The following is a 65,354-nucleotide window of genomic DNA, read 5'->3' as shown; positions in this document are numbered from 1 at the left end:
TTATCTAATCATCAATTGCAATGTTTTATAAATTCATTTAGTTTTATAGTAATTATTTTAATTATTATACTAACACTAATATTTTATTGTTGATAATGATTTTTTTATAAAAAAAAATAATGTATAGCTATTAAACTCTTGAGTGAAACATTAGAATTAATACGTTGTGTTGCCTATCTATGACATTAGTTACTAGTTCTGATCCTTTTTAATTAAGAAGACGATTTACAATTAGGAATCTTGTCTCCCTTTGACTTACTCGCAGGCATAATAAGTACCCCAAGCTAAAGCTATGGAGAGGAAAAAGCTATTGAAAATTTAATTTTGTAAGTCGTCTTGTTTTCTAATATTCTATGCTTTTGTCACCGACTCTTATCTGCTAAATCTATAAACTTGAGGAATTGAATTGTGGGAGGTTTCCACGCCCTGATTGCTTAGAACTGAAACTACCTATATTTCTTCACATTGGGCATCCTTCGAGAGAATAAAGTACTTTGCAAATACATGGGTTGAACCGAATTCACATACAAAATATGAGTATGTGAAATAGGTTGTTTGTCTCTGTTTGTTGACTGCAAATTAAAATATAATTTTTTTTACCTTATAAAATATAATTATTTTAAAAATAGTTAAAAAGAAACGTGCTGAAAAATATTTTAAAAATATATTAATAATTAACTAAAAATATGACAATATTTTAACTATTAAGTCATGCCACGCCACCTAGATAAAAGTTGACCATTCTTTCATAATAATAGCTCTGCAATGCAAGTTGTAACATGATAGTCAACCCAATAAATGTGACGGTATCAAATTTTAGAACTTTCAACGCGAGATGCCCACACTTTGTTGCTAATTAACAAAGGGAAAATTTTTTCAATGCTCTTACATCACGTGTTTTCTCTCTTTCAAAGTATGACACCCACAAAATATGAGTATTTAATATATATATATATATATATATATATATATATATATATATATATATATATAAAAAGGAAAGATCCGTTTACTCAAACTTTACTTAATCTTATACTATTTAATAACTTATATTTTAAATTAAATTTCAATAATTAACTATTGAAATTAAAATTTTTAATACAGATTTAAGTTTGCAAAATTTTTAAAATATTTAAAAATTATTTGATATTTTATTTTATTAATTCAAATTAACAGATAATTATAAAAATATTGTATATGTTGATTTGAATTAATGAAACAAAATAATAAATAATTTTTAATCTTTTTAAAAAAATTTACAACTTTAATCTATACATTAAGAACCTTAAATTTAATGATTGAATCGTTGAAATTTAATTTAAAATATGAGTTATTGAATTAAGTAAGCATAAGTAAACTTAAGTAATGACAATAAGTAAAATATGTAATTTGTACTATCCGTATCGCCATGCCGAGCTCGAGCTCGGTATCACAGCGCAGAACGACCTCGGACATGCGCTGGGAGATCTCGGACTAGACGAGATCCGCTATCTAATCAGATCATAACTGATCTCAAGCCCAAGACCCAACGAAACACTAATTCACACTAAGGTACGTGAATTACTTATACGAGACTCATATTCACACAAACCCTAACTTTAGCATCGGAGTCTCTTTTGCAGGTACCACCCCCATCTTGGAGCAACAAGCGTACCAGTGAAGGAGGCTCGCCGACCTTACCCAGCGGATCAACTCTACCTCAGATCCCCGGTAAGAACATTTGGCGCCCACCGTGGGGCCGATCAAGACAACTCTTATCGGACACGCTTATGGTTTTCACCAGAAGCCATAGCAGACGAGCAACAGACGACCTAGATCACATAACTAGCATGGACAACGAAGCGTCATTGAGGAGACTGATCGACCAGGTCGAACAGATGCGGCAGCAGCACATCGCCAACCTGCAAAACATGTGTGCCAAGCACGAAACTGATCTAGTAGTGATGCGCGCCGCTAATGAAGCTGACCTAGCGGCACTACGCGCTGAAAATGAGCGGATTCGCTCCCAGCTCCCTCGACGCCCCTCTGATCATCCTCCGTAGGCGAGCAACCTCCACGAGGAAGAAGGGCATTCAGTCTCTCAACCCCGGACTGCGACTAGAGCACCGACTCCACGACCTGTCACGCATCGGTCTCATGCACCGACGAACAAGTCGGCCCATGAAGTCAGCAAGGCCCCTACTCATGTCACGCGGGGTCAAGCAACCTTCCGCCGTCATCCTTTTGTGGATGGCATCATGGAGACGCCACTCCCTCACGGATGGAAGCCTCTCCACCTCGATCGTTACGATGACACGACGGACCCGGACGAGCATATCGACCTGTATACCACACAGGTAAACCTCTACACTAATAATGATGCTATTCTGTGTAGGGTTTTTCCCACCTCGCTCAAAGGGGCTGCACTCAATTGGTACACCCAATTACTGGCTGAATCCATCGACAACTTTCACACTCTGGTGAGGCAGTTCACGGCCCAGTACGCCATTAGTCGACCCCACCATGTCACATCGGCCGCCTTGGCTAGCCTCTGCCAGGGTGACGATGAGTCACTGAGAGCATTCATGGAGCGTTTCGCCAACATCTCGGTCAAAATCCAAAATCTGAACCCTGAAGTCGGCCTGCATGCCATGCTCATCGCACTCAAGCCCGGACCGTTCATCGACAGCCTATGTCGTGAGGCCCCTCGCGACATGGACGAGCTCCGTGCCCGTGCTGCTGGGCACATCCAAATGGAGGAACATTCCGCCTTCCGTGACCAGGTTCACGGAAAATTACAAGCGAAACCTGACAGTGGCCACAAAGACAAGATGAAGGTCACTAACGACAGCCAGTTCAAGAAAACTGCTCGGACAAACAAGGGGGGAGATACGACTTCTACATTTCCCTGAATACGCTCCGAGTTCACATCCTAGAGGAGGCCAGTAACAACAACTTGCTCACCCTGTCGCCACCAGGTCACACTCCCAATAGTGCGGACAAGTCTAAACACTGCCGGTATCACAAGAACCACGGTCACACCACTGAAGAGTGTCGTACACTCCGAGACCGCATTGAGGAACTCATCCAGGCGGGCCACATCGGCCAATATGTCCAACGACAGCAGGGTCACCAAGGAGGCTATGGTGGACGAGGACGAGGCAGAGGACGTGGTTCGAGAGCTCGCACGGGCCAACTTTCTGGCTCTCAGTAAAATGCCGGCAGAGCAGTGCAAGCTGAGGTAAGCCAGGAAACAAGGTCAGCTCCCCTACGAGGAGTAATCAATACGATTGCAGGTGGTTTCGCAGGGGGAGGCGCCAGTAACTTGACCTGGAAGAGACACTTGTGCAATATCAACAACGTCCACTCCACTACCTCGGCTTCACACCAGAGCTCACCGCCGATCACCTTCACCGACGATGACTACGCTGGCGTCAGCCCCAACCAGGATGACCCCATGGTCATCGCCGTGGAGGTAGCTAATTGGGAGGTCCACAAGACACTGATTGACCAAGGGAGCTCGGCTAACGTCCTGTATTGGCCGACGTTCCTCAGGTTAGACATCCCTCACTCTCTCATCCAACCTCACACGGAGCCCCTAGTCAGTTTTGCAGGAGAGCGAGTACACACTCGGGGATATGTGGACCTGCTGACAACTTTTGGGACCTCTCCAGACACAAGGCGGATTATGGTCTAATACCTCCTCGTAGAGGCCAACACTTCCTACAACATAATCATTGGGAGACCGACCTTGAATCAACTCGGAGCAGTGGTGTCCACCCCACACCTCACCATGAAATTCCCAGGGAGTGGTGGAGACATTATTTCTGTCAAGGCAAACTAGAAGATAGCTCGGCAATGCTACACCGAGAGTCTGAAAATCTCCTCGTCTGGCGAGCGATCCAAGAGTGATCCTCCTACAGTGGCTCACATCACCCACGGGGAGATCACTAACCTCGACCCGAGGTCCGATTCCCACGATGAACGACTGAGTCCCATCGACGAGCTCGATGATCTCCAGATTGGAAAACTCTCAGGGCAATGCACGAAGATCAGCAGGCAGTTGAGCCTGGAGTTGCGGGAGCAGCTCGAAGCTGAGATCCTCAAGAACGCCGACCTCTTTGCCTAGTCTAGTGCCGACATGCCAGGTATAGACGCTGACTTCATCTGCCACAAGTTAGCGATACACAAGGAGGCGAAGCCAGTAGCCCAGAGGAAGAGGAAGGTCGGTGGTGAAAGGCGGGAGGCCATCATCATCGAAACACAAAAATTGTTGAACGCTGGCTTCATCCGTGAGGTCAGGTACACTACATGGCTAGCAAACGTGGTGCAGGTAAAAAAGAACTCAGGGAAGTGGCGGATGTGCGTCGACTATACTGACTTGAACAGAGCATGCCCCAAGGACTCATACCCCTTGCCGAACATTGACAGACTGGTCGACGGAGCGTCCGGGCACGCCCTCCTCAGTTTCCTCGATGCCTATTCCGGGTACAACCAGATAATGATGTACCCACCTGACGAGGTGCATACATCCTTCACCGACCACGCCAATTACTGTTACCGAGTGATGCCATTCAGTCTCAAAAACGCAGGGGCTACTTACCAGCGGCAGATGGACAAGGTTTTCCACCAGTAGATCGGGAGGAACATGGAAGTCTATGTTGACGACATGGTGGTCAAAACCACCTTGGCCGAGGGTCATGCTGTCGACCTCGCCGAGGTCTTCAGCCAGATTAGGAGACACAACATGCATCTCAACCCAGAAAAATGCGTCTTCGGTGTCCAGGGAGGTAAGTTCCTAGGCTTCATGATCACTATAGTAGGGGGATCGAGGCCAACCCGGAAAAGTGTAAAGCCATCATTCAGATGTAGAGTCCCCAAACCGTGAAAAATGTCCAGCGTCTGGCAGGCAGGTTGGTCTCTCTTTCCCGTTTTATCCCCAGGTTGGCGGACAAGGCAGGGCCCATCTTCACTCTGCTACGCAAGCCAAAGAACTTCGAATGGACGGACCAATGCGAGGAGGCTTTCAAAAACTTCAAAACCACTCCACCAATTCTTCAGAGGCCAGATCACAAAACCGACCTCCTCCTCTACCTGGCAGTGGCAAAAAGCACAATCAGCGCGGTCATAGTGCAGGAGCACCAAAAAATAGATGCCGGTCTACTTCATGAGCCGAGTCCTCCAAGACATGGAGAAAAGGTATCAAACCATCGAAAAGCTCGCACTGGCCCTTATCACGGCAGCCAGGCGTCTCCGACCTTACTTCCAAAGTCACCAAGTAGTCGTCAAGACCGACTACCCCATCAAGCAGATCCTGAGAAAGCCGGAACTCGCCGGCCGGATGATAACCTGATCGGTAGAATTGTCCAAGTTCGACATCCAGTACGAAAGTCGCAGAGTCCTAAAAGCCCAATGCTTGGCTGACTTCGTTGCCGAGCTCACGCCTACCTCAGTCGAAGAACCACAAGTATGGACTTTACACATTGACGGGTCCTCCAACTCCAAAAGTGGTGGTGCAGGCTGAGTATGAGGCGCTTCTCGCAGGGCTAAGGCTGGCTCACGACCTCGGAGCTCAGTGAGTGAGTTGCAACAGCGACTCGAAACTCATGGTAGAGCAGCTCAGCGGAATGTATCAGGCCAAGGACGTTCTCCTACAACGGTATTTCCACATGGCATCACAACAGATCTCGTCCTTTGACGAGTTCACTATACAACATGTACCGCGAGAACAAAACACCATAGCCGACCTCCTTTCAAAGCTCGCTAGCACCAAACGCCCTGGACAACATCGGACCATCATCCAGGAGACCTTGCACTCACCTAGTCTAGACGATAAGATCGTCAACACCAACAACATCGAAGACCAGGGATGGATGACATGCATTTGGAGTTACTTGAAGGTAGGAGTTTTGCCCTAAGATAGGGACGAAGCTCGAAAAATGAGGTTGAGGTCGGCCAAGTTCGTGATCGTCGGCGACGAACTGTTCAAGCGTGGCATCTCCACGCCACTGCTCAAGTGCTTAACTACACCTCAGGCAGCCTATGTCGTCGAGGAGATCCACCGAGGCATATGTGACATGCATTTCGGGGCACGCTCAATGGCGACCAGAGTACTCCGAGCAGGATACTACTGGCCCACTTTGAAATCAGATTGCCAGGACTATGTACAAAGGTGCAAAGAATGCCATCAGTTCGGCAATACACATCGGCAACCACCCGAAGCTCTTCACCAGATGATGTCGTCCTGGCCTTTTTCCTAGTGGGGAATGGACATCCTCGGGCCATTACCCCCCGCAAAGGGTCAGCTCAAGTTTCTCCTGGTGGCAATCGACTACTTCACCAAGTGGATCGAGGCATGCCCAATCGCTAAGATCACCACTGAGAACATACTGAAATTCACCTGGAAGAGTATCGTATGTAGGTTCGGGATACCCCATTCCCTTGTTACTGATAACGGCCGACAGTTCATCGCACAGGACTTTGAAGACTTTCTTCGGGAACTCGGAGTCAAGCATCTTCCGACCTCAGTAGAACACCCGCAAACTAATGGCCAAGCTAAAGCAGCTAACAAGGTGATACTCTGCGAACTCAAAAAGTGCCTCGGGAACGCCAAGGGGCAATGGGCTGAGGAACTTCCCAGCATCCTCTGGGCATACCATTATACCCCCCAGTCAACAACGCAAGAAATGCCTTACACGCTAACTTACAGAGCTGACACGATGATTCCAGTGGAAATCGGAGAGACATCTCACCGACGCCAAGTCTTCAACAGTGAGCAAAATGCTCGAGAGTTAGCAGCCGACCTCGACCTAGTTGACGAGCTCAAGATGAAGCTCAAATCCACGAAGAAGCCTGTAAGCTCCGAGCTTCCAGAAGATATAATACGCGAGTGTGGCCTCGCTCTTTCCGAGTTGGTGACCTGGTGTGGCGTTTGCTAGGCGAGGCTCAGAAAGACACATCAGATGAAAAGCTTGCACCCACCATGGGGTGGCCCATTCCGAGTTGTAAGACTTGAAAAACGGAGCATACGGACTGGAGGAACTTAGCAGAAAGTCCATACCACGAACTTGGAATGCCACGCATCACAAGTTTTACTACAGTTAATTTTGTACGAATGAGCTGTGCACTCTTTTCTCGCCTCAGTCTTTTATCCCAAAAAATAGAAAAATGGGTTTTGGCTGAGAGGGTTTTTAACGAGGCACATTTACACAATCAATAAAATAACTCATTATTTTCATTCATATTCTCCTAACTTTAATTTTATGATTAGACCAAGGTTGAGTTCGAACCTTGGCACAACTTATCTTATTTTACGACGAGGTCGAATCCGAACCTCGGTCTGACTTATCTTGCTCTTAGTTTAGGTCGAGTTCGAACCTTAACACAACATATTTCACACTACGACGAGGTCGAATTCGAACCTCGGTCCAACTTATTTCGCTCATATTTACGGTCGAGTTCGAACCTTGGCGAAGTCCACTCAAGGTCGAGTCCGAACCTTGGCATAATCTACTCAAGGTCAAGTTCGAACCTTGACCTAATCTGCTCAAGGTCGAGTTCGAACCGTGGCGAAACCCACTCAAGGTTGAGTTTGAACCTCTGTATAATCCATTCAAGGCCAAGTTTGAACCTCGGCATAATCCACAAAGTACAAAGATACACAGCAAATGCTGAACGTGTTTTAAAATCGCGCAAACAGGAAAAAATCAAGCCTAGAACGCGAAGTCAGGGAACAACACAACAACACATAGACAAAGAAATATATATATATATACACACAACAGTGTTCGCAAAGTTCAAGACATGAATTCAAGGGAAGGAATCAAACACAGAAAAATAAGCTAAACTATTACAAAAGGCGGCTTAGGCAGAGGCATTGTCACTTGAACTGTCCTCAAGGTCATCCTCCTTCACCAACTTTCCAAAACGGACCTCCCTCTCCACATGCATGGCGGAGAAGTCGGGCCTCGGTGCGAAAAACCTCGCCTGGCGAGCTGCCTTGAGGAATTCCCTCTTATGCTCAAAGAGGAGAGCCCGCTCCGTATCCTCGAGCTTCTTCTCCAGCCCCGCCTTCGCCTCCTCCAGCTTTGCGAGGTCCACCTTCATGGCGGCTACCTCCTCCTCTTTCCCACCGAGAAGGACCTCGTCGCAAAGGTGCCTCTCATCCGCCACCACTAACTCGCCCTTCAAAGATGTCACCTCATCCTCCAAAGAGCGCACCCGACCCTGAGAAAACGTCACCTCATCTTCTAGGAAGCGCACCCGACCTCGGGATGAGGCGGCGAGCTCCTGCAGCTCACTCACTTGGGAGGCATAAGCCTTATTAGACCGCAAGGCGATCTCCAGTGACTTATGAACCCTCACGAGATCTCCCTTTGCGGCTCGAAGCTCGGCCTCTTTCTGCACTCTGGCTTCACCAAGGGCGGCCTCCAGAACCTTTTTCTCCTCTTTCAAGGCCTTGGCCTCTTCCTTCAAAGGCTGCACCCGACTTTTCAAATTAGCCAGGTCCCCCTGCTGCTTGGACCATTTGTGCTTCCAATAGTCCACGATGGCCATGGTCCTCTGCAGGAAGACCTGGGCAGCATCTAGGCCTTCCACAAGCCCGACCAACTCGATCATAGCTTGATCTGCCGTGCTCAGAGACCTTTTGGGAAAAAATTTTCTAAAGACACCCCAGCGCTCCACCAAGAATCGATGTCCTCCGAAGCGCTCAAGTGATCCAACCTCACCACGGAGCCACCCTTCTGGAAGCGCTGAGCGAGGTACTGGGTTATGGGGGGCCCCTTTGACGGACCAGACGATGGTGCCGACGTCACTGGGGTGGGAGTCGGGACCTCGGAGCTTGGCCCTTTCCTGCGTTGGTCGGGGGTGGCAGACGCAGACACCTTTTACTCAGCAACAGGGGGATTCCCCCCTGACGCCCCAGAGCTCAAAGGCACCGAGACCCCAGCAACATTCCTCACCTGCAAAAGACAAAATTCTCCTCCTAAGGTAGAAGACAAGAGAAATGCTACATAGAAGAAAAATCGCAGAAGGGCAAAGTACCTACCTCGGCAGCCTGGGCGACCTGCCCAACAGCCTGGGTCACCACCTCGACTGGCTGAGCAACCTGCTCAGCAGCCTGAGCCATCTCCTCAGTCGCTACTTGAGGAACCTCCTTGGGTGGCGGACTCCCGATAAGGTCCACTGCATCAGCGTCAGCAGCCTTGGAGGTCACCTCCTCAGCATCTCGAGGGGCGGAGGTCCCCCCGACCTCATTCCCTCCCCTCTTTCTTTTCCTATTCTCCTTCAGGGGGGACACCTCCTCCTCCTAAGGCTCTGGAACCTGGATCTCGACGACATTATAACGGTGCTTCAGCTTGTGCCACTTATTTTTGCCCATTATGCCTGCAAACACAAAGAACAAACAAATCAACAAAGCAAGTTTTCACAAATCCTAACAATCTACGAAAGACGAGATACTCACTCTTTAAGCCCCTCTCCTTGTACGCCGAGTTCGCAAGCGACAGGACGAGCTTGCAATCCAGCGGGCGAGGAAGTGCTTCAAGATTTTCAATGGCGGCCGACTCCGAAGCCGTCAATTTCAACTCCCCCACTCCGTGAGACCTGGCCGGGACCGGCCGCCAGTAGAAGGGGAACTTCGGCAACCCACCGAAGTAGAATGCCCCATCCTTTAAAGGGTTGACGTCTACAAGCGCCACCCAGAAAAACTCTTGTTTGAAATTCTTATACGACTGAGAGTAAAGGGTAAAAAGACCCCTAGCCTTGCTCCCATTCAAGGACATCAAACCATAGGGAGGAACGCCCATTTTCAATTGGTAAAAATGAAGAAAAATGGGCAGAGATACCTCTATCCCCAAGACCGAACACAAGACTTGGAAAGCCCTCAAAAAACCCCAACTGTTGGAGTGTAACTGGCAAGGAGCCGAGTTAATGAAATTTAAAAAATCACACTCAAATTGAGTAAAAGGAAGACAGACACCCAAATCCCTAAAAAGACACTAATACACATAGAAATAGGGAGGGTCAGAAGAACTCCCCATATAAACACGCTCGTCAGGCCGACAAGGCTCGAGCCGGACAAACTTCGAGACAGAAGTTTCACAGATCCTATGCGTTCTTCGAGTCGCATTGATCTCCAGGAACGACGAATACGCTCTGGAACTCTCCCACGTCGCGCCTGACCCAATCATAGCCAGGAACGCCGGGGACGAGATCCTTAGGCGGGTTCTCCGCCTTCTTCTTTTCAGCAGTCGTCCCGGTGGCCACCGCCTTGCTGCGCGCCTTGCCTTTACCCTTGGCAGGCACAGAAGAACCAGCACCACCCTCTCCAGCCATCAAGAAACAAAAGACTCGAAGAAGATTTGGGAAGAAGGAGAAAGAAAACTGTAGAAAGGAAGTACCTGGTACTCTTCCTCAGAAAATAACCCTAAACAACGATGGGGTCTCCGAAAATGGCAGCGAAACAGAGAAAATGGAGACGGAGGACGAACAGAAATGAAGAGGACAGCGTACGCAAGAAGCCAAGCAGTAAAAAAAAAAGAGTGAAGTGAAAAGGGGAAGAGGCGCGACAAAGAGAAAAGGGTTTCTTTGGAATTCAAACGGTTAAGACACGTGTCACCCAAGGGACACGCCTGACCACACATTAAATGAGACCCATTATGATGGATGAAACCATCATTGCATAACCGTCATGCCCATTAACGCGCCAACCTCGCGTTTCGAAATGGGAAATGACAGTTGTGACACATGGCATCTCGACAGGCAGGCGTACGCAAAAGGTCACGATTCCTTGACGAGCTCGGTTTCAACTCCTCGACCTGCTGTCTTCGGAGCTCGGGGGCTAGTGTACTCTCCGTACCGCCATGCCGAGCTTGAGCTCGGTATCACAGCGCAGAACGACCTCGGACATGCGCTAGGAGATCTCGATATAGACGAGATCCGCTATCTAATCAGATCATAACTGATCTCAGGCCCAAGGCCCAACAAAACCCTAATTCACACCAAGGTACGTGCATTACTTATACGAGACTCATATTCACACAAACCCTAACTTTAGCATTGGAGTCTCTTTAGCAGGTACCACCCCCATCTTGGAGCAACAAGCGTACCAGCGAAGGAGGCTCCCCGACCTTACCCAGCAGATCAACTCTACCTCAGATCCCCGGTAAGAACATAATCCAAAAGCATAATTTTCAAAATGGGCCATAATTTATAAGCCAATTTGGTTTACCATTGATTATGTGTGAGTTAGTTTTAGAAAACATTGACTCACAAACACCAGATATTTTTTTATCCACTGAGATGGATCAACATGTAAGTTATACTCTTTTTCTTCTTAAATTATTATTATCAAATACTATTTAAATTTGAAAAATAATGTTTAATATTTTATATATTTATTTATTTGTTTCATGAGTTATAACCATTAGATTAGTGGATCGAGTCACATTAAACATTTCTTGACTTAACAAAAGTAAATTAGGTTAAGTTATCACCTTTAAACTTAACTTGTAGTGCGCTTGTGCAAGGGAGCCGACTTAACACGTTTTGATAGCTTAAATCTAACCCTATATTATAAATTAAAATGATTAAATTTGAGAGTGGAATTTTTTATTTTTCTTATACAGTTAATTATAAATTTTAATATTATTTTATTCTATGGTTTCTTTTTTCATACCTTCTTAGCAGTTAATCAAAAAATCTTTCTTACTTATTTCAAACTATTCTTTTATCTGTAATTTTATGTTTTATTTTCTTATAATTTTTTTTATCTATTTCAATTTAAACATAATCTTATGTCATAATTTAAATTATTTATTAAAAATTCAAAATATAATTTATATATTTAAAAATTAATTTATTATATATTTTTAATTATACTATAATTTATAAATTTAAAACACTTATCAATTATATATTATAAGTATAATTATAATTATGTAAAAATAATTATATTACGCACAAACCAAAATATTAATACCTCTATCTTCAACAAGATGATTTGTAAAAAAATTTCAACTTGTTATATAATTCAGTTTTTAAATATAATTTATATATTTAAATAATATTTATTTATATATAATTTATTATAAATTTTAATTATATATAATAAATATATAAACCCTAAACCCTAAACCCTAAACACAAGATAAAATATTAGTTTAATTATTAAAGTCAGCTTCATAGCAAGAATAACAGTAATATGTACAAAGTTTTAATTAAAATGTTATTGTTGTGGCTGTAACTCATACTAGTAAAAAATTACCAAAATTATAATTATAGTACATTTCTTCCCAAGTCTTTCCAAGCAAAGAGCTGCCTCTCACGGGAGGGTTTACAGTGTTAAGAAACATTAGTTTAATTTAATACGCATGCATTATTAAAAGATAGATTCACTTAATTAAAAGTAGGATTTCATGTGCCACGTACGTTTTCCCTGTGGTTTCCGAATTTGCATTGTCATTTTCCAATGGCAAATAACCTTATCATTGGGTCATCCCATTATTCATTTCATAACATACGAAATTAAAGTTGATGCTTGTAGCATATAAAGGGATTGAATTTACTGATTTTGATGAGAACCTTTACCGGGGATATACTTGAGTTATTAAAGAATCATTCGTAGAAGAAGGGATTGCGGAGCTGGAGCTGGTAGACCGATCAGAATCAAGCTGGTGTTTTAATCTGTCCGGTGCTGCTCTTCCTCGCATAAGAGATGCTGGCTGTCGAGGTAATGCTAAAGTTACTGAATAACTGTTCAACGCAAGCATTATATTTTCCATTGAGGGTCTATCAACTGGATTTTCTTGAACGCATAATAAAGCAATATGGACACATCTCCCAACTTCAATTCTAGAATAACAACCTCTCAATTTTGGGTCCAATATCAGCCAAGGTGTTTCATTTGTCCAGTTCATCCAAGCCTGTCGCAAAACTTGAGTTAGATTACATGTTTGAAATTCCTCGCATCCCTCAACAACTAAAATCTTCTCCTCCAGACATTTTCAGCAGAATTTGATCTCATAACTATAGAAAACATGTTAACTTGTAGTTGAAACTTACAAAGCTCAAAAGGTCATCGGCTTGATGTGATTCATGATAACTTGTGTTCTTCTTGCCACTAAGGATCTCCAAAACCAAGACTCCAAAGCTAAATACATCAGATTTTACCGAGAATTTTCCATGCATTGCATATTCAGGAGACATATAACCGCTGAAAAAAGAGAGAGTAGATTTGTATATTCCAATAAATGACATCAAAGATTTTCAAACGAGGAAAAGAAATAGATTTTCTTTTAGTAACAATTTTTTCATCAAGTAAGGTATGCAATAATAAAACTATGAGCTGGTTGTATGATCTACAATGATCTCTAACTTACTATGTTCCAACTATCCTTCTTGTTCTTGTGTTTTCTTGAGTTTGATCTTCATGAAAAATTTTTGCCATTCCAAAATCTGAAATTTTTGGATTCATATCAGCATCTAATAGAATATTACTAGCCTTGAGATCACGATGTATTATTCTTAATCTAGAATCTTGATGGAGATATTGAATTCCTCTAACAATCCCAATTATAATGTTGTATCGTCTTGCCCAATCTAACTCTGCATGGTCTTCATGACCTAGAAATTAGTAAAATTGTAACATTCAAGTAAGCAACAAATTGAATTCTGCAAAATAATTAGTTCACATAATAGTGATAGGAAAAGCATAGCAAAGTAGAAGGGTGAAAAATTACAAACCAAACAGAAAGTGATCGAGGCTAGAATTTGGGATATATTCATAAACTAGAATCCTCTCCGTTCCCTCCAAGCAAAATCCTAACAGTCTAACTAAATTTCTGTGTTGAAGCTGTGCAACAAGTGAAGCTTCGTTCCTGAATTCTCTGTCACCTTGGAGCGAGGTTCTCGATAGTCTCTTCACAGCTATTTCTTGTCCATTAGGAAAGGTACCCTGAAAACATGCTTCAGATTATAATAGCTCTAGCTCTAGGCAATAAAGAATGAGAGTTGAGCATGACAATTGAATGTATGTTGCCTTGAGAATTTATTAATTCATACCTTATAAACCATGCCAAATCCACCTTCTCCAATCTTCATCTCATTTGAGAACCTATCTGTAGCAGCTTCAATTGTAGTCAAGTCAAAATGCAAAGACTCTTCGTCACTTGTCAAATACTTTCTCACTGCAGTAGAAAGTAATACGAGTTACAAAACTACTAGAACATCGTTCAAGCTTTAGAATAGATAAATGATGGAAGTGATAACATAAACTGTTTTTTGTAGGGAAAAAAAAACATTACTGCTATCATTCACTTCCAGGACAGCCACATGGTTTTTGTTTGGCCTTCTTCTCCACCAACAACATCCTATAACCAAAAGCACGGCCAAAATAGCAATTGGGATAACAATTGCCACCACCATCAAAGTATATTTGCTACCTGCCCAAGGTAAAACCTCCTTTTTTAAAAATGCAAAAGTGACAAATACTATTTCAAATGAAGAAGAGTAGCCACAAAATATTGGAACCAACTTCCTCCTCAAAAACCAGAAAAACTGAATCACAAAACAACGCTGACTTGAGAATAAATTAATAAATGATAAAAACTCTGTAATACATTGTAGTCTCTATATTTTACACTTTCATCTCATGATAGATTACTACAGATTATGCTTAACTTTTACAAAATTAGTTTGTAAAATAATAAGTGTTCTCCACTTTTATATATTGTTTTAGTTTTATTATTATTTGATATGTGATTTCCAACATATTTTTTTCATATCAAATATTGAACATTTTATATATAAAATTTAGAAGTCTAGATAGCTCAATAACAACTCGATTGAAAGTACGTAATGATAAGTGGATAAACCTAATAATAATCATCATTATAATAGATGTTGATACTATCTTAAAATATGAGATTTGATTTAACTTTATAAATTGGTTGATAAGAGAATAATTGCCCCTTTTCCACTTGACCTTATTTTTAATTAATGTAAAATTTGAGGATTTTTTTCTAATATCCTCCCTCACACCTAAAACAATTGAACTCAGTGTGTAAATATAAATGGTAGATAAATTTTTTTAATGGATCTAATTATGTATGTGTGTACATCTATACTTAAAAAGCGTTGTATTTTATAAGATATATGTGTTGAGACTTAATTAATACCAAAAAAAGCTGAAATAGTGGATGATATTACATACCTGAAGAAGGGGAAGGAAGAAGTGGCGTGATGGAAGTTGTATTGTACAAAAAGGGATCGAGTTGGTATCTGATATTACATACCGGAAGCAGAAACTTTGCTCCTTCACTTCCATCACAACACGTGGGAATATTTGCAATAGCGCTTTCTAAGCACCTGACACAGGTAGCGCTTGTTAAGTCAGGCACGCACTGTGCCATTCCGTACAGCGTCTGTGTGCTCGACACACTCACCTCACCCGCGGCAAACTTCTTCTCCGGCGCCGAACTCGCCCCGGCTTCTTCTGCCAAACTGCTTAGCAAGCTCGCCAACAATTGATTGAAACGGTCAAGGTTCGAGTCAATGATGCTTTCTCCATCTTTCAAGGAAAATGAGGGAACCATGTTATCATTGTCAAAGGTGCTGTTGGAGTAACTTAGCATGCAAACGTCGTACCAGATGAAGGACTCCGTGGCGTCGGGACAGAGGCGCGTTATGTTGGTGGCTGCGGCGGCGACGCAGCCGTGGCAGACGGTGGCGTTGATGTCGCCACGGCAGAGGAAAAGGCCGTCGATGTCGTCGGGGGTGTCTTGGCTCACGGAGGTTCTGTAGAAACCGTTGTTGGAGAGAAGGGAGGAGTTGGAGGTGAGAGAAGAGAGAAGGGTATTCAAGTTGGACTGAAATGTTGTGTTGGGTTGGTAAAAGGTTCCGTTGCTGCAGAAGTGGGCACTGTAAATGGGTGCTGCTGATTCACTTGCATGAAAGAGCATGCAAAACAGACATAGAAGTACAAACGAGGTTGTAGAAAATTTAGAGGCAAGCATGTTGGATTGAAGTTGTTGCCAACTGTGTAAAAATATGATAAATTCTGTATCTTGTGTTTTAGATTTTGATTACAAGTGATTGTGGAAAAATCTTTGTTGTTCCATTTTGTGTGTTTGGATATTTTGGCTTCATTTTGGAGATTGTGAATCTGTGATCAGGAATGAATGCTGTTGTGTAATTGTGACTAGAGTTGACTCGGGTTGTTCCCGCCACATTATGCATGTAAACCATACACGCGCCAGAATTTATTATATATTTTTGAATTATATAATTATCAGAAAATGTAAGTGACACACTCTTTTATAATTCGTTAAAATTTATTACAAAATATAAATCTGGCGAGTGTCACACTTAATTTTATATATATATTTTAAATTTTATAATTTTTAATAAATTATAATAAATGAGAATGAGGGAATGAAAAAGTATGTTGATAACATTCTTTATATATAATAAAGTGTTATTAAAAAAATTTATATGAAAAAATAATTATATATAGTAATTAGTTAGAATCATCCACACTTATATCCTAAACTACTTTATATATATAAACGGAACTTGCTAGTTCAAAACACGAGGGGGGAAAATTTTGCTATTATGCCGTGTATTTAATGGGATGAAGAAATTCTCGTAATGGGTTAACTCCTTCATTTTTATTTCATAAAAATGTCAATTAAGAATCAAATTATGTATAATTAACTTGAATGATTAAAAAAAATAAAGTATTTTAAATTATATAAAAAAATATGCAAGCAAGACTAGAATAATTAATTTTAAAATATTTAATAATAGTAAAAAATAATTAAATATAAAATATAAGAACTTGAATGTTTCAATTTAAAACAAAATCTGAAAAGTTGGTTTATTTATTAGAGATTGTTTTTATAATTTATAAATATTTTTGTTCCGGGTAAAAGTTATGAAGCCCAAACCAGTATAAAAGGCCCAGACCAGTTCAACAGAAACTAGACTAGAGCGAGCGTTCATTTGATGCCCAATTTCTTATGAATCTAACCAACAAGTTCCAGAAAGATAGTTGGCTTCGTTAACCATGTTGTGACAGGAGTTTGATTTTCTCGTATAAAAAAAAAGTTTGTTAAATGAGAAAAGAAAAATGACTTCATTAGTTTATGCGCTCCGTGTACGTTTTAGATTTCTACCATATCTACTTAGAATATGCATGATGCAAGATTATTTTCCAGTGAGTAATTCTAATTAGGAATACCTCGTATTGAGTTTCTTGTTTCCCTTTTGGTCTTATGTGACAGATATTATGATGCATTAATTTGAATGCAATGTAAGTGAGAATGCAGAGAATTTAGTTTTGGTTAGTTGGCAGATGGCAAACAGCTAAGTATGCGTCATGGCAAGGCAAACAAATCCAATTTTCTTTCTTTTTTTAATGTCTGGATTAGTCAAGAGAATGCCTGGCAATGGCATGGCACCTTGACTGCGAGCCAAGGTCAATAGTCAATGGGCTTTTATACGTGACTTACTTTTAACTTGTTTAACAATAAAATATTATTTTGATATGTTACATGTAATTTTAAATTGTTTAAACTTAAATAGAACTGTTTATATAAACAACTTTCTTTACGAGTTGTTTAACATTTGTGTAAGGTGGGATATTGAAGAAAGAAAAAAATATCTTTGTCAGTTAAGTAATTAAGTTTCTTTTATTAAGAATTTGTATTATAGTGAAAATTAAGTTACATATAAACTCACTTAAGAAAATAAAAGTGAATTGCTTTGAAGAATATTGAAGATGCTCTGATATGGTATGATAATATGATGGGGTTAGATATATAAGAATATTTTATTATAAATTATTGTCGAGATTTTTACTAAGATTATTTGGTATTGGTAGGTTAGATGAACATTTTTTCTTCTTTTGAATGTGTAGTAGTAGCAAAAGGAATTGTCTACCAATAATTTAAAATTAATTACCCTTCTATCTTTTTTAATATATCCTCTTTTATTTATAATTATAAATTGAATCTCAAATTCTCAACAGTTTTTCTTAAAATAAACTGTTAATAGTTAAAATAATCTTATATTATAATTAACTTACTTATTATAAATATAAAAGAACTTATATATTTCAATATATATGTATATATCATAAAATTTAATTATAATATAATTTATATATTTAAAATATTTTTTTAATGATAAATATAATTATAAAAATAAAAATCATCTTAATATATATATATATATATATATATATATATATTAAAGAGGGATCCATTTATTCTAAGAGTAAATTATTATAGAATTACTTTACTTAATAACTCATCATTTATATTAAATTTTAAGATCTAATCATTAAATCAAAAATTTATCAAATTTGCAAATTTTTAAAAATTTAAAATTATATAATACTTCATTTCATTAATTCAAATTGACAAATAAAATATTGTTATGATTATCCATCAATTTGAATTACTAAAATGAAGCATCAAATAATTAATTTTTAATTTTTTTAAAATTTTTAGAGATTTAATCTATGTAATAAGAATTTTTAATTTAAAAATTGAATTGTTAAAACTCAATGTAAATGATAAGTTATTGAATGAAATAAATCTATCGAGATTTATTCTTAAAATAAAGAAATCCTTTTATTTTATATATATATATATATTAATTTTTATATATTAAACACAAAGGAGAACATTTTTAGAAGCCATTTGATGAGAATTTTTATATAGATTATTTTTTTCAAGATTATTTTTTCCAACTTCATGTAAATCAATTTATTTTATTTATCATGTTTTTATAATTAAATTTTAATAATTTTAGAATAAATAATTAATAATTAAAAATAATTTTTTTAACATAATATAAATTATTTATTATAAATCTTATATATAACTTATACAATTTTAAAAAAAAAATTACAGAAACTTTTGGTGTAATTCATATATATAATATATGTTTGTATTTAATTTTTTTAATAAATTTTAAGTTATATATAATAAATAAATAATATATATATATATATATAGAGAGAGAGTTTTTTGAAAAAGTAATTTGAAAGCCTCCGTGACTTTAAAAGAATTCAAATATGCATAATGTTTTATTGTTTACTTCAACTGTGTCCTTCACCCGGTCAACACGTATCCAACTGATTTTCGGGAGACTTTAGATTCAGCAATTCGTTATTTTCCCATCGTTAAGTGAGAAAGGATTCAAATAATTAAAAAACATGATAATTTAAGTTCAATACTTATTTCGACTATCTTTATAATATTTTTATCTTAATAACATTAAAATATGTAATCATGTAATTATAAATAATAATAAAAATAATATAAATGAAGGATATAATGATACACTAAAAAATAAAAACAAAAAATTACATATATTAATATGTTCTTTATATTATATTATATTATATTATATTATATATATATATAATTAGTTGATATAGATATGTACAATTAATTAACATAAGGAGGAGACAATAAAAGTTAAATAAAAAAATAAAAATATACAATTATTTTGAAATTAAAATTTATAGTTATTTTGAAGTTATATTTCATAGCTTAGAGTAGTTTTTTTTATACTTTAAATTTTTTAAAACTTTATAATTAACATAATTAATATAACTTATGATGTTAATCGAGAGACAATATAATCAGAAAAAATAAAGGTTAAATTGTATTTTTTTTTTAAATTTATTTAATCTATAATTTTGATTTTTTTATTTTAAAATAGAAATATTTAATTTTTTTAATTTTAAAAATAAGAAACTTTAGTTCTCATCAAATTAACATTTACTAATCATTAAATTTTAATACTTAAGTAATGTTATATTTAGTAGCTTAACATGATAAAAAATCATGTAAATAAAATTTATAATCAAAACATATATCAATTACTTGTTAAAATAAATATTAATAATTTTTTTATATATTATTTTAAAATATTTAACTACATATATATATATATATATATATATATATCTTTAAATATTACATTATTTCACATCTTATCAAAATAATGTGATGTAGGGTTTTAACTGAGATTTTGAGATATAATTGCATGGCACACGTTGAGATATGAGGTAGGGGATAATTTGTAGAATTAGTCAAACGTCAAATATTGAAATCAAACATGGGTAAACTTTTTTTAATTAATATTTCAATTTTATAGTTGCATAAACGCTATGGTTTAGCTGTATAAAAAAACTTTATATTTTAATTTTTATAGTTTAACACATTCTAATTTATATATATATTTTTTTAAATTTTTTATAAATTTACATAAAAAAAATGTATTAAAATCCGTCAATTTTAGAGGGTCCCGTAACTCCCTTATTATTATTATGCGGAAGAAAATGAGGTACTTAAGTGGACAGCAACAAAATTGACTGACTAGACTCGCTCGCACTTGTCACGGAAAGTAAGAAACAAGAAATGCTAACCAAACAATCCTATAAATTGCAACACTCCATAGTCCATACCCAACCAGTCAACCACCGTATACGTTGGTGCTGCACAAACATTTGTGGCATCAACAACACCATGCTTTGGGATTACTTGAAGCTCCTCTTTTTCTTTGTCCTTGTTATCTTCCTCAGTTTGGCAACAACTAAGGCACAGGGTCCAACTTTTCTTTACCAGGATTGCTCAAGCAACGGAACCACAGCCAACAGCACCTTCCAATTAAACCTCAGGACCCTCTTCTCTTCACTCTCTTCCAACGCCACCGCCAACAACGAATTCCACAACACCACAGTCGCAGGAACAAACCCCTCCGACTCAGTCTATGGACTTTTCATGTGCAGAGGTGACGTCTCATTTCAGCAGTGTGGACAGTGCGTCGAAAACGCCACACAGAAACTATCATCAGACACCAAGTGCTCCCTGTCCAAACACGCCGTCATCTGGTACGACGAGTGCATGGTTCGCTATTCCAACCGCTCCTTTTTCTCCACCGTAGACACAACTCCTACTGTTGGCCTTTTAAACAGCGCCAATATCTCAAACCAAGCAAGCTTCATGCGTTTGATGTTCGACACCATGAACCAAACAGCAGATGAAGCAGCCACTTCTCCTATCGGTGCCAAGAAATACGGCACCAATGAAGCAAGCATATCTGGCTTTCAAACCCTTTATTGTTTGGTTCAGTGCACGCAGGACTTGTCACCCCAAGGTTGCAGAAGTTGTCTTAGTGATGCCATAGGGCTCCTTCCATGGTGCTGTGAAGGAAAACAAGGAGGGAGAATTCTAAATCCCAGCTGTAATGTTAGATACGAATTGTACCCTTTCTACCGCACAGACACCACTGCTTCCCCTCCAACGCCAACGCCCACACCATCACCCTCTCTTCCTCCAACTCCAACTCCAACCAATTCTTCTAACTCCGCAGGTAATATTATATGCTCTTGTTTAGTCAAATTTCTTCACAATTATTTAAAAAAATGAAATAAATAAAAGTTTCTTCATACGTATAAGTTAATTTATCAAAGTTCTCTCATATTAACTTATGCAAAATCTTATTTTTTTAATGCAAGTATGAAATTCAGAATTTTATGCTATGAGTTATATTTAGATTGATCAAAACAATAAATCGTTAATTTTCATTATATTTCATGGTTATTTAAGCAACTCAAATAATAGAAGTAACACTATATTTTCTCATCTTCCATTTTGTCTTCTTTTATCTAGGAATGTGCAAAAAAAAATAATAAATAATTCAAATCGATTCATAACCAAACCAATTCACGTTAAAAAATTGAATCTAATTTTGAAAAAATATTCAAACGATCTACTTTGTAAAACTAATTCAATTATTCAATCTATTTTTTTTTTACATATAAAATAAATATCCAATACTGCATCGAACTTATCTAATTTAAAAAAATATATCCATATTTTAAAAGAATCGAATCCATCTACTTTATAAAAAAACAAATCAGTCAATCAATACACTTCTATAAAATGAATCAAGTCTATTTTGGTTTGGACTTTTCAAAAATCTGATTTCTTCCTTACGTCATCAAATGTTGTGTATTCACTAGTTGCAATATCATGAGAAACATGAACAACAGTTAAATTCGATGGAAATTTGCAAATTTGACCGAATTGTAATAATGTCACTTCATTTTGGAAATACAGGGAGTAGTGGGATTTCATCGGGGACAATTGTTGCGATTGTGGTTCCGATTGCAATTGCTGTGCTGCTACTTGTTGGGGGCATTTGGATCTTAAGTAAAAGGGCAGCAAAGAAGCGTAACTCTGCACAAGACCCAAAAAGTAAGGAGGAAGAGTAATTAAATTGAAAAGATATTGACTTTGGTTGTTCTTTGTTGCACTTGCACACTTTGCTATTGTAATTTTATCTGATAGACATGCCGTTTCATCTTCTTAGCTGGAACTGAGATCAGCACCGTGGAATCCTTGAGATTTGATTTCAGTACAATTGAAGCAGCCACAAATAAATTCTCTAATGCTAACAAGCTAGGTGAAGGCGGATTTGGTGAGGTTTACAAGGTATGAAGTTAGCACGCTATTATAACAAGTACATCAAGCCAATTTCTACATATGACATTCTATTTTTTTGAATAATTCAGGGCTTGCTTCCAAGTGGACAAGAAGTAGCTGTTAAGAGACTCTCTAAAAGTTCTGGACAAGGTGGGGACGAATTTAAGAATGAAGTAGAGGTGGTTGCAAAGCTTCAACACAGAAATTTGGTGAGGCTTCTAGGATTTTGTTTGGAAGGGGAAGAAAAGATACTTGTTTACGAATTTGTAGTCAACAAAAGCCTTGACTATATTCTTTTTGGTAGGCTCACGCTCATCTAATCCAAATTCTTTAGTCTTGCTTTATACTTTTAATTTTCAGAATTTGTCTGAATCATTCATGAGACCAAAATTAAGGAAGCTATGCATAACTAACACCGATACAATTCAGTATTTCACTAACCGAACCTCAACCACGAGAAATTTGTTTGGAAGCTTATTCTTTGACAAGTTAATCTTGCATTCCATTAAATTGATTCACCTTTATTAGAGATTCTTCTTTTAAAATGTTGACATTGTTCAATATGCAGATCCTGATAAGCAAATATCATTGGATTGGACAAGTCGATACAAAATTATAAAAGGAATTGCTCGAGGCATTCATTATCTTCATGAAGATTCTAGACTTAAAATTATACATCGTGATCTTAAAGCTAGTAATGTATTGTTGGATGGAAATATGAATCCGAAAATCTCGGATTTTGGCATGGCAAGAATATTTGGAGTGGATCAAACTCAAGCAAATACCAACAGGATTGTAGGCACATAGTAAGTACTTGCGACATTTATTTGTGAAAGCATTGGTTTCCAATTCACAAAATCTAAATATCATAATTAGTTCAAACATCTTCGCTGTTTCAAACCAAAATAAAAGAGCATTTATTTTTGTCATTCTTTTAGACTCCTGTTTCAGTACTGTATTGATGGTTCAATATGTGTTTCAGTGGTTACATGTCTCCAGAATATGCAATGCACGGAGAATATTCGGCAAAGTCTGATGTATATAGTTTCGGAGTCCTCATTTTGGAGATTATAAGTGGCAAGAAGAACAGCTCTTTCTATGAAACCGACGTAGCTGAGGATCTATTGAGCTATGTGAGTACATAGAATATTATAATTATTTTTCTACTTTGGGTTAATTCGTTGGTACTGAATAATGATCACATTTGATACAGGCTTGGAAATTTTGGAAGGATGAAGCGGCCATGGAGTTGATGGACCACTCATTAAGAGAATCATGTACTCCAAATGAAGTTATCAGATGTATCCATATCGGTTTACTCTGCGTCCAAGAAGATCCAGTAGATAGACCTACAATGGCATCAATAATTCTAATGCTTGATAGTTACTCTGTTACTATAGCGGTACCTAACAAGCCTGCATTGTTTATAAATAGTAGTACTGAACAAAACATGCCAATGTGGCTGCAAATTGATCAGTCTATTACCAAGTCAACAACAAAGTCTGTCAATGAGAAGCCGGTCCCGGTTAGTGAAGGAGATCCTCAATAAGTATGAAAATGTGAGGAGGTTTTAAAGAAAGAGTGTATTCGTCTATCTTGTTTATTTTTCAACGTGGAAAAGATATCTTCGGGTCGTTTAGGCCATTTTGTATTTATTGCGTGTGGCACGAGAGACGACTTGATTGTTTCTTTCCGCTAAATTTAAACTTTACCTAGTGCAAGTTTAATAAAGATTGGAGGTATAAGTTGTGAGCTTCTAAAATGTAGCCGACATACTATTATGGCAATATAAATAAGGTTTCTGCAACTCAAGAATAGCGACGACCAATATTTATGAAGTATTTTTGCCATTTGTTCATTAGCCTGAACATGGAATACGATTTTGGCTTTAAAATAAAACCTTAATTCCTTGTCCGTCCAAGAAAAACAAAAATGCAGAGTTTGTCTTATGATGGTATTTTACTCCTACTTCAAGATAAGCTGTTCGAGAAGGGTATCCACACATCAAGTACTGTCCTCCTGTGTCAATTTACAGTTAAATCGTCAAATTTGACTCAAAATGTTCACCAAATAATTAACTAACCACTCTCTAACTAATTAAGATATTTCTTCTCTTTCTACTGGACTTGTGAGGTGGGTCACAATTAACCTTTTTATTTCGTCATTTTCCGCAAAACCAAACGGGGATTTGTCCGCACATCATAATTATTTCCATTTTCCACCACCTATATACAAAACGATTGGAGTATTTGCCTTTGTTTTAAAAGTCCTTCTCTATGCATTTTTCTATTCAAACCCCGTCAGGCCTTCTAGATATCTAGTGGCCGTCTCTGTTTACAACTGATCCAAAAATACTAGTTTCTTGAAAAAACAAGAAACATAGTTTACATAGAATATAAAAAACAATTGAGAAATTGCAGAAATGTACAATCTGTTGCAAATCCTTCCCCAAACGAAAATAACCAAAATGCTTTATCTAATCTACATGTTCATCCGACATGAATTACTGGACAGAACTCTTTTAGCCATTAATATTTACAATATATATCCGTTAGCTACATTTAACAGAGTAACACCATAGTTTGACAAGACTAGAACTTACACTGGATTGGTTGAAGAAAACATGAAAAGCAATCCTTTAGCGAGGGTATACTTCAGTAATGGATACTTCATTCACAGACCATGGAATTGAACAGGTGGTAGACCGATCAGTGCTAGACTGATCAGAGTCAAGCCCTTGGTTTAGCCCGTTATTAGGGCTTCTTCCACGCAAAAAAGATGCTGGCTGTCGTGGCATTGACATGGTAACTGAATAACTGTTCAGCATAAGTGCAATAGTGGCCATCGAAGGCCTGTCAGATGGATTTTCCTGAACACACAATAAACCAATATGGATGCATCTGTTGACTTCATTTCTTGAATAAGAGCCTCTCAGAGTTGGATCCAGAAACTCCAAAGGTGTTTTCTCTGTCCAATTCTTCCAAGCCTGTGGTAGAATAACGTTAGTGCTTAAACTTGGAATATCTCATTCCACACCCACTGAAATAGTGCATAGCTCGGCATTGCAGCTAAGGTTGGTATCAATAGAGAAGAATTAAAAAAATTAACTCTTTTATATACTCACATGTTTTAAGAGGTCATCAACCCGATTCGATTGATAAAAGTCAGTGTTCTTTTTGCCACTCACAATCTCCAAAACTAAAACACCAAAACTAAACACATCTGATTTCACAGAGAACTGTCCACGCATTGCGTATTCTGGAGACATGTAACCACTGAAAAACATATAATCCACTTTTTTAGAGACGAAATAACTATTTTGGAAAGATCATTTTTTTTTTCTGCAGAACTTAACTGACTATATGTTATAATATAAGTCACTGTATAAGAGGAGACGGCATAAAGACATCAAACTTACTAAGTTCCAACTATCCTTCCTGTATTCACTTGCCCCTGATCTGCCTGGAAAATTTTTGCCATGCCAAAATCTGAAATTTTTGGATTCATATTTTCATCTAATAAAACATTGCTGGCTTTCAAATCACGGTGTATAATTCTAAGTTGGGAATCTTCGTGTAGATAAAGAATTCCTCGAGCAATGCCATCTATAATCTTGTAGCGTCTTGACCAATCTAACTCTCTTTGCTTTACAGGATCTACAAAATTTGCCAAAATGAAATATCCAGATTAGCAATAGCAAAGTTACTACAATTTCGTTTATACACAACTACTACCCCATTTTCAACGTGGCTGTTCTTTAATAAGGTAAAAGGTAATAACATCATGTGAATACAATGAAGTGATTCTGCCTTTGAGTTTTCATATCAGTCTGTTCAGGGAAATCAATAGAGATGTCACACAATAGAAGAGTAAGAAAAGGTGCATACCAAATAGAAAGTGATCAAGACTTTTATTTGGTATGTATTCGTAGATAAGGATCTTCTCCCGACCCTCCAAGCAAAATCCCAATAGTCTCACTAAATTTCTATGTTGAAGCTTGGCCACAAGGGCAGCTTCATTCCTGAACTCTACTGCACCCTGCAAGGAGGTTACCGACAACCTCTTCACAGCTATCTCCTGTCCATTAGGGAGGACGCCCTGAAAACAAGCACAGGAATAGATCAACTTAACTAATTTAGCATAAAAAAGACGTGTTAGCATTTTACTATTTTAGCATAAACATGTTTATACCTTATAAACTACCCCAAATCCACCCTGTCCAATCTTGTTCTCATCTGAGAATCTGTCTGTGGCTGCTTCAACTGTAGCCAAGTCAAATTGCAAGGACTCCACATCAGTGAGATCATCCGCAACTACAGAGCAAAGAAAGACAGTAATTATCAGCAATCAAACCAAAGTGAAAGGAACCAAATTATACGAAACAATCAGTTTGACGGGAAAAGAGAGATTACTTGAATCCTGGACAAAAGTATTATACTTCTTGCTTGCCCTCTTACGTAGGAAGCAGACGCCAACGATGAAAAGAACAAGCACAACAACAATGGGGACAACAATGGCCACAATTAGAGAGATACTGCTTTTTCCTGCACAGGTTCGTCACTTTCTAAGACACCCCAGAAATGATGTCATCGGAATTTAGAAGCTGACATGGTTATATTATCTAGACAAAACTTTGATTCAGTTTTTCAAAATACTTTTGGTGCAGTTGTCTTATCATAACTGTAGTTTCAAGTTAGTAACTTAGATGTTTATTATGTGAATGACTGGAATGAAATTTGAATTCTAGTAAGAGAAGATGAGCTAAGCAATTGTATTGTATCTAAGATGTACCTGAAGATGGAGGGGGAAGGTCTGGGTGAGTGGAGACGGCGGAAGCATTGTAAAAAGGGTACAATTCATATCTTAGATTACAAGACGGAAGCAGGGAGCGTGCACCACGTTTTCCATTACCGAGGGAGCTTTTGGCGCCTGAGAGGCACATGTTACAGTCAAAGGTGGACAGATCGGGCGTGCACTCCGCCAGTGTGTACAACTTGATGGAGCTCGTGAAATCCGCTTCTTTTGTAGCAAACTTGTGACCTGAAAGAGAATTGACGGCTTCCTGCACTACGTCGGTCAACGTGGCTGCGAGAAGATCGTTGAAGCGGGAAGCGTCGGATTGAGGGATGCTCTGTGTGTTTTCCAAGTTAACACTTGGAACTATGTTGTTGAGGAAGGAAAGGTTGGAGTAACGCAGCGTGCATTCGTCGTACCAGATTATGGACTCAGTCTGGTTGGTGCACAGCTGTGTGATGTTTTTTGCTGCGGCGGCTACGCAGTCGTGGCAGACGGAGGGGGTGGTGACGTCGCCGCGGCAGAGGAAGAGTCCCTTGACCTCGTCGGGGTTTCCGAGGGAGATGTTGGTGCGGTAGAAGCCGTCGTGGAGGGTGGCGTTGGAGACGAGGGACGAGAGGAGGAGGTTCAAGTTGGTTTGGAATCTTGTGTTGGGTCGGTAATAGGATCCACTTGTGCAGGCATGTGCGCTGTATGTAGGAGCTGCTTCACTTGCATAGTTCAGCAATACAAACACAGAGACAAGTAACAAGTGCCTTGAAGAGCTTCTGAAAATACACATCTCTCAACTCTCAACAGGATTCACTTGTTCTGGCGATATGAAGATGAGTTTTCCCCTCACTCATACAACTCAATCAAGACTTCTATTTAACACCAAACCCTTTTGCTCTTCCCATTCTTATCAAACTTTTATTTGTATTACACGAGTTAAGTTATGAATCATTAAACAGTGTCACCGTGTTACAGACACAGTTTTATTAAAAAAAGTTTGACGGGAATCAAACTCGTGTCGCTGTCCCATGTCAATGCAGCCACTGTTCTTGAAGAGGACGCAAGTGACCACTAGAATGCGAGATGGGTCAAACACTCACTTATATGCAATTGGTTCGACTCTCGACTTTAGCCTTTTCTTCTTTTTCCCTCTTTATTATCTATTTTGGTAACAAAACAAAAATAGAGGTGTTTCATTTCAAACAAATAAATAAGTTTATAAAAATAAGTAAAAATCACTAATAACTCCACACACTTTTATTTCTCTTATTTCTTTTTTAATTAAACACATTTACTGTTTTTTATTTTTTTTCCTCTTATTTTATTTCTTTTCTACCAAATACGTGAGAATGAATGAATTTGTCTTTATCTTCGTTTATTTTACAAAAAAACTTATTATTATTATTTTTCATTACAAATGAGTTTCTACGGGACTCTAACTTTCAAGAAAATAGCTAATTTTAAACCTATTTAGGTCGAGTGCAAATTTAGATAATGAATATTATTGTCATATTTGAAAAAAACACCTATATTTAAAAAAAAAATATTTTATACAAAAAATATTTATTGTGAGTCTACGTCAATCCTTCCCTGGTTCACTTAAAGAAAATATCTTTTATGTTTTGATAGAGAAAGAATTGAGACTAGTCAAATGAAAGGACTAAAGAACCCACGGTCAGTTTCGGCGTCTAAGTAATGGGCGAGTATCACAGTTACGGATGGCAACCGGCCATTGGCGGATAATAATAAACCACCCTCTACCTTGTTGATTAAAAATTGATCTCATATTTATTTCTTATTTGTATGAGTATTTATTAAACGGGTATTCATGAATTTCTTGAATATTTATGGATATTCATGGATATCAATGAATATTTATAAATTTTTTAAGAAATTAAAAAATTATATTATAAATAATTTTAAGTTTATATTTAATATTATTTTAAATATTAAAAATAAAAATTTAATGTTAATCTTGAACTTTTATTTAATGTTAATTTTGTTGAAACAATAATAAAAATGCAAGATAATCAATAACTTAAAATACATTAATCTCATACAAGTAAGTGAAAGTCTCATATTACAAAATTACAATAATTCAATCTCATAATTCCAAATGAAAGTAAACAACTTAAAATGCATAAATCTTATTAGTCCAATCAAATCTATAAAATTAATCAAATTACATCTGACATAATTCTATGGAAAGAAAATAAGATGAGAGAGTGTAGTTTTAGAGTTACGTGGTACAAAGATAATTAGGATATTTAAGAAATATTATTAAACGGGTATCCGTCGGTATGAATATTATCATACCCACCCCGCCCCGTTTATAAATGGGTAAAAAGTTATTCGTCCTCATTATCTGCGGGTACTTAATTAGCCTATCTATTTATTATCCGTAGCGAATTTTATCCACAAATACCCGCAGGTGCAGGTATTTTTGTCATCCCTAATCACAGTTACGCAGTTGCATCCATTCAATAGTGTAATCTTCATAGTATATATCTACAAATATTTGTTCATTACAAATTCTTCGATATTTTCTCTCATTTTTTATATTAAATAATTTTTTTTATTGTATTATAAAAGTATTAAATATATTAATTATTAAAGAATTACTTATTCATTTTTTATATAAAAAAACCAAAAATATTATATATATATATATTATAATTTCCTAATATTTTGATGTGAGATAATAATATCATACAATGTTGATATAATATGATGTGAATTACCTTTTTATAAATATCTATAAATACTCAGTAATATAAATCAAGATTCACTATCCACACACCCACTCCGTTGACATCTAAAGAACTAATTTTTTACATGTAAAATGTAAACAATGACTCAATCTGGCAAAGTAATTACAGCAAACATAGACATTGTTGATACAGCTGCTAGCTTAGCCTGCTACTCCAATCTCACAATCACAAACAAAACTTTGTAAAAACTAACGCTGAAGTTATAGTTCACTCAGACTCTACATTTTCAGGCTTCCCATTAAAATACTGATAACTAATTGTCTCCAACGTTTGCAGCATCAGCTTTCCTCCATAATTGTATCATACTCCTAGCTTGCTTTCTCATGACAGCACATATCCCAAACGTGAAAAGCACCATTGCAGCAACAATAGGTATAACAAATGTAAGAATCACTTCAACACGACTCCTTTCTGAGCAAACATCAATAAATTCAATCACTCACTAGTCAGAACTCAAAACAAATAAGCACAATTCACGCTGTACCTGAAGGACGAGAGTTTGCAACCGGTGGGGCCAATGTTTCGGTGCTATTGTAAAACGGATACACTTCATATCTGATATTGCATCCTGGAAGCAACACCCTCGCTCCTCGATTCCCGTCACAGCAATTCGGAACAGAAGCAATGGCGCTTCTGAAACACATGTTGCAATCGAACAACGACAACTCTGGCGTGCACTGCACCAACCCATAAAGCCTCACCGAACTCGTCAAGTTCACTTCCCCTGTTGCGAATTTCTCATCCACGTAATTCGCAGCTTTCGTTGCCAGAGAATTCAGCAACCCCGCCAGCAAGTCGTTGAAGCGGTCAAGGTCAACGCGAGCCACGCTTCCGGAATCGGAGATGGTCACTGAGGGTACTATGTTGTTGAGGTATTGGTTTGAGTAGCGCACCATGCACACGTCGTACCAGATTATTGCCTCTTTCTCAACCGGGCATCGGCGTTTTAGGTCCGTTGCTGCGGCGGCGACGCAGGCGTGGCAGGTGGCGGCGAGGGTGTCGGCGCGGCAGAGGAAGAGGCCCTTGACGGCGGCGTTGGGGGTGTCACTGTCGATTGTTGTTTTGTGGAAGTGGGTGCCATGGGTGGCGTTGGAGGTTAGGGAAGAGAGGAGGAGGTTGAGGTTGGTTTGAAATGTGCTGTTTTGTTGGTATTTGGAAGAGTCTGTGCAGGCATGGGAACTGTAAATTGGAGCTGCTTTCGTTGGAAAGATAAAAGAGATAAAGAGGAAGAAGAAAAGCCGGTGAATTACAAAGTAGTTGGAAGGAGGCATCTTGCTGATCTTGGTTTAGAGAAGGATTTGTAGGAGGTTGTACATTTCTTCAATTTGCCAATTGTTTTTGTCTTTTGATATTTTACGTTTCTTATTCTGTCTTTTCTTTACTTTTTTAGAACCTAGTGTTTGTGGGACGGATGCAAACAGAGACAGCCACTAGATATGTAGAAGGCCTGATGGAGATTGAATAAGATAAGTAGAGTGTGTCATTGAGTTAGGGAATGGAAAGTGAGAAGGACTTTTACAAGAAATAAAAACATTAACAAAAGCAAATTCCAAGTCCAATCGTTTTACTAATAGGTGGTGGAAAAAGATGCAAACCGAGACAGCCACTATATATCTATCCATACCTATAATTTTTTTTCTCATATTATTATACCAGGTTCATATCTAATATCTTAGAAGGATGCAAGTTTCAATCTTGTTGACGATTTAAAAATGTCCAGCGAGTAATTTATGCGTATTCTTTAAAGTTTGAAGCTTGTCCTAACCTTAAAAGAAATTTTATAACTTAATTTACCTAAACTTGAGTTAAAAAAAATATCATTTATTAAACTTTCATTTTTCTATCTTCTCTTATTTTCCTCTCAAGTATTAAATAATATTTGGTGTCTGCCGATTATTTTCCATATCTTAGGTAGAGATTGGTTGTTTATTTTGCAAACAGTTTGAGTCAAATTTGACGGCTTAACAGTGAATTGACAGTACAGGACAGTATTTGATTTCATCGTCTTATGTGTGGATGCACTTCTAGATAATCTTATCTTTGAAGTAGTAGAGTACTATCATATTTCATAAGACTAGCTCTGCATTTGTTGTTTTTCATGGATGAACAAGAATTTAAGGTTTCATTTTAAAACAAATCACATAAATACTTCACCCAAATTGGTTGTCACTATTCTTTAGTTGAAGAAGTCGTAGATATATAACCATAATGATATGTGGGCTACATTCTAGAAGTTGATTTATTGCCAACTTATACCGCCAATCTTCATTAAACTTGAATAAGTTTACATTTCGTGGACAGAAAACAATCAAGTGAAGACTCTGGTGCCACACGCAATAAATACAAAACGGACTAAACGACCCGCATATATTTTTTCCACGTTGAAAAATAAACAATCACAACATGTTACAAGGTCGAGTATGTACTTCTGTCATAAGAAGCCACGACTCACAAAAAGGCTTTTTTCTTTTTTCTACGGATACGCTTTTTCTTTAAAACATCGTAACATTTTCATACTTATCGAGGATCTAATTCACTAACCGACATCTCATTGACAGACTTTGTTGCTGAATTGGTAGTAGACTGGTCAATTTTAATCGCCTTTGGCATGTTTGGTTCAGTTTTACTATTTACAAAGAATGCAGGCTGATTAGGTACCGGTAGAGTGACTGAGTAACTATCAAGCATAAGAACCACTGATGCCATTGTAGGTCTATCTGCTGGATCTTCTTGGACACAGAGTAAACCAATATGGATACATCTGATAACTTCATTTGGAGTATATGATTCTCTTAATGAGTGGTCCATCAACTCAAAGGGTGCTTCATCCTTCCACAGTTTCCAAGCCTGTATCAAATTTTCATCGACCATTTGTTATAATGTTATCACTATACAATATACACTATACAGTATGAGTGAATTAGCACAAAGGAGCTAAAAATATATAATATTCTCTCTACTCACATAGCTCAATAGATCCTCAGCAACGTCTGTTTCATAAAAAGAGTTGTTCTTCTTGCCACTTATAATCTCAAAAATGAGGACCCCAAAACTGTATACATCAGACTTAACTGAATATTCTCCATGCATTGCATACTCAGGAGACATGTAACCACTAAAACACATTCAACCATCAATAAAGAATTGTCAGCATCGGGAACAAAATGCAAGAGTCTAAAGAATGACAAAAATGAATCTTCTTTTTATTTTTGCTCGAATCTGTCAAGATGTTTGAACTAATGATGATATTTAGATTGGTTGAATTGGAAACCAGTACATGCTTTCACAAAAAAATGCTGCAACTGCTAGATAATAGAAAAAATTGTACTTACTATGTCCCTACAATCCTATTGGTATTTGCTTGAGTTTGATCTACTCCAAATATTCTTGCCATGCCAAAATCTGAGATTTTTGGATTCATATCTCCATCCAACAAAACATTGCTAGTTTTAAGATCACGATGTATAATTTTAAGCCTAGAATCTTCATGAAGATATTGAATGCCTCGAGCAATTCCTCCAATAATTTTGTAACGCCTTGTCCAATCCAATGATCTTTGCTTTTCATGATCTGCACATTGAACGATATAAACAATTCATGAGAAAAAACTCATATAAAGTTAATCAGTTTAATGGAACGTAAAATCATGTCTAAGAATCAACTTCCATACAATTTTACTTGTGGTTAATGTTCAGTTAATGAAATGCTGAATTGTATCATGTTAATTATGCATAGCCTCCTTGAGTATGGTCTCATATAAATAGTAATTCAGACAAATTCTGGAAACTAAAAATTAAAGCAGGAATGTGGAATGTACACTGTAAAGAATTCGGACAAGATGAACCTACCAAAAAGAATATAGTCAAGGCTTTTGTTGGCTACAAATTCGTAAATAAGTATCTTTTCTTCTCCTTCCAAGCAAAATCCTAGAAGCCTCACCAAATTTCTGTGTTGAAGCTTTGCAACCACCTCTACTTCATTCTTAAATTCCACTCCACCTTGTCCAGAGTTTTTAGAGAGTCTCTTGACAGCTACTTCTTGTCCACTTGGGAGCAAGCCCTGAATTTTTGCACAAAAATTAAATGGCTTGCACAGAAATCGGTATAATGTGCTAGTTATTAATAAAGAAACAATATCGTGCTAACTTCATACCTTGTAAACGTCACCAAATCCACCTTGACCTAGCTTGTTAGCATCAGAGAATTTATTTGTGGCTGCTTCAATTGTACTGAAATCAAATCTCAAGGATTCCACTGCACTGATCTCAGTTCCAGCTAAGAAGCCAAACGGCATGTCTATTAGATAAAATTATAATAGCAAAATGTGCATCTAAGAACAAGCAAAGTCAATATCTTTTCAATTTAGTACTTACTTTTTGGGTCTTGCGCAGAGTCATGCTTCTTTGCTGCTCTTTTACTTAAGAGCCAAATGCCAGCAATAAATAGCAACACAACCACAGTAATTGGAACCACAATTGCAACAATTGTCCCCGATGAGATCCCACCACTTTCTGTATTTTCAAAATGAGGAAACCTTGTTGCATTATATTTCATTCCGTTCCATTCTACCTTTTGATGAATCCAAATATAACTAAAACATGAAATTGTGAATCATATATATTATTAGATTACCTCCGGAGTTGGAAGAAGTGGTTGGAGTTGGAGGAAGAGAGGCTGATGGTGGAGTGGTGTTTGTGCGATAAAAAGGGTACAAATCATACCTAACATTACAGCTAGGATTTAGAATTCTCCCTCCCTGTTTCCCTTCACAGCACCATGAAAGTTGCCCTATGGCAACACTAAGACAACTTCTGCAATCTTGTGGTGACAAGTCCTGCGTGCACTGAACCAAACAATAAAGGGTCTGAAAACCTGATATGTTTGCTTGATTGGTGGCGTATTTCTTGGCACCAATAGGAGAAGTGGCTGCTTCATCTGCTGTTTGGTTCATGGTGTCGAACATCAAACGCATGAAGCTTGCTTGGTTTGAGATATTGGCGGTGTTTGAAAGGCCAACAGTAGGAGTTGTGTCTACGGTGGAGAAAAAGGAGCGGTTGGAATAGCGAACCATGCACTCGTCGTACCAGATGACGGCGTGTTTGGACAGGGAGCACTTGGTGTCTGATGATAGTTTCTGTGTGGCGTTTTCGACGCACTGTCCACACTGCTGAAATGAGACGTCACCTCTGCACATGAAAAGTCCATAGAGTGTGTCGGAGGGGTTTGTTCCTGCGACTGTGGTGTTGTGGAATTCGTTGTTGGCGGTGGCGTTGGAAGAGAGTGAAGAGAAGAGGGTCCTGAGGTTTAATTGGAAGGTGCTGTTGGCTGTGGTTCCGTTGCTTGAGCAATCCTGGTAAAGAAAAGTTGGATCCTGTGCCTTAGTTGTTGCCAAACTGAGGACAAAGAGAAAGAGGAGCTTCAAGCAATTCCTAGACATGATCGATTTGATGCGTCTGTTAGAGTGTTAATAATCTCATATCAGAGTACTACGATACGGTAGTTGGATATGAATGTTTAATTTGAGTTTATAGTTTTGTTGACATTTGTTATTTTACGAGGACAAGTGCGTGCCTGTGACTTTAAATTTGCACACACTTTGATTTCCCTTCGTGACACATAGTTTGGCAGGCAATGAAAGGAAGGACACCAAAGAGTTTGGCGGTCAATGAAGCAAGCCAAGCCAAATCTTGTCAATCTTGTATGTTGTTTTTCACTTAAATCCCTTTCAGATTAAAAAAACAATCTGAATTTTTGACAACGATTACAGAAGTTAGTTAATTATTTCAGAATGTTGGTTAAAGATTTAAAAATAAATTTTCAAGATATAAAATCTCCTCATTTTTGTTTAATTTTTTTAATAAATGTTCTAACGATTGTTAATAAGACCGAATGTAATTAAAATTCAATTATAACAATAAAATTTCTTCACGTGATTTTAATTATTATGTAATTAGTGTAAAAAAGTTTATGTTATCAACTAATTAATCAGAAAATGTTTTTGAGATGATTTTTAAAATAATTATTATAAAAATTAATAAACTTATTACATATTGTAATATGTAATTAGATAAGAGAGTAGAAAAAAAACCATTAATGAATCTTAATTAAAAAAATATATTATCAATTATTATAAACTATCATATATATCATAATAATTTTTAAAAATTATATTCAAGATAGTTTTTAATTAATTAATAATATAAAAAAATTACGCTTGCATAATATTATAATTACATACTAACATGTTGGTTTGAGTGAAATTAGACTAAAATTTTCTTTAAAAAGTACAGAATTTGAATTTTACAGATAAAAAAATTTAGTTAGGAGAGAAAATTCTATTAAAGATAATTGTCAATTAGATTCTTTGAAAAAACAATTAATTATCAATAAAATTAATAGATATTTTGTACTAATAATATATTATAATAATAATTATATATATAGCATATTACTATGTTGAAATCATTTTCTTAAAGTCAAAAGCAACAATATACATGTTCAATTAAGAAAGAAAATTTTGAGATATAATAAATAATGTGACAAAAAAATATTAAAAAAATTATATACAAATTATTGTATAAATCATTAATATGTGTGTCACATTTTAAAGAAAATTATAAAATCGTAAATACGTGGAACACAAATAATTGCTGACCTAAAGTCGCATGAAAATCTGTTGGATGCGTTTTGACTGGAACGAGGACAACGTTGAATTAGACAACAGAAACATTAGGCATATTTGAATATTATTTTTAAAAGTCACCAAGTTTTCCAAAATCCAAATTATTTTTTTCCACCCAGATGGGTCCAAATTGATAGTTCTGCACCCAATCCATTTTTCCCCCTATTAATAGGAAAATAACACCCGATAGCCATTCTCGGAAGACTTATGATCGTGCTCATATATATTCCCGTTTCCTCACGGATTTCCATTTCTATTTTGACCTTTTCTTTCAACATAAAGATAAGAGTAAGACTAATGCTATATATTTACAAAAATGATTATTAGACACGCAAACAATTTATTTGACACCTATAAAGCAAAGAAAAACAGAAAAATATAAACTTGATCTTTGCGCTTATCTGTAAAAACTTCAAAGTTATTTTTATTTCCTACTCTTCTATTACCTAGAACATCTTTAACGCTCAATCGTTATGGGTTTTTAATATTCAAAAAATCGCTATATAACTAAAAATGAAACTCAGTATCTTATACAGGATAGAGTAGTTTATAATTAAATAAATGAATATTTTTTATGCCATGAACTACCGGAAAACTTCAAATTTAATTATTGAGGTAAAAAAATAATAAATTATTTATGAGACGGTGGTGTTGTAGAATTCGGTGTTACCGGTGGCGTTGGAAGATAGGGAAGAAAAGAGGGTCCTGAGGTTGAGTTGGAAAGTGGTGTTAGCGGTGAAGGTTTCGTCGGTTGTGCAGTTTTCGCGAAGGAATATAGGGACATCTACGGATGATGCTTCAGTAAGAGTAAAGATAAGAAACGTGAAGAGGAGAAGATGGTTGAAGGAAAATAAGGCCATAGTGTGAATTTGTTAGTCTTGTACTGCAGTTTCTTGTTTTGTTTATAAAAAATGCAAAAGTTGGGTGAATGTCATGCATCATAATTACAAGTTCAATTACTTTCTTGTGGCACATCTCAACTGAAGTCAATGAAGCAAGTCAAGCTTTTGTTCTTTCGTTATCCGGAATTTTTTTTTTTTAGAATCAATTTTTGTTAATTATTTCTCCTAATGTTTAAAGTAATATGACTTATATGCTTCGTGTAATCACGACAATGCTAATTCATACGTTTTCCTACTTAGTTTTTTTATTTAACCATTTCATGTTTACTCAAAATACCACAAAAAAGAACTTCTAATTACAAGTTTGATTAAATTAATCCTCCTTATATAGCACATATAGAAAGTCATATTGTTGGACATAGGCATGAGCAAGGGGCGGGTTCGGACGGATTCAGGTTGAAATTATTAAGCCCAATCCAAACCGATCAAAAAAAAAAAAAAAACCATTTTCAACCGTGAATAGTGTTTCGGGTTTGTCGGGTTCGGGTTTTCGGGTCTCGGTTAATTGGATCGGGTTAGTGGGATTGGGCCATATTGGGCCCAATATTTATATTTTTTATTTTTTTCTTCTCTCTCACAATTCCTTCATCCATATTCATGTCCTCCTCCATCGCCACCCTTTCCGATTTCTTCAACTATTCGATTAAGGGTAAGTGCCTTTTATTCAAAGTTCCTTCCTTTTGCTTCAAAACTTGACTTGAAGGTGTTTGTTGATGGAACCCAATGGAATGTTCTCTGCCTTGGTAGGAGTTGAAAACCCTCACAATTTGCCACACCATCCCCAAATGGTACCCTATGCCACCCATCATGACACTGATCCGCACCATCCACACCTTCAGCACCAATCGATCAAACATGGCTACCCTAACTATTCTTCATCCAAGACCAAACAACCCCAACATCAACAACAACAAAGCACTCTCAGTGATGAGGATGAGCGGCGGTTAGGGTTTCTGAGCAGAAGAGAAGGTTTCGCGTGAGCAGCAGCGCTTAGGGTTTTCCTGTCGTCTCGCAGTGCTACTGCTACCTTTAAAAGAATAAATATTATATCTTTTAAGTGTTTTGGGTCGGTCGGGTATGGATATCCACGGGTTCAAATTTTTTAACCCGAACCCGACCAACAAAACCCATTACAAACCGACTCTAACAACCCAAAAAACTGGAAAAACCGTCAAAAACCGGCCGCACTTAAAAACTCACCTACGGAGACTTCGGATTCGGTCGAGGCCGAAATTTCTGCTCACGCCTAGTTGACATAGAAACAAGATACACTGTTTAATCATAATTTTTTTTTCTTTTTTGCAGCCTTTTCCTATTCTTCTCATAGGGTTATGCTACTATACTAACAAAAATAAAGAAATAAAATGGTAAAATTGATTCATCTTATGTCTCATTTCAAATATCCATCCAGCTTATATACAAGTAGGTGTAACCCTAATTTTAAGAGACATCATCTGCACCCTACAGGTTTACATAAACTGGGGAGAAGAGAGTTATCGTAACGGGCCTTTAAGAGACATCCATTGTAATTATAATCACCGAGACATGGTTTATGATATATACACCTCCTTTTTTATATAAGTACACCTCTTTTTTAAAAAAAAAAATAAAAAATTAAAATATTCTTAATTTTTTTTAATTTTGTATTTTGTATTTTTTAATTTTACATCCATAATATTTAATTTAATTTTTTTTCACATATTTTCTCTTTTTTTTTTCAATTTACCTTTCATTCACCTCACCTATTTTGGTAGCATGTGAAAACTAAAAGAGAAAAAAAATATGTGAAAAAAAAGAAGAAAGTAGTAAATTAAAAATTAAAGATATAAAATTAATTTTTTTTATAAAAAAAACATAATATTTTATAAATTTTTTTAAAAAATAAAGAAGGTGTACTTATTAAAAAAAGGAGGTGTATATATCATGAGTCCCGAGACATAAAGGCTTGCGGGTATGTCGCTTGGGCCTCGTAGTGTAGTGGCCTGTGTTTGGGCCTGTAACATCGTCTTTTGGCTGATGATAAACACACCTCCACTCTCATATAAGTACACCCCTTTTTTAAAAAAATATATATATAATGTCTAAATTACCCTTTAAAAAAATAAAATTCCTAAATTTACACCCCTTTTCCGCACCCCCGGCCCCGGCTTCGAGCAGTTGATGCAGCAGCTCGCCGACAACGACCCCAACCGCTATGGCACGCCGCCTGCCGCCAAGGACGCCGTCAAGAACTCCCCACCGTCACCGTCGATGACGACATGCTGAACTCGGAGCTGAACCAGTGCGCGGTTTGCCAGGAGAGTTCGAGAAGGGGTCGCATGTGACGCAAATGCCCTGCAAGCACGTGTACCACGGTGACTGCTTGATTCCCTGGCTTCGCCTGCACAACTCTTGCCCCGTGTGCCAGTACGAATTGCCCACGGACGACGCCGATTACGAGAATCGGACGCAGGGGAACGCCGATGATGGGTCGAGGTCCAGTGGGAGAGATAGTGGTGGCAGCGACAATGGCGGTGCAGGTGCAAGGGGGAGTAACAGGCCTGTTCACAGGACTTTTAGAATATATCTGGGGAATCCTTTTGATGCAGGTGGGTCTGCGCACGACAGCGGGGAAAGGAGATGGAGGAATTTTCCAGAAGATATGGATTAAAGTTGTATGTGAGTAGTTCTTGTTTGAATATGGTTTCGTGTGTTTTGTTTGTTTTTTATGATTTCAGTTGATAGGCATTCATTGTTTTTATTTTGATTTGAGAATGAGATATATTAATTTTTTATTGGATTCATGATTCGATGTTCTGGTTCTATAGTATAATTGACAATCAATGACATTGAAGTGTGTAGGTTTTGGGAGTGTGGGAGTGCGGGGAAGGGGGGTGCAGGGTACGGGGAGTGTGGGGAAGGAGGTGTAAATTTAGAAAATTTATTTTTTTTAAGGGTAATTTAAACATTTTATATATATTTTTTAAAAAAGGGGATGTGCTTATACGAGAGTGGAGGTGTGTTTATCATCTGCCTCGGCTTTTTATACTTTCACGTTGTTTTGTCTCTTCTACTACCAGACACCGTGAAAACGCTAGTCAAAATATAAGTTTTCGACTGAGACAAAATAAATACATTATTATGTCAGCAATGAAAACTCTGGTGGAAAAAGGATCCTCGACTGAGAGTATAAAAAAAACCACGTAACTTTAACGTATGGGTTATGTAGAAAATTTCATTGTCAATGTCTTCTTGAAACACTACTATGTATACGTATATTAACTATGTTATAGATATTAGTGGAATTAAGATATTTTATAAATTTTATTTTAAATAAAAATAGTGGCATCTTTTTGTAAAAGTGGTAGTGTACAATTACTTAAAAAAAGAGTAAAAATTAATAAAAAATCTACATACAATACTCGAACCCAAAATTTTATTGAAAAACTTATTAAAAACATAGAAAACGCCCTTTTAACATAGAAAAGTTTCATGTATGGTCATGTGGAAACTTTTCATATAACGCACAGGTAAAAATAAGATTTTTTCTAACATTAAAAAAATTTAAAAAATATTGTCTAACATAGAAAAGGAAAATTTAACTAGTAAATAGTTTCAAATTTGTCCCATTTTGATAAATATTTTATAAAATGACCATTTTGTGCTCAATTAGCCCTTTTCCAAGTGCTTCACAGCCGAAGTCAAGCAGTGGATGAATATCCCTGTTTCATTACACTTGTGATTGCTGCATCATAATCTGGGACCCATTATTTCGTTTGTTGTAAGTGTGGTGTGGATATGAGTAAATGCTTTCATTTGGGCTGGAGGTTTGTCTTTTTCTTCTTTTGTTTATTCTTATGCCTCCTTTTATATCTTTTCCTACACTTTCCTTTTAAATAAGTTTATTATTATTTTTTAAACTAAAAATGAATAAAAAAGTTTAGATATTAGGCTAAAACCCTATTTTAGTCCCTTATAATTTTTTTTTGTTTCAATTTAGTCCCTTATTAATTTTTTGTCTCAATTTGGTCCCAAACTAATTAATTGGTTTCAATTTAGTCCTAAATTAATTAATTGGTTTCAATGTGGGACTTTCCGTCCAAATTGCTTTAACGGTGTTAACATTTAGTCACGTGGACCCCACGTAGATGCATACGTAGCATCCACGTGGATGAGAATTTTTTTGAAAACACTTGGACCCAGAACGGCCCGTTCTGAAACCGGAACGGGCCATTCTGGGTGCACTTTTGGTGTGTTAATTTTGCATCCGGAACGGCCCGTTCCAGGTGCAAAATTAACACACCCAAAATGCACCAGAACGGCGCGTTCCAGTTTCAGAACAGGCCGTTCCGGTTTTATTTTATTTTTTTATATATAAAATATTAATAATTTTATAAAATATATATTATTAATTATATTTTAATTATGTTATTATATCCAATAAAATAAATATATTAATATTTTTTTATATTTTATTTTATTATGTTTATCTTATTAATTTTTATCATTTTATTCCTTTAATCTTAAATAAGTTGCAAAAAATTATAAAGTGATATTCCTTTTATCTTATTAATTATTATATTTTTTAATAAAATTAATTAAGAATATTGGTTTAATTGCATTTTTTATCCCTCAAGTATTACAATTGTGCATTTTTGTGATCTCCAAGATTTTAATTGCATAATTTTAGTCCTTAAAGAATTGTAATTGCGCGATTTTGGTCCTTCAATTTTTAATTGAACAATTTTAGTTCCTCAAATATCATAATAGTATGATTTTTGTTTCTCCTATTAAAAATTAATAATTTTAATATATATATATATATATAATTTTTTAAAATTAAATAATTATTTATCTATTCAAATTAACGTATATTATAATTTTCGATATTATATCAATAATATTATTAATATATTTATAGATAAACTAATAATTTGATAAATATAACTTGTTATATATTAATATACTTTTACAAAAATATAAGTATATTAATTAGAAATATATATCTGATCTTATATATTTATATTTTTGTAAAAATATATTAATATATATTAAGTTATATTTATCAAATTATTAGTTTATTTATAAAAAGGGTAAAAATATTATTGATATTAATTTATCAGTAATATTAAAATACTAATAATATAGAAATTTTATTTATTTAGTAATAGTAAATATATATCATTTGATATATTAAAAAAAATAATATACGTTAATTTAAATAAACAAACAATTATATAGTTTTAAAACATTATATATATATATTAAAATTTTAAAATTATTAAATTTTTAATGAGAAAGACTAAAATTCCATAATTATGATATTTGAGAGATTAAAATTGTTCAATTAAAAATTATGAGACTAAAATTACACAATTATAATCTTTTAAGGACTGAAATTACTCGATTAAAACCTTAGAGATCAAAATTGCATAATTATAATATCAAAAACACAATTAACTAAAGAATATTTTATTCACAGTTCTGGAACGGGCCGTACTAAAACCAGAACGGCCCGTTCTGATTTCAGAACGGCCTGTTTTGAAAGCAGAACGACCCGTTCTGATTTCAGAACGTCCCATTCTGCTTCACTGGTGGTGTTTTAATTCTGCAACCAGAACGACCTGTTCCGATTTCAGAACGGGCCGTTCCGGGTCCAGGTGTATTGAAAAGAATTTTCTCATCCACGTGGATGTCACGTATGTGGCCAAAAGTTAACTCCGTTTAAATAATTTGGACGGAAGTCCCACATTGAAACTAATTAATTAATTTGGGACTAAATTAAAATTAATTAATTAATTTAGGACCAATTTGAGACCAAAAATTAATGAAGGACTAAATTGAAACAAAAAAAAATTATAAGGGAACAAAATAGAGTTTTAGCCTAGATATTATTATATGAGAGAATACTATACATCTATTGATTTGAGCGATTAAATATTGGTTGTTCTTAATAAAGAAGTTTTAAGTCTTACAAATTGAGAAAACATGCATTAAAATTTGTTTTGAAAAGTGAGTTATTTAATCCAGTTAAGCAAAGTATAAAATATTTTTAAATTATGTAAGTTCCACTAACTAAAATAATTAAGTGTTAAAAAACGCGAAAGAATATAGCTAACCTCCCTCGCTGGTATGGGTCAACGTGAAGACGTACGCATCCAATGACCAAGGAATTGTCAAAGATAGGTGGCTTCTTTAAAACCGCCTTCACTTAAAATTTCTTCATGTAATTAATTCAACCTACGTAGTATGCCGCAAGCCACGTTTGAACGTTTGTCTCCAGCCCATCAATTCTTTCCAATATTTTTTTAGGCTAAATTCTGTAATTATCGTAAATAATTTATCATTATTTTTCGTTTAAAATTATCAATCTTGTCTCAAATTAATACATTTAGTTCCTTCTATGAAGTCGTTAAGCTTACTTTAATAAATAAAATATGCGTCAGTATTTATAGAAAAAGAAATTGAGAGATTATCACATAATCATTTTATGATATCCTCATCTTTTAATATTTCATAAACAAAAAAGTCAAATAGTCAATATTTTAAAACATAATATATTTGATATTTTCTTCACTTTAATTTGATATATAACATGTAACAACTATCGAGGGAAGAAAATAGATGTAGACATCTTATTTACAGAGGAGGAGAAAGAATGATTGGTGGAGTAACCTGAAGATGATTTATGTTCGGCTGAATGTCTTCTCATTCTGCCATGCATGAAAAATGCTGGTTCTAGAGGGAATGGCATTTCAATTGAAGGGTTGCTAAGATATGAAATAATGGTTCCCATTCTAGGCCTATCATCTGGATTTTCTTGCACACACAATAAACCAATCTGTATACACTTTTCAACTTCGTTTGGACTATAAGATTCTAGCAGAATTGGATCCAGCAATTCAAATGGTGATTCATCCCTCCATTGACTCCATGCCTGAAACCATAAATTGAATGGCCTATTATTATTGCCTTCTTAATTTGTATTAATGTCTCTTAACTATGGTCCAGTAGAGGCCATGGCGAGAAAAATACAAAAGCAGAGGAATCTCATACAAAGAATAAGAGAACAAACACAAATTTGATACTCACATAACTCAAGAGATCATCAACGCGACATGATTCAAAAGAACATGAATTCTTCTTTCCACTGATAATCTCAAGAATCATAACCCCAAAACTGAATACATCAGATTTTTCAGAAAATTGTCCATGCATTGCATATTCAGGAGACATGTAACCACTGAAAAAGAGGAGAAAAAATACTTAGCAGTTAGCATCCAGATTATATATAACTAGACTAGTAATGCAAATGGAGAATAGGTTGACACGTTAACCCAAGTAAAATTAGTAGAGGCATATCACATTGTACGTATTTGAAACTCAGTAAGTTCCGACAATATTAATTAAGCATCTCTGGACTGAAGCACAGGCAGCATGCTTGCCATCCAAAGTCAGAGTAATATATTTGAATGCCATGAAGGTGACACATATTGTCAGTATTAATTACTTTCACTTCCAGAACCAAATTAAGTGATGATAGGCGGCATAATATATTCAGAACATACCACATTTTTTATGATAATAAATAATGAAGCACATAGATAATAATATAAGGGTGGTAAAGGTAAGGTTTGCAACTCACTATGTGCCCACAACTCTATTGGTACATCCTTGAATTTGGTCCGTAGCTACCATCCTTGCCATTCCAAAATCAGATATTTTTGGATTGATGTCATTGTCCAATAGAACATTGCTCGGCTTGATATCACGGTGTATAATCTTAAGACGAGAATCTTCATGAAGATAAAGAATTCCTCTTGCAATTCCTTTTATGATTTTATATCGCTCTGACCAAGTTAATTGTCTTCGCTTCTGGGAATCTATAAAATGCCATCAGCCAAACTACATGAGAAAAGTATAAGTGGCCTCTTGTCTTATGATCAGCTACATATATAATTCCAAGTTTTCCATATGTTATAGCATAAAAAGAAGAAATATATATTGATGTGGCAAACGTACCAAATAGGAAGTGATCAAGGCTCTTGTTAGGGACATATTCATAGATAAGTAGTTTCTCCTGGTCTTCTTGACAAAATCCTATTAATCTCACCAAATTTTTGTGTTGAAGTTTAGCTATTAACAACACTTCGTTTTTGAATTCCTCCATTCCTTGCCGAGAACTTGTTGACAATCTCTTTACGGCTATTTCTTCTCCGTCAGGAAGGATTCCCTAAAATTACCATGCCAACAGAAAAATTACAAAAAAAAAAAAAAAAAAATCAATAATGGATGATACATATATTAATCATCACATTTATGTTACCTTGTAGACTTCTCCGTAACCCCCTTTGCCGATCCTGCGGTCTTCAGAAAACTTGTTTGTCGCAGCTTCAATTGTAGCCAAATCAAATTCCAAGGACTCCAAGGTAGTTTTTATTTCTGGCTCAACTACATAACAATTCACAGAAAGGAAAAGTTGATAAAAAAATAAAAAATAAAAACTCAAGGATTTTCTATTAAGCTGAAATATTGTTTATAATAGGTTTATTGACATTACAGTTTTCTCTGACACTGGCCTTGCGTTTCTTTCTTGCTTTTATCCAGATGAAACCATAGCCAGAGCAAAAAATCATCATCAAAACGATAACCAAGACAATAACGATCGCAATCACTTCAGTTCCAATATTTGATTTACCTGTCAAAACATGTCATATATTAACAAACCACACGCGATCAACGCATTTTAAAGTTTTTTTAAGTGGTAAATTAATGAACAAACGATCACGCTTGATATAGCAAAGATCGTAGAAAAATGCTGATTATTCCAAGTCACTGTCTGATATTCATGCTTACGCTACTCATTAAACAAGATCTTCTCTCTTTTGTATTACGCAATTTACAGAGTGTTTTATTTGGAAGGAAAAATGAGGAGAGAAAGAGTTTTTCTTTTTATAAACAATTTGTTTAACTTAAATATTTGAAAGGAAATAGAGGGGTCAAAATATTTCTATTATGAAGAGTTTTCTATTAATTGAGTTCAAGTAAAAACGTGGTGAACTAAATTCTACTTTATTAGAAACTTCCTTGATAGAGAACACGTGAATATTTCATGAGAAGCAATATTGTTGAAGTGAGGTATGGTTATTATTAGGGCAAAAGTCTTTCTCTCGGCGACAAAGTTATTCCTTTCCAATGTTTATGATGTATATACATGATTCAAATTAGAGATCATTATTTTTTTTAATCAACAAATATTAATAATGCGTGAATTATATTTGCTAGGAATTGAAACTTATTCTAGTCTTATGTTCATCCTCCCACACTGTCTTAAACAATTCATAGATGATCTTTTTTTTATTAGAAATCAAATTAATAAGGTAATTTTGTTTCCTTTTATTCTTTTCAAAGGTTTTAAAAAACATATATGTAACCGTATTTTATGACAACAAAATCAAAATTTTTAGAGTGATCTTGGCTCCAACTACATCGCAATTAATCACAATTGCATCCACGATCCACCACATTTATTTACAATTTCTGACAACTTCAAGAATCACTCGTAGCCGCCACCACAGTTTAAACTTTGCTTCTTTCCTTTAAAAAATCTTTCTTTCTCTCTCTTTCCTGTTGGTTATATTCTCTCACTTTCCTTTAAACCAATGCCTATTGTAAAGAAAAGCAACTTGAATCCAACATTTTTTCATTGGACAAGGAAAAGAAAAGAAACTTACGTACCCTTAACCATTGTCGGCGCAGAGATTCCGGAGTGCTGATAAAACGGGTACGTTTCATACCGCACAATGCAACTGGGAAACAGAACACTCGCCCCTATGCTCCCTCCGCAACAGGACTTGGCGAATCCCGCCGCCGCGTCGGCCACACACCGTTTGCAGTCGCCGGCGGACAAGTCCGGCGTGCACTGAGCGAGGCCATAAAGGGTAACACTCGCAGAAGCGTTTTCTTGCTTAACAGCGTATGGATTATTAGACTCTCCGAGAGCCAGTGCCGCTGCATGTGATAGTTCACTGAAAATGGAACCTAACGCAGTGTAGAAGCCAACACTGTGCAAAACCACAGGATCCCCCAACGGGATCTTGATCTGGTACCTCGGCCACTCTTCCATTTTGGAGAAGAATAACCTATAAGAGTAGCGCAACAAACACTCGTTGAACCAAATCACAGCTTCTTTTGCCGCGGGACACGACGACGCTATGGTTTGCGTAGCGAAACCCACACACTCTCTGCATAGAGCAAACGGCACGTCTCCACGGCACATGTAGAGGCCATAGACGGTGTTAGAATCCTCCCCTGCTGTTGCGTTGAAGAACCTAACGCTGTTGGTGGCGTTGGAGGAAAGGGAAGAGAGAAGGGTGTTGAGGTTGGCGCTGAAGGCGCTGTTGGGAGTGAAAGTGTTGTTGCTGGTGCAGCTAACGTTGTTGAACACTGATGCTGAGGTTTCTGTAACGGTGAGAAAAAGAATGCAAAGTAGGAAGGGTATTAGACTCTTTTTGGACTTGGCAATCATGATTCTGTAACGCTGCAACATTTGTGCACTGAGACGGAGAAATGAGTGACGGCATGCAAATATGCGTAAAAGGGGAGTAATCAGAGATGGCGCAGTGTATGAACGTGATTGAGGTTTGCGAGTATTAGTCAACAAAGCAAAACTTTGACTGGCTTAAAAGAGTTGAGAAAAATGAAAAATGTAATTGCCATGCCATAATATGACTAGATTATGATTAGAAACGTAGCGGATGCGTTTTCTTTCTCTTCTATTCTGTGGATTATTCACTTCAGGTGCGGACGAATCGTGGTGTCAATTCATGTTGCTGGTGGAGTCAGCACTGGCACCTGACTTGGCTATTTTCCATTTTGCCTGTATTCATTGATATGGACCCCAAAGCATTATTATCCTGTGTCAATTAATTAAAATCATTGGAACACAGGACCATGTCAATAATGAATAAAAGAGTAAAACATTCATTCAATCGATTTCACAAGCTAAAACCTATAGGCTAAAATTATTTAGATAAAATGTTCTATAAATATTTGTGAGAGGATAAAATAAAATAATTTGTTTATTTAATTTATTACTTATAAGTATTTGTGGAAAAGATATACAAGCACTTATTTACAATAGAATGCGTTTTTGGAAAGATGTAAAAATTTAAATATTCCATTAATCATGTACATGTATAATCAATTATAATCATAATAAATTTTAGTTAAATTTTTTTAAAAAATGATTTTGAAATACTTAATTTCATTTGAATATTAAAAAAAATATAGTATATCGATTTTAGAAAAAAATATTAAAAAATAATCATTAGTTTTATAAATTTTACCTATTGTTCTAAACATGTAGTATTTTTTATACAAACAATTTTTTTCTTCTGAAAAACAACTAATATAAAATGGTGAGCATTATTTTTTTCCAAACATGCTAATATAAGATACTATAAAGTATATGAGATATATTGTTAATATTTTAGAAAGCATATCAAAATTATTAGTAAAATAAATAGAAGTCCAGTTATCGTATCAACAGGACGAGCGTAACACTTGCTCCATTTCAATATAATGCTAGTTAGGAAAAAAATATATAGTGATTAGAACTTTGGTCGCATGAAATTAAAGTGTTTTGATTTAAAGAGAGCAATAAAATTATATTTTTGGGTTTCCAGTTTCAAAAATTCAAATTAAAGTTTTTATCATCAATGATTTTGCAACTCAAACATTTCTTTAACTCGGGTATGGAAAAAAAGAAAATAACTAAGTTACTAAGACAAAGGTCATGACCTGATTCCTCTACTTCAGTCAAAGAAGCTTATTCATTACTTGTTTCATCTCAAATTGTATGTGGTTTAAGATTTTACACTATTAAGATCAATAATAAATATATAATTTTACTAACATAATTCACTCTCACAATAAATACATTACTTTTAATTAGTAGTTAAAATTTTATGAGGAATTAAAATTGAAAAAAAAAAGTAATATTATATTAGCAGTTGAAAATATCAGTCATTTGAAACTTTCTTAAGTGCTAAATTTAGGATCGAGAGATTATATAAGCTAGTGGTGGAAACTTGTTAAACAGAGTCTAGTTTAAATGAGTATACTTGTTGAATGAAAGTTTATGTATTAAACACAAGTAGAAAATGTTATCAAACATGGAAATAATTTATTAACGAGCATAAACTGTATTTATTAACATCTCATTAACAGAAAATTAGTGTAGCTATTTTTTTATCCATCTTGTCCAACAAGAAAAATATTGGTTCTTGTGTGGTGATGGTAATTCAAGTGTATGACTTAAGATATGAAACAACTTTTGTTATTGTAAGTCTAATATCTTAATTTTCTTGAACACTTAACAAGACAATTTAATTTGAATACACTTGATCACTTCAATTTAAAAATAATTTTGTTTTAAATTTGGGTCCAATATGTTCAATGGTGTTTAATCTTTCCATTGTCTCCAAACCTGCAATAATTTATAAAATTAAACATCCAAATTTATTTTTTTCTCAACATTTAATTAAGTTAATTTAATTTACATTGTAAGTATGAGCATTAATTAGAAAGATTAATTATTATATTCACATAGCTCATGAGATTATCTTGTGATTCACAATAACTTAAGTTCTTTTTTCCTAGCTATAATAATTTCTAAAACCATAACTCCAAAGTTAAAAATATTTGACTTTTCAGAAAATTATCTAAACATTACTTATTTGGTAGATATATAACTACTAAAGAAAAAAATATAAAGTCAACTAAAATATATATATCATGTGAAGAAGTGACAAGAAAGGATACAAATCATCTTGAATTATATAAAATTTTGTATATATGATCTAAGAGTAAAAAACTTTCAATCTATTAATTAAATTTATAAAATTCATTTAATATAAAATTATTGAATGATATATAATACTTAGAAAAAATGACACCTTGCTACGTTGGAGGCACCTTAAAGGGTGTGATACCCCTGACCTTACTTAAACATGGATTAACCCCTACCACTGAATCACATGCTTGAGGTTATAACGATCAATATCTAATAAATTCATTTTCATTAGAAAAAACTCTACCACATAGGCTAATTAAATACTAAATCGTTACTGTTAGTGATTGGTATTTTTATTTTCTTGGTACAAAGTGAACCTTTTTTATACTAAGAAATGAAGTGAACCTTGTTTAATATGTTAATCATGGTCAGAGATGAATTAAATATATCTACCTTAGTCTTACACGCGACTGGTTATATACAAGGTCAAATTCTAGGGGCAATATATGTTCCTTTTCTGCCAAAGCTGATTAAATTATTTTTCATTTCCACACAAATGTACTGGTACTTCTTGTTTTGGATAACATGAAAAGTAGTAAAATAGAAAAGCTGACCGAAATTAACTGTATATTAGATTGATGACATGCATTCAACCAAAAAATAAAATAAAATTACCGTAGCACTATTAATTAATTATCTTAGTGTGAAAAGAATCACATCATATGCAAGAACAGTGTTTGCAATGATCAACGGTGGTCGGAGGAAAAAAAAAAGGAACAAAAACTGAAATTTATTTTTCACTTTAATTTATTATTTAAATAAAAAATAATAAATATTTTTTTGATGTAGGGAATTGTTACCAAATTAATGAATAGATTTATAATTTCATTCAAATGTATGTGAGATTAAAAAAACAAAATAGTCAATCCGTTGGGGAGGGAGGAAAAATCAGGGTCCATGATTTTATGTATTATATTACCCTATATACCCCTTAAAAATTTTAGCCAACAAATTTACCTGAAACATCTGATTCCTGTGTGCCATTAGAGGTAGGCAAGGATTCCCTCTTCACAACAGAAGCAATGTCTCTGTAGAGTTGTTCTATCCCAAACATCAAAGTGCAGCTTGGAAATAGAATCATTCCACCAATTTTATTATAATAGGTGATTTAATTAAAATCAATAAATAATTGAATCACATGGCCCTCTCAATAATGAGTAAAAGCTAAAATAAAAAATAAAGACTACAGTACCTAAATTGATAAGTTTTGAAACAATCTTTTTAAGACTAATAAAAATATAATTAATTATTTTTTTAAAATAATATAATTAGTTCTTATGTTCTCAAGGTTCTATGATTCATTGAAAATTTAGAATAATAATAAGTTTAGAATAATCTTTTTATGTTACGTGCATAATGTGCTTTTGTTTTCGTTTATTCTCAGATTATTTCTTTAGCAATTTATCAAGAATCATATAATAGATGTTCAATCAGAAAATGAATGCAAGTTCAAGTGTTATGTAGTTTAACAAAATAACTGTATAATTATACATTAAAAACTGTAATTTTATTTTGGTTGGAAAAAAAAGTCAATCTTATGAGTAATCTATTTCATTATGTAGTATTATAAATTAAAAACATTTGAATTAAAAACTTGATAATAATTTTTTTAAATGAACATATCAATAATTTTATTACCAAAAAGTAAAATTATAACATGGAGAACATTAAATATCGACGGTCTAAAAAGTTGGTAGTTTCAAAACTATTAAATTTTGATGGGTACGGTAGAAATTTCTCAAAAAAATAAAATCCACTCAATCGAGTTCACGTGCTAAAAGCTTTTTTTTTTTACATTCATTTTTTTGGTAACACGTGCTAATTATAAGTCTAAAACGGTTTAGGATAATTGTTTTACAATTGATGAAATAAATTATTAAAAGTAGAAAAATATAAATTAAATGATGTTATTTAACATAAATTATATTAAAATGAAATAGTATCATGTTATGTAAAAGATATCGTTTTAAATTTTTTTATTTTATTTTAAAAGCATATTTTAGAAAGTATTTTCCTAAAAAAACTACATGACAACGGAACAAATAAGAAAATATGATCCATAATCAATGTTAAAATTGACTAACTTATAATGGGTCATTGGGTCCTGTAAGAAAACACTTATAATGGGCCAAGACTAGGTTTGGATTAACACGTACGTACATGTCTCGATTACACATTTACGGTGCTTTTTGATTTTATTTTTTTAATAAAAAGTCATCCTAATTAAATAAATAAATAAAAAGGATACTCATATGAATGTAATAAAGTAGTGAATTCAAACCAAATTAAATCGGTATTTTGCAATCCAGTTTAGTTCCTCTACAAAATTAAAGGAAAAAGAATTTTAATAATTTTTTTTATCCTTGTAAAATATATTGTTTTTGTTTTTAGTCTTTTTTATAAAACTTTTAGAATTTTATTTTCTCACTTGTTTTCATTTTCGTCCTTACCATCAAATTGACCATTAACTTTACCAGAAAAATCTAAAAAGAATTAAAGAAAAATAGAAATACGAGAAAATCAAGAGAACAAAATAGAAAAAAGACCAAAACACAAAATAAGTAAAATTTGATATAGGATCACCGTGCAGATAACTATAATTAATAGGATAAAACGAAAATAATATTACTTTAAAAGGACTAATCTTCTATTGTGAGAAGTTTCTCATCCTTGTGAGAAGTTTAACCTAACCACTGCTATGTACATTGTTACTCCACCATACGTGCCAAACTTCATGGAACCACCAAATTTGGGAAATCTGGCACTCGATAACGATGAAGAGGAAGGTGTAGTCCTATCAGAAGAACCCAACCCTGAACCTTTAACAAACTTATCTCTCTATCTGATACGGAGATTCCTTACAGAAAGAAAAAATCAAAGTCCAGGTGATGAAGGAAAGAATGACGGAGGTCTAACACCCAAGAAGAGGAGTTTCCATTACACCTGTCAAAAATGCATCAATCTGACCTGTTAGTTCGAGCCTACCTTAACTTACTTTATATGTGTATTGATTCGGTCTAGCCTACCAAATTTATTGTCTAAAATTTCCTAGTCCAACCTTGCCCATCACGAATTGATGGAATAAACGATCCATTAATTTACCTAATTTTTTAAAATAAAATTATAATTTAAAATAAATTTTAATATAAAATAATCTCTAATCTAAAGTAAAAATTATCAAATTAAGTATCACGCATATAACATTAAACTTAAATTAAAAAATGTACAACTTTAAAAAATCAAAACAAAAAGATAAAAATCATTTCATGACATCAATATTAAATTTTATTGGAGATTTGAATAGATAAATTTATAGTAATTTCATGTTGTTTAACATTGATTTTATCTTTATCTATAAAAAAAATGTTATATTGTTAAAATAATACATATATAATAATAATTAATTAAGTGAATTATTAGTAGTTTAGATTGACGGGGTGGTAAGTGGATTAGGTGGGTAGCCTGGCCCACCACGGACTCAACCTGGATGGACCGGGTCGAAAGTGGATTGAGTCATATTTTTTTAACCATCATAAATTGTTTCATTTTTTTATCCAACTCAACCCGTTTTCAAGGTAGGCTACCCCATGGACTAGAGCACATTTTGACGACTCTAGTTTCTATAATGAAAATGAACCAGGCATCTTTCTGTTTCAATTTTTCCACCATATATACAAAGTAAAAATGTTAATTTTCAATGACCATATAAAAATTTTAACCTTAAAAGTAATTTAAAATAAATATTTTTTATATAATTTAAATTCATTGTTAGGGACTAAAAAATTATGATTTTAAATTTTAGAGTGTCAAACATAAAAAAAAAATTATAAGAATCAAAATATATAAAAAAAATTATTTTACAAGGATAAAAAATAATGTTTATATATTTTAGAAGAATGAAAAATAAATAAAAATATTTACAAAAATATAAAAAAAAAAGTGTTCATTTTATAGAGATTAAAACACTACACCAAAATTAATTTTTTGTGGCAATTAATTTATTATTTAGCGGCCATATAAATGGCTATTATTTTTTTTACCAGTATTTAAATAAATATTGGTGTATCTAGTGTCGCTAATATTATTATTACCAATATTTATATAAAATGTTAGTAAAGATCTACTAAATTATCGGAAAAACTTATTTTTTTAGTGGCAATTTTAGTAGCCATTTTAAAGGTTATTAAAAGTTATTTTTTTCAATTGTCTCATTTACTTTAAATAATTTATTCCTATAATTTCCTTTTCTAAATTCATAACTTATATAATTTTTTTTTATCTCTACTTGATGTGAAATTTGTAAGATGAGGGTTGTCTTTTATTTATATATTTTTTAATTATTTTGTCTCTTAAGAAATGTGAGATTTATAAGGTGAAAGTTGCTCTCTAATTATTTTATAACACTATTAAATTTGGTAATAATGAGTGATTTGATACCAATTTAGAATAGTGAATTAGGAGTCAACCCTATAAAATGAACATGTAAGGTGATAGTTATTACTCACTTATATACTATTTAATTATCTTATCTCTAATCGATGTGAAACTTAAGTTTTTTCTAATAAATAATTGTCGCTAATAGTAAACTTTAGTGTAATATAAATATATTTTTAGTAGTTATTATATATTAGTAATTAATATTTTTATATATGGAGACAATTAAATTATTGTCATTAAATAATTATCGTTAATAACAAATTTTGTTGTAGTAAAAATATATTTAAGTATTAATAATTTAAGAAATGCTTATTTATTTATTTTTTATTATCAGTGTTGACTAGGCTAACGTTAGTCATTAGTTAGAGTAAGAAATTATAGAAAATCTTATCTCGCCTCCCATTTCCCCCTTATATTTAAAACCTACTCAGAAATCATCGATGCTAAGAAGGGTGCAGTTATTTGAAAATAATATGTAAAGAAAATTTTGATGTTAATTTTATTATTATTATTAATGATTTTGCATCTTAAAAAAGTCTCCATTTATGAATGATTTTATATTTTGATTTTGAAGATAATAAACATCAATTTATGAGTAAGAAAATATTTTGTTGATAGTAGATTATAAGTGATAACATAAAAATAGATTGAATAAAAAACACGACACCTCCTTTTACGATATATTAAAATAATGTTATTTGCTTAATGTAATAAAATATAATTTTTTTTGTTAAAATTACATGTTTATTAATTACAAAATATATGCTTACATTATTGAATACACATATTTATTCACTATGAGATTTTGAAATTTGGTTTTCAAAATAATTTTTTAAAATTAGTTTTCCAACAATTATTCTTTTAGAATAAATAGAACTTTAATTAGTAACTATACCTGTCTGAAGGGCACACTAAGTCTTCTAGTAGTCCGAAGACCGAACGAGACTCTCGACCCAGTAATCCGATACGCTGAAGAGGGGGTTGGAACCTGCAAAAGGCACTCCAACGCTCAAGTCAGGACAAGCTCGAATCTTTAGGATAATTAATGAACAGTGACGTTACCTTTTGTCCTAAGCTATTTATACTGTCATTTATGGGCCCGGACCCCATGGGCCTTGCAGCATACTTACCGTATTAGGTAATACACCCTAATCAACTAATTAACCCCTAATTACTTGATTAAAGGTAATAAGTGATGATAGGCCGATCCAGGTGGCCGATTGGCATTCAGCTGCCTGGTTCTGCCATTCAATGGCCGACAGGGTGGTGGCCGACCTCCCTACCCGTACACTGCCCCCCAGCCTTGACGAAAGATGGAGCTTTCTTTAAGGGTAAAATGGAGACAGTGGCCCTGGTAAGGTGAACGGTTGCACATTTGTAACCGTTGGATCGTGTGAATCGAACGGTTACACAAATTCAAAAGTTGCATTTTCCCGCCCATTTGATGAGCCTATAAATAGGCGAGTGGTAGGGCCATTCGCACGTATTGCTCTCAACCGAATTGGAGTAGCCGAAGATCTCCGAAGCCGATCTGACTAGGAATTGTTTTGCAAAGAAATTGGTAAGCTTTTATAATCATGGTTGATAGTTCTACGAGCTCTTCGGCCGACAGCTCTCGGTCGTCGTCATCCGAGGGGACATCGTCCAGCGAGTCAAGTCATCGAAGTACCGTTCGGCTGCCGATTAATGCCGATGGACTGAATGAGGGCGCTTCTTCTTCGGGGGAAACCTCTACTAGCGGGAGTGAAGAGGTTTAGGAAAAGACGAAGCGTGTCTCGAATCGGCAACGATACGGTCCCTCTGATGTGCCCGGTTACGAGTGGGTCAATGGGGAGGTAACTTCCTACTATTCACGTTACCGAGACATAACTATGATCACAAACCTGCTGGACTATACAAAATGCTTAAATTTTGACGCTAAGGAGGAGCCGTATCCGATTGGAGTTCGGTCTTGCCGAAATAACGCCTTCCCGAACCCAGACATTGTTTGTTTAGATCAAAGTGGCGCAAAGATGGAGTCATTTTATATGTACGACTGCCTCGTTCGGGACCTGAAGGTAAAACTGCCGTTTGATGAGTTTACCATGGGGGTGCTGAAGGTGTTGAACGTTGTTCCTACTCAATTGCATCCGAATAGCTGGGCGCAATTGCAAGGTTTTAAGCACTTGTGTAAGTGTATCCACATCAAGCCTTCTCCACTCCTTTTTCTATATTTTTACTCTTCCCGACCTACTATACTGGTGAAGTGGCTCTCCTTGAGCCGAGTGGGTGATCGGCTACTGTTGGGCAGTTTTACCTCATCATATAAGAATTTTAAGGCGAGATTTTTCCGAGTGACTATCAGGCCGAATGGACGGCGCTTCTTCTTTGGGGAGGATGATAAAAGTCTGTTCCCGTTGTACTGGACTCGTGCCCCTCGGCCTTACGACGTGGTGCCGAAGAAGATGCTGATGGCCGAAGAGCGGAATGACCTGAAGTTATTACTTCGTCTTCCTCGGCACTTGCCGACTAGGTCTTTAATTAACTTGGTTGAATCTTCACGTTGGTGGAATGACCTGATAGGTATGTTATCTGTCCTATTTCGACTGTCAATTAAATTCCTATTGATGTTTACCTAACCCTTTTTGCAGGAATCATGGTTACCAGCGGCGCCGATGAGCTGAATATTCGCAACTTGCTTGCTGCTCGGGCGAAGCAAGTCAGATAAGCCGAGGGTGTAGGCACTTCGGAAGTTGCACGCACCCCCCGACCAGATAATGATGACCGAGCGCCTCCTTCTCCCGAACGCAAAAAAAAAGAAGGGAAAAAAGGGAAAGGAGACCAGTCGAGAACGTCCTAAAAGGAAAGGCGCTGAGGAAAATCCAGAACGCGCTAAGAAGGCCAAGTCAGTGCCCGAGGCATCACCCAATCGGACTGTGATTGTGGTGCCACCTCAGCTAATGTCTCGTGCCTTTCTTGGTGACGATGTGTCGGCCGAGACATTGATTCGGCCTGACATTGTGTCTCCTTTTGGGCAGGAGTTCTTGGCTAGCCTGGATGCAAGAGCCAAGTGGAGACTCTACTGCGAGGTGCAAACTCGCTCATTGGCCTTAGCCCATCACCTGGCCATGGAACCCATCGGTGAGGTGGTGCATCTGAAACAAAGTTTAGAGGAGGCCGAGAGGACTGCCGCCGAAGCTATCGCGGTGAATGAAGAAGTGACAGCCAAAAATCGGGAGCTGTCGGCCGAATTGGATGCTGTTCGGCGAGACAATGATACTCTTCGCCTGAACCTTCTAAAAGCAGCTAATGAGGAGCGACGCCGACTGGAGGAGGCTCATGCCGAGTACAACCGCCTAAAGGAGCAGGCGAAAGAGAAGATTGTTGCTCAACATGAAGTCGGGTTTAAACACGCTGTTCGGCAAGCCAAGCACTTCGGCCAATTTGAAGAGGGCTTCGAGTTTGATATAACCCAAGATTTTTATCAAGGGTCATTGATTTCTTTTGCTGATATGCCTGAAGGGGCAAATCCCGATGGGGAAGAGCCAGAGGATGCCCCCCAGGCAGAAGGTGCCGAAACCTCTTCCGAGGAAAACACCATGGATGAGGGAAACCCGGAACCTGAGAATGAGGCCGAAGGAAATCCTGAATCTGTCATTCAAGCCGATGCAGCCCGATCTCCGGAAGAATAGTTTAGTGTTTGATAGGTCTTATGTAATTTTTAACTTTTGTTTGAACAAGTGTAGACCGGGGGCCGATAGAGCCTCCTTTTTTAGAATGTAATGATATTGTCTCGTTTGAACTTGTGTCTTTAATACGTCTTCTTCATTCGAAGTACTTGTCAAATTTGCACGTAAGACTCAAGTAATAAGTAGCCGAATCGGTATTATTGTTTGTAAAAATCAAAAGAAACACTTGTATTCTGGAGCAAGACCGAGTGGAGTCCCTCGGAATTGCCTTGTCTTGCTAGCAAAATCGAGTAGAGTCACTCGGAATTGCCTTGCTTTTTGAGCAAGACCGAGTGGAGGTCACTCGAACTTGCCTTGATTTGGTGGCAAGACCGAGTGGAGGTCAATCGGTCTTACCTTGATTTGCTGGCAAAACTGAGTAGAGGTCACTCGAAATTGCTTGTCTTGCTAGCAAAACCGAGTGGAGTCACTCGTAATTGCCTTGCTTTTTGAGCAAGGCCGAGTGGAGCTCACTCGGACTTACCTTGATTTGCTGGCAAAACCGAGTAGAGGTCACTCGAAATTGCCTTGTTTCTTGAGCAAGACAGAGTGGAATCACTCGGAATTGCGTGATTTTCCGAGGCACATCCTTGGCCGAGTTGATCAACTCGGGAGGGAAGCCTTTTACGTGATTTTCCGAGGCACATCCTTGGCCGAGTTGATTAACTCGGGAGGGAAGCCTTTAACGCGATTTTGAGGCACATTCTTGGCCGAGTTGATCAACTCGGGAGGGAAGCCTTTTGCGTGATTTTCCGAGGCACATCCTTGGCCGAGTTGATCAACTCGGGAGGGAAGCCTTTAACGCGATTTTGAGGCACATCCTTGGCCGAGTTGATCAACTCGGGAGGGAAGCCTTTTGTGTGATTTTCTGAGGCACATCCTTGGCCGAGTTGATTAACTCGGGAGGGAAGCCTTTTGCGTGATTTTGAGGCACATCCTTGGCCGAGTTGATCAACTCGGGAGGGAAGCCTTTTGCGTGATTTTCCGAGGCACATCCTTGGCCGAGTTGATTAACTTGGGAGGGAAGCCTTTTGCGCGAATTTTCGAGAGGGCAAAAACAAACAATGAGATAAAGTGTACTTTATTGATATGTGCCTCGTTAAAAACCTTGTCGGACAAAACCCCTTTTCACTTTTTTACAAGGGGAGAAAAGACCGATCAAGGAAAAGAGTGCAACTTGGAATTACATTATGATCAGATTACAACGATTAGCTGTAGTATGTCTTCAAGTGAGATGAATTCCATGTTCTGGGGATGATCTTGCCAGAAAGCTCTTCAAGTTTGTAGGCACCGTTATCAAGGAATGTCGGACCCGAAACGGACCATCCCAATTTGCTGCCAACTTGCCTTCCCGTGGATTACGTCTTGCCAGTCCCAGAACTCTCCAGACTAAGTCTCCCTCCTTGAAGCTTCTCTTGGTGAGATTGGAATTGAATCTACGAGCCATTCGTTGCTTGCAAGCTTCGGCTATGATCTGAGCTTTGGTTCGTACTTCGTCAATCATATCGACTTCGGCTCGGAGCGATGCTTCATTGGTTGTCTCATCAAAATGTTGCCGCCGAAAGGAAGGTTCCCCGACTTCAACAGGGATCATGGCATCGGTGCCATATGTTAGCCTAAAAGGTGTTTCTTGAGTTGTGGACTGAGGCATGCACCGATAGGCCCACAGGACTTCTAACAATTCTTCGGCCCAAGCTCCCTTAGCATCCCCCAATCGCTTCTTTAATTCAGTAAGTATCACCTTATTAGCTGCTTCGGCTTGTCCATTGGACTGCGGATGTTCGACCGATGTAAATCTGTGTTGAATGCCGAGATCTTGGATAAATCGATTGAGTTTCTGGTCGGTGAATTGCAAACCATTGTCGGTTATGAGAGCATGTGGAATGCCGAAACGAGTAATGACGTTCTTCCACAAGAACTTCTGAACATTAGCGGCTGTGATGCTGGCGAGTGGTTCGGCCTCGACCCATTTCGTGAAATAATCCACAACAATCAATAAAAACTTGCATTGGCCTTTAGCTATCGGGAATGGTCCGAGTATATCCATTCCCCATATTGCAAACGGCCATGGCGAGCTTATGCTGTGTAGTTCTTCAGCCGAGGCATGGATAAGATTGCCATGTTTTTGGCATGAAAAACAACGCTTGACGAACTGCATGCAATCGCTTTTGAGAGTTGGCCAGTAAAAACCTGCTCTAAGCACTTTCATAGCTAGCGTCCTCCCTCTCGAATGAGATCCACATATGCCCTCGTGAACTTCTCTCAAGACATAATCCGTCTGTGCCGTATCGATGCATTTCAAAAGAGGCACCGAGAAACCCCTGCGATACAACTGTCCCCCAACAACCGAATACCTGGCCGCTTGAGTTCGGAGTTTTTTGGCAGCCGCATGGTCAGATGGTTCCTTGCCAAGCTCCAGGTAGTCTATTATTTCCGTTGTCCAGGTGTGTGTAGGCTCTTCGATCGTCATACATTCGATCGGTGTTACACTTGGAGTGGCAAGATCAAGGTGAAGTGTGGTTCGTAGCTGACCGAGTTTTCGATTACTACTTGCTAACCGAGCTAACTGATCGGCCCTCTCGTTATGTTCTCTCGGCGTGTGTTTCACTTGGACATCCTCAAAAGTGCTGCGCATTCTGTGAAACAAGTGGTAATATTTCAGCAAGCCTGAATCTTTCACCTGGAAATTGTCGTTCACTTGTTCTGACACGAATTTCGAGTCGGTCCAATATATCAATCGTGTAGCCCCGATTTCTTGTGCGAGTCTCAATCCTGCCAATAGTGTCTCGTATTCGGCCTGGTTATTTGACGCTTTAAACACGAATCGTAAAGACTGTTCCAGGGTCACTCCTGTCGGTCCCTCAAGAATTATACCTGCGCCAATGCCTTGACTGTTTGACGAGCCATCCACGTGCATGGTCCACACGTCATTCTCGAAACGACCTTTCGGTTGCAATTCATTAACAAAATCAGCCAAGTATTGAGACTTGACCGGACCTCGTGGCTCAAAGCTGATATCAAACTCTGGTAGCTCAACAGACCACGCCATCATCCGTCCTGCTAGTTCTGGCTTTCGCAACACCTTGGCTATCGGGCAATCAGTTCGGATAATGACACGATGGCTCTGAAAATATTGCCTGAGGCGCCGAGCGGTATGAATGAGCCCAAGCGCCATCTTCTCCAGAAGCTGATACCTGGTCTCGGCCTCTTGTAACATTCGGCTGACGAAGTAGATAGGTTGTTGCTCCTCCTTTTCCTGAATCAGAACGGCGCTGATTGCGTCGTTTGATACGCACAAATAAACCACCATTGGTATCGCGGGTTCGGGCTTGGAAAGAATGGGTGGCGAGCCGAGGCGCTCCTTCAAAGTCTTGAAAGCCTCCTCACAATTCTCAGACCATTCGAACTTCTTGATCTTCTTCAACAATCCTACAATGGGTTTGGTTACTTCGGCCAAACAGGGGATGAATCTTGATAGCGCAGTAAGGCGTCCTGCTAACTTCTGGACTTCCTTAAGGTTCTTGGGACTTACCATGTTGACGATTGCCATGCATTTATCAGGGTTGGCTTCTATGCCCCTTGCCGACAACATAAACCCAAGGAATTTTCCACTTGATACCCCAAACACGCACTTTTCAGGGTTCAAACGCATGTCATACCGGCGCAATTGTTGGAATACTTCAGCAAGATCAACTACATGGCGGGCAATGTCGTGGGATTTAACAACCATGTCGTCAACATACACCTCCATGCTTCGACCGATTTGGTGCCGGAAGACTTTATTCATCAATCTCTGATAAGTTGCACCTGCATTTTTTAACCCGAAGGGCATGACCTGATAGCAATAATTGGCCGAATCAGTTATGAAAGCTGTTTTTTCTTCGTCGCGGGGATGCATGGGGATTTGATTGTACCCCGAATAAGCATCGAGAAAGGTGAGGATTCTGTGGCCGGAGGCACCGTCAACTAACCGATCTATGTTCGGGAGTGGGTAAGCATCCTTGGGACATGCTTTATTGAGATTAGTGTAATCAGTACACATTCTCCATTTTCCGTTCGGCTTTTTCACCATTACCACATTTGCTAGCCAAGTGGTGTAGTGAGCTTCCCGAATGAATCCCGCTGCTAGCAACTTGGACACCTCTGCTTCCACTGTTTGCTTCCGTTCGGTTCCCATTTTCCTTTTATGCTGGGCAACCGGTCTCGCTTCGGCACAAATTGATAATTTATGACACATGATATTGGGGTCTATGCCGGGCATGTCAGAAGGTGTCCATGCAAAAAGGTCTTTGTTTTTCATTAACGCCCGGCGCAAGATAGAACAATCTTCTTCAGATGTGTCGGCACCGATGTATGTGACTTGAGCCGAATTCGAGCCGATCTGTAGCTCTCTTTTTGACTCTACCGTCTCTACACGTTCCTCATCATTCATTCTTGGGTCAAGATCCCAAACTGGTTCTTCAACTGATGCCGAAGAGTTGACAACATGAACCCTTTTGGACTTTGATTTTCTTTCTATTGGAGCTACTTGCAAGCTAGCAAAATAACATTCCCGAGCAGCTTTTTGGTCGGCGTGGATGGTGATGATTTTCCCCTTGTCAGAAGGGAACTTCATTGCTAGGTGCGGAGTTGACACCACAGCGCCTAGCATATTCAATGATGGTCGTCCCAAGAGAATGTTGTAAGATGTGTGAGCGTCTACCATGATGTAATTTATCTGAATTTCCCTGCTTTCCTGTTCGTCAAAACAAAAACGAGTGAAAAGCTTAATATACCCTTTGGTGTTCACCCTCTCCCCTGCAAAACCGACCAAAGGATCGTCATATTGGACCAATTCTCTTTCAGAAATACCCAACTGTTTAAAGGTATTCCAATACAAAATATCTGCCGAACTGCCTTGATCCACCAGCGTTTTCTTTACTATACAGTTGTGAATTTCCACGCTAATCACCATTGGATCATCTTGCTCAGGATCGATGCCTTGAAAATCAGCATCAGTGAAAGTTATTGTTGGTAATCGTCGGGGAGGTTGCCTATCCACATTATTGACCGAACGAATAGCTCTAAGGTGTCTCTTTCGGGCAGAAGATGTCGAGCCGCCACCCGCAAATCCACCTGCGATTGTGTTTATGACCCTCCGACGTGAAGGTGCCGAATCATCTTTCTTTTCTTGCGACCTACTTCGCTCGCGCCGAGGTCTATCAGACCGATCCTGCACATGCCGATCATTGTGTCGATACTGGGACGAGGAGCGGGGACGACATGAAGCTGGCCGATCCACAAAATTGTGCAACTTGCCTTGCTTGACCAAATCTTCAATTTTATCTTTTAAGGCGGCACACTCTTCAGTTGAGTGTCCGCGATTTCGGTGATACCTGCAGGTTTTGTTGGTATCAGCGCGTGGCGGAGTGGAAGCTCTCTTTGGAACTGCCAACACTTCTGCTGCCAAAGCTTGCTCTAGTATCGCGGCCCGGCTTGCATTAAGAGGGGTGTAATTGGAGTATTTGGGACCTCGCACGGGTCGGTCCCGAAGAGCTATTTCTTTGCCTCGCCCCCTGTATGTCTGTTCGATTGGCTTCTCGAGTTTGGCCGACTGGTCAGCCCGGGCCTGATTTCGAAATTCGGCCAACTCCTCCATTTGCATATATTTATCCGCTCTCCTGCGCAGATCATTCATATCTGAAGGAGGCTTCTTGCATAGGCTATTGACGAATGACCCTGGTTTTAAAGCCGTCGTCAGGTGATGAAGTGCTATCGCCGGGTTAAGATCTCGGATTTCCAAGGCTGCCTTGTTGAACCGATCCATGAAAGTTCGAAGCGATTCTTTCTTATCTTGCCGAAGGCTAACCAATGACAAAGATGTCAAGCTATGAGGACGGCTTGTTGCAAACTGAACTGTGAATTGAGATGACAGAGTATTGAATGAGTCGATCGAGTTAGGGGGTAGCCGAGTGAACCAGCTCAACGCCCTACCCTTAAGGGATGTGGGGAAAATGCGACACAATGCAGCATCATCCGTAGTACTCAGGGTTACTTGCGTAAGAAAAACATCAAGATGTTCATCAGGATCAGTGGTACCATCATATTTATCAATGGGTAAAGATTTCCAATTGTCCAAAAGAGAGAGCTGCATTATGGAGGGGGTGAAAGGGTGTCGGTGTGAGCCGATAGTTGTCAAATCTGCGGGCCGACCGACAGTGGGTACGGCCGAAGGGTGCTTTTCAGGTGCTACTGCCGAGGCACGAGGGACCGATGTATGGATCGTATGGGACTGGTGCGACCCTTGAGTTTGCGTATTGGTGACCTGAGTAGGTTTCCATGAGGTGTCTTGATTCCTTAGTGCCTCATTCTCAGCTTTCAAGGCCGAAAGCTCCCTAGCATCTTTTTCTCGCTGTTGTTTCATAGCCTCCATCTCTTGTTTCAATAGACGGACGGTTTCAGAAAGGTTGGTTTCATCCACCACCTCGACATGTTCTTCTTCGTGTTGCTGATCTAACGTGTTCGTCCTCCTTGTTATCGTCATTGTCTTGCTCGATTAATCTTCTAAGATCGTCTCGGTTCGGCCCCACGGTGGGCGCCAAATGTACCTGTCTGAAGGGCACACTAAGTCTTCTAGTAGTCCGAAGGCCGAACGAGACTCCCGACCCAGTAATCCGATACGCTGAAGAGGGGGTTGGTACCTGCAAAAGGCACTCTAACGCTCAAGTCAGGACAAGCTCGAATCCCTAGGATAATTAATGAACAGTGAC

The 65,354-nt window shown here is 36.8% G+C and overlaps 7 protein-coding genes and 1 pseudogene across 10 annotated transcripts; 2 read left to right on the top strand and 6 right to left on the bottom strand.

Moving 5' to 3' along the window:
- Positions 1-12,444: 12,444 nt before the first annotated feature.
- On the bottom strand, positions 12,445-16,106 carry LOC109806163 (cysteine-rich receptor-like protein kinase 25). Its single transcript, XM_029270679.2, has 7 exons — positions 15,194-16,106; positions 14,286-14,423; positions 14,044-14,168; positions 13,726-13,936; positions 13,362-13,605; positions 13,045-13,195; positions 12,445-12,905 (listed from the first exon to the last, which is right to left on the bottom strand). Exons 1-7 carry the CDS (start codon positions 15,993-15,995, stop codon positions 12,567-12,569), a joined length of 2,010 nt encoding a protein of 669 aa, XP_029126512.1. The 5' UTR covers positions 15,996-16,106; the 3' UTR covers positions 12,445-12,566.
- A 4,296-nt stretch (positions 16,107-20,402) lies between these two features.
- LOC109806069 (cysteine-rich receptor-like protein kinase 10) lies at positions 20,403-24,294 on the top strand. The gene is made up of 7 exons (XM_020368421.3): positions 20,403-21,372; positions 22,122-22,259; positions 22,375-22,496; positions 22,577-22,787; positions 23,056-23,293; positions 23,470-23,620; positions 23,701-24,294. Exons 1-7 carry the CDS (start codon positions 20,418-20,420, stop codon positions 24,034-24,036), a joined length of 2,151 nt encoding a protein of 716 aa, XP_020224010.2. The 5' UTR covers positions 20,403-20,417; the 3' UTR covers positions 24,037-24,294.
- Positions 23,055-28,309, bottom strand: LOC114915749 (cysteine-rich receptor-like protein kinase 10). 2 transcript variants are annotated; one of them, XM_083060172.1, is made up of 8 exons: positions 27,279-28,309; positions 26,900-27,031; positions 26,679-26,800; positions 26,375-26,585; positions 25,906-26,143; positions 25,612-25,762; positions 25,090-25,473; positions 23,055-24,506 (listed from the first exon to the last, which is right to left on the bottom strand). In XM_083060172.1, the coding sequence occupies exons 1-7, from the start codon at positions 28,060-28,062 to the stop codon at positions 25,126-25,128; spliced, it is 1,986 nt and encodes a 661-aa protein (XP_082916298.1). In that variant the 5' UTR covers positions 28,063-28,309; the 3' UTR covers positions 23,055-24,506; positions 25,090-25,125. The 2 variants fall into 2 exon arrangements, with proteins under 2 accessions (XP_082916298.1, XP_029126516.1); XM_029270683.2 differs by lacking the exon at positions 23,055-24,506 and having other exon boundaries at positions 24,929-25,473.
- A 1,771-nt stretch (positions 28,310-30,080) lies between these two features.
- Positions 30,081-31,519, bottom strand: LOC109806172 (antimicrobial ginkbilobin-2-like protein). The gene is made up of 2 exons (XM_020368556.3): positions 30,528-31,519; positions 30,081-30,454 (listed from the first exon to the last, which is right to left on the bottom strand). The coding sequence occupies exons 1-2, from the start codon at positions 31,312-31,314 to the stop codon at positions 30,297-30,299; spliced, it is 945 nt and encodes a 314-aa protein (XP_020224145.1). The 5' UTR covers positions 31,315-31,519; the 3' UTR covers positions 30,081-30,296.
- Positions 31,520-32,281: 762 nt separating this feature from the next.
- On the bottom strand, positions 32,282-35,703 carry LOC109813288 (cysteine-rich receptor-like protein kinase 25). The gene is made up of 7 exons (XM_029270682.2): positions 34,675-35,703; positions 34,416-34,553; positions 34,196-34,317; positions 33,892-34,102; positions 33,376-33,613; positions 33,008-33,158; positions 32,282-32,890 (listed from the first exon to the last, which is right to left on the bottom strand). Exons 1-7 carry the CDS (start codon positions 35,477-35,479, stop codon positions 32,561-32,563), a joined length of 1,995 nt encoding a protein of 664 aa, XP_029126515.2. The 5' UTR covers positions 35,480-35,703; the 3' UTR covers positions 32,282-32,560.
- Positions 35,704-39,753: 4,050 nt separating this feature from the next.
- Positions 39,754-40,276, top strand: LOC109813277 (E3 ubiquitin-protein ligase RING1-like; annotated as a pseudogene).
- A 3,267-nt stretch (positions 40,277-43,543) lies between these two features.
- LOC109806095 (cysteine-rich receptor-like protein kinase 10) lies at positions 43,544-48,364 on the bottom strand. Of its 3 annotated transcripts, none has more exons than XM_020368456.3 (8): positions 47,344-48,364; positions 46,166-46,303; positions 45,932-46,056; positions 45,628-45,838; positions 45,251-45,488; positions 44,698-44,848; positions 44,281-44,542; positions 43,544-43,925 (listed from the first exon to the last, which is right to left on the bottom strand). In XM_020368456.3, exons 1-8 carry the CDS (start codon positions 48,152-48,154, stop codon positions 43,846-43,848), a joined length of 2,016 nt encoding a protein of 671 aa, XP_020224045.1. In that variant the 5' UTR covers positions 48,155-48,364; the 3' UTR covers positions 43,544-43,845. The 3 variants fall into 3 exon arrangements, with proteins under 3 accessions (XP_020224045.1, XP_029126509.1, XP_029126508.1); XM_029270676.2 differs by lacking the exon at positions 47,344-48,364 and adding an exon at positions 46,462-46,485 and having other exon boundaries at positions 43,560-43,925; XM_029270675.2 differs by lacking the exon at positions 43,544-43,925 and having other exon boundaries at positions 44,147-44,542; positions 47,344-48,360.
- Positions 48,365-59,830: 11,466 nt separating this feature from the next.
- On the bottom strand, positions 59,831-65,128 carry LOC145950090 (uncharacterized). The gene has a single exon (XM_083061017.1). The coding sequence runs from the start codon at positions 65,126-65,128 to the stop codon at positions 59,831-59,833; it is 5,298 nt and encodes a 1,765-aa protein (XP_082917143.1).
- Between the last annotated feature and the right edge of the window lie 226 nt (positions 65,129-65,354).

The sequence above is a fragment of the Cajanus cajan genome, chromosome 7 (assembly GCF_000230855.2).
Source record: "Cajanus cajan strain Asha chromosome 7, NIPB_CcT2T_4, whole genome shotgun sequence".
Taxonomy (NCBI): Eukaryota; Viridiplantae; Streptophyta; class Magnoliopsida; order Fabales; family Fabaceae; genus Cajanus; species Cajanus cajan.
The sequence above is the reverse complement of the archived record's forward strand: the minus strand, read 5'-3'. Positions and strand labels throughout refer to the sequence as shown.

Coding starts and splice junctions, on each gene's coding strand:
- LOC109806163 (XM_029270679.2), bottom strand. CDS start 15,995: ATGCTTGCCTCTAAATTTTCTACAACCTCGTTTGTACTTCTATGTCTG. Junction 13,606..13,725: donor CCTCGATCACTTTCTGTTTG/GTTTGTAATTTT, acceptor ACTAATTTCTAG/GTCATGAAGACCATGCAGAG. Junction 13,196..13,361: donor AGAAGGATAGTTGGAACATA/GTAAGTTAGAGA, acceptor CTCTTTTTTCAG/CGGTTATATGTCTCCTGAAT.
- LOC109806069 (XM_020368421.3), top strand. CDS start 20,418: ATGCTAACCAAACAATCCTATAAATTGCAACACTCCATAGTCCATACC. Junction 22,788..23,055: donor CCTTGACTATATTCTTTTTG/GTAGGCTCACGC, acceptor TTCAATATGCAG/ATCCTGATAAGCAAATATCA. Junction 23,621..23,700: donor CTGAGGATCTATTGAGCTAT/GTGAGTACATAG, acceptor CATTTGATACAG/GCTTGGAAATTTTGGAAGGA.
- LOC114915749 (XM_083060172.1), bottom strand. CDS start 28,062: ATGTGTATTTTCAGAAGCTCTTCAAGGCACTTGTTACTTGTCTCTGTG. Junction 26,801..26,899: donor TACTTTTGTCCAGGATTCAA/GTAATCTCTCTT, acceptor TTTGCTCTGTAG/TTGCGGATGATCTCACTGAT. Junction 26,586..26,678: donor GATTTGGGGTAGTTTATAAG/GTATAAACATGT, acceptor GCTTGTTTTCAG/GGCGTCCTCCCTAATGGACA.
- LOC109806172 (XM_020368556.3), bottom strand. CDS start 31,314: ATGCCTCCTTCCAACTACTTTGTAATTCACCGGCTTTTCTTCTTCCTC. Junction 30,455..30,527: donor TGCAAACTCTCGTCCTTCAG/GTACAGCGTGAA, acceptor ATGTTTGCTCAG/AAAGGAGTCGTGTTGAAGTG.
- LOC109813288 (XM_029270682.2), bottom strand. CDS start 35,479: ATGTCTAGGAATTGCTTGAAGCTCCTCTTTCTCTTTGTCCTCAGTTTG. Junction 34,318..34,415: donor CTCTGCGCAAGACCCAAAAA/GTAAGTACTAAA, acceptor TTGGCTTCTTAG/CTGGAACTGAGATCAGTGCA. Junction 32,891..33,007: donor CTGAGGATCTATTGAGCTAT/GTGAGTAGAGAG, acceptor AATTTGATACAG/GCTTGGAAACTGTGGAAGGA.
- LOC109806095 (XM_020368456.3), bottom strand. CDS start 48,154: ATGTTGCAGCGTTACAGAATCATGATTGCCAAGTCCAAAAAGAGTCTA. Junction 45,489..45,627: donor CCTTGATCACTTCCTATTTG/GTACGTTTGCCA, acceptor GGCATTTTATAG/ATTCCCAGAAGCGAAGACAA. Junction 44,543..44,697: donor TTGATGATCTCTTGAGTTAT/GTGAGTATCAAA, acceptor TTATGGTTTCAG/GCATGGAGTCAATGGAGGGA.
- LOC145950090 (XM_083061017.1), bottom strand. CDS start 65,128: ATGACGATAACAAGGAGGACGAACACGTTAGATCAGCAACACGAAGAA.